The following is a 72,089-nucleotide window of genomic DNA, read 5'->3' on the forward strand; positions in this document are numbered from 1 at the left end:
TGGGTTGTGTGTTGATGCAGAATGGTAGGGTGATCGCTTATGCTTCTAGACAGCTAAAGAGGCATGAGATGAATTACCCCACACACGATCTGGAGATGGCAGCAGTTATCTTTGCCCTCAAGATGTGGAGGCATTACCTCTATGGGGTAAAATGTGAGATCTTCACAGATCATAAGAGCCTGCAGCACATCTTGAGTCAGAGAGATTTGAACTTGAGGCAGAGGAGATGGGTAGAACTGCTCAGTGACTATGATTGTAAGATACAGTACCATCCGGGTAAGGCTAATGTAGTAGCTGATGCCTTAAGCCGGAAATCACTTGGCAGTCTATCCCACATCGCGGCAGAGAGGAGACCGGTGGTGAAGGAATTTTATAAGCTCATTGAGGAGGGTCTACAGATGGAGTTGTCTGGTACAGGTGCTTTGATTGCACAGATGAAAGTAACCCCCGTGTTTCTGGAGCAGGTGGCTCAGAAACAGCACGAGGACCCAGAGTTAGTGAAGATTGCCAGGACTGTTCAGTCAGGCAAAGATAGTGAGTTCAGATTCGATGATAAGGGGATCCTCCGCTATGGGAACAGACTATGTGTACCAGATGACATCGGGCTTAAAGGAGACATTATGAGAGAGGCTCATAATGCAAGATACAGTGTTCACCCTGGAGCCACCAAGATGTACCAAGATCTGAAGAGGGTGTATTGGTGGCCAGCTATGAAGAGGGAAGTGGCACAATTCGTGTCAGCCTGCGAAATATGTCAGAGGGTGAAGCTGGAACATCAGAAGCCGGCTGGAATGCTTAACCCGCTACCTATTCCAGAATGGAAATGGGAGAACATAGCTATGGACTTTGTAGTGGGGTTACCGGCAACATCCAACAGACTAGACTCCATATGGGTGATTGTGGACAGACTCACCAAATCTGCTCACTTCATTCCAGTTAGGAGCAACTACTCTGTGGATAAGTTAGCGCAGGTTTATGTGGATGAAGTCGTCAGACTACATGGGGTCCCGGTATCTATAGTGTCAGATAGAGGGCCCCAGTTCACCTCCAGATTTTGGCGGAGTCTGCAGAGTGCTATGGGTACCAGGTTAGATTTCAGTACTGCCTTCCACCCCCAGACTGATGGACAGTCAGAGAGGACCATCCAGACCATAGAAGATATGCTCAGAATGTGTGTGCTAGATTTTGGCGGTTCTTGGAAGCAACATCTACCTTTGGTGGAGTTTGCCTACAATAACAGCTATCATGCTAGCATAGGGATGGCTCCATACGAAGCTTTGTATGGGAGGAAGTGCAGGTCACCCGTTTGCTGGGAGGAGGTTGGAGAGAGGTCCTTAGCAGGGCCTGAGCTTGTTGAGATCACCAGCAGGGTGGTGCCCATTATCAGAGAAAGGATAAAGACTGCCACCAGCAGGCAGAAAAGTTATGCAGACATCCGCAGGAAACAGGTAGAGTTTCAGGAGGGGGATCTAGTATTGCTCAAGGTGTCTCCGATGAAAGGGGTGGTTCGATTTGGTAAAAAGGGTAAGCTAGCTCCGCGGTACATTGGACCCTTTGAAGTCCTGCAAAGGATTGGGAATGTATCATACAAGCTGGACTTGCCTGCTTCTATGGAAAGAATCCATCCGGTTTTCCATGTTTCCATGTTGAGGAAGTTCGTGTCAGATCCGGGCAAGGTTCTTAGCGAGCCTGATGTGGAGATCCAAGAGGATCTCACGTATGTTGAACAGCCAGTGCGGATTCTTGACACTCAGATCAGAAAGTTGAGGAACAAGGAAATCCCGATGGTGAAAGTCCTTTGGAACCACCACAATTTGGAAGAATGCACTTGGGAGACCCGGGAGTCCATGCTCCAGCAGTACCCCCACCTCTTCTAAGGTTAGTTGAGATGTGTTCCATGTGCTATATGTGTGTATGTTATGTTTGTTTCGCTATGCAAGTACTAGTTGAGGAACATTCGGGGACGAATGTTCTTAAGGGGGGGAGAATGTAATACCCGGCTAGACTCCGGTATCGGAATTCCTACCGTCCGGTGGAATTTGGGTGTCGGAAACCTCTAGAAGGGTAAAAGCATGTTTTTATAAAATATTTTCATGTATTTTAATGTTTTAAGTATGATTTTAAATAAATTTTTGCATGAAAATTCTTTAAGGAAAAACTCAGGTTCGGCCGCCGAAACTCACTTTCGGCCGCCGAACATGCATGGACTTTGGGAGGCACGTTAGGCCCCCGAAAGTCTAAGTGAGGGAAGTGCAGGTTCGGCCGCCGAACCTTATGTTCGGCCGCCGAACATTGCATGGATGCGGAGGCACATTCGGCCCCCGAACGTGGCCTGGCCAGCCACTATAAAAGGGTCCCCTTGGTCCGCACGGGCGAGCTTTTTCTCTCCCATTGTCGGCCAAGGTGAGTCTCCACCGTTCCTCCCTCGATCTTGAGTGTTTCCTCTAGATCTTTCATGATTTTAACAAGTTTATAACTTTGTTTTGAAGATTAGTGAGCTTTGAGCAAGTTTTGAGTGCTTGGAGGTTCAAAGAGCTTAATCTCTCCATCTCCAAGCTTGGATCGCTTTCCTCTCGTTTCTTCAAGAGGTAAGGGTCGATCTTGAACCCTTTATATGTTTTAAGCAAGTTTTAAGTAAGATCTATGGGTAGAAATACATGTTAGGACATAGGTTGAGTTTATGGGTTTTTGATGATGTTTGAGCAATGTAGCTTGATTGTGTGTGAATGAAGTGTTGTAGATGGGGTATATGCATGTTTGAGACCCCTAGGAACTTATATGTGTGTTTTGGTTGAGAAATATGCATGATCTATGGTTTTGGGAGGCAGGAGGTTCATTTGAACCAAGTTTCTGCCGTTTGGCAGAAACCAGGTTCGGCAGCCGAAGGGAGTTTCGGCCGCCGAACCCCTCTTGTGAAGGCAGCTTTCGGCTGCCGAAGGTGCCCCCGAAAAGAGACTTTCGTCTCTGTCTGGCACTTTCGGCCGCCGAAGGTGCCGCCGAACCTAGCTGAGTTTCGTCTCTGTCCAGGACTTTCGGCCGCCGAAGGTGCCGCCGAAGGTGCCCTGTTCAGCCATTTCATGCATATTTTTCTGTGATGTTTTCATGATGTTTTAGGGGGTTTTTGGGGGATGTATTAGAGTTGTGTTTATATATGTTTGGTCCCTCATTGGAGTCCACCTGTGTAGGTTCGGACCCGAGGAACCGAGGACCCCAGCAGTGAGTGAGCTGCTTCAGTGTCTGGACAGAGCTAGCCAGAGGTGAGTGGAAACAAGCTTAATGTTTTAAATCAAGCAATTAAATGTTTTGAGCATGTTTCATGCATCATGATGACATGTAATAGGCTGATTGCATTAGTTCACGAATATGTCGCATTGCATTTTATTTTGTGGTTGTGGGTGAATTCTGTATGATCCAATTAGTCCACGAGGCTTTATATATGATATGACAGGAAGACCAGGACCCCATGCTACGGCCTGGCACGAGACTTTATATATATGATATGACAGGAAGACCAGGACCCCATGCTACGGCCTGGCACGAGGCTTTATATATGATATGACAGGAAGACCAGGACCCCATGCTACGGCCTGGCACGAGACTTTATGTATGTTATGACAGGAAGACCAGGACCCCATGCTACGGCCTGGCACGAGACTATGTTGGGACTAATTGGTGACAGGTTCACCCTTGATGTGGATTGTCTGTGATATGATGCATTTCATGAAAGCATGAACTTTAATATAATGTTTTCAGTTTCTGCTCACTGGGCTTTTAGCTCACCCCTCTCCCCTAACCCCAGGTTTGCAGGTACGGGATTGATAGAGAAGAAAAGAAGAGAAAAGTCATATGTATGTAATAGCTAGAGTTTGTGGACATGACAAATGATAAGAATGTAATTATGTTATTGAGGATAGAGTTGTGCTTGACCATAGTATATGTTAATCCCTTGGTATGTACATGATCTTATTTTATGATGTATATGTGAACCAACTCAACACAGGATATATATATTGCCCATTGAGGCTTTGATGAAATCCCACAGAGGGATTAATGTTTATGTATATGATGAATATAGTGCATGCACAGGTTGAGTTTGGTAAATGAAGAAAAGAAAAGTTTTTAATTCTTATGTATGTTTGTTGATCATGTATGGGATTAAACAGATAAACAGGATGTATGTTAGGCTTGCTACGGGTCCCGGCGGCCTTACGCCGATCTGGATCCTAGCGCCGGTAACGGTCCGGATTTCCGGGGCGTTACAAGCCCGCTACCTGTTATGGCTAGATAAGACCTTTGGGAGCTCCGTAGTTAGGGGCCGGGCTCTAGTACATGTAGTGACCTGGGAGTCCGTAAGGACCGGGCACCGACAGAGGGAGTTCTGGGATCATGTCTAATCCGAGATGTGAGATGTTTGTGCTGTGCCACATTCCATGAAAGCATATAATGACTGAACTGTTTTATGGTTTCTACTCACTGGGCTCTTGTAGCTCACCCCATTCCCATAATCCCAGTTTTGCAGGGCCAGAGTTCAGCAGAGTGAGCTAGGAGAAAAGCAGAGTGAGCGTGAGTTGCCGTGTTTGGCTGTACTAGCATAGCTAGGTTTTGATACAGTGGCTTGTAAAGAAGATTGATGTATAGATATGAAAGAGACTTGATGTATATGTTTATGATGTAAAGATTAAGGATGATATGATCTGTTATGTATGTTTGTCTAGTTTAGTTGTGGACATGATGTATGGACATGATGTGCATACAGGTTATGCATGGAAAGAGCTTGTGGTAAAGAGATAGAGTATAATGAGATAATGGCTAGAATTGTGCTTTGCCCAGTGTGTGCTGAATCCCTAGTGTATGTATGTATCCTGTTTTACGTTTCTTGATGAGAAATGTGTCAAGCTAGGCTTAACATATGATGTGTTTCGAAAACTCCAGTGATCAGGGAAGAAAGGGTATAAAACCCCTTGACCCATCTGAGAGGGAAGAAAGGGTAAATCCCTTGACCCAAAACAGACATCAAGACTAACCTGTGATATGCTGACCCTGAGAGAGTGGGTTCTATGTTTTCAGACATAGTGCATAGTGGTTGAGTGTGGTAGGAGATCACTGGTGTCAGCCTTGAAGGCTGTGATTTTAAGGTTAAGCCTGGTAGTTTTACAAACAAAGTTTTCAAAGCTAGTGTTTAGTTGGCTCATGTATGGGATTGAGCAGGTACCCAGAGTTTAGTAGCAGGCTTGCTACGGGTCTAGGCGGCCTTAAGCCGATCTGGATCCTAGCGCCGAGCAGTTTGGAGCCGTTACAGAGGGGTATCGGTTTCCGGGCTGTTACAGATGGTATCAGAGCATAGGTACCTCTTGAGTACGGTGTTGAGTACGGTGTCATGAGCAAAGATGCTCAGGGATGAGCAGTATCTCCCATCGGAAAGAGGTTTGTGTCTTTAGGAGGGCCAGCACAATAAGAAAGATCGAGAGAAAGATCATGTCCACTAGGATAGGCTGAGGAGTCATGTCTTGCTTGATGATGTGTAAGGCCATGTTTGATGCATGTGCATGTCTGTTGGTATGATGGTTGTTGACTGATCCCTTAGTCCTCGCTATGCCTATGTGATGATATAAGATGAGTTGAGAGACCAGGTATGGCCTTTGGCACAGTTGGTCATGACATGTTATGCGAGATTGAGGGCTTTTGGTGACAGGATCATCCATGAGATATATGTGTTAGAGTTCATGTGTTTGCTACATGGACCCTAGGTTCCTGTGTTTTGTGTTTTGTTCACATGATGTGAAGCTGATGTGTGCCTGTGTGCCTGTTGTGTTTCAGAAGAGTGATGATGCAAAGTGCGAGTCAGTTTGTGGAGTCAGATCCATCTGAGTGGGAAGGTACGGACACCTTTTCTCCCGTTCTGCCAGGGGTGCAGTCAGGAGGAGTTGGCAGTAAGGAAGCCTCAAGGAACCCTGCGATGTCGCGAGAGGGAAACAAAGAAGGAATGGAGCAAGGAAGAGTGTCCGGAGACAGCAGGCGAGAAGAGAGGATGGATGTGCGAAGGAGGGATGTAGGTGTGCAAGTGAATATGGATGAAGAAAGGATGGGCAACTCGGAAGATGATGTGCAGACGAAGGATTCTCAGACCTCAAGGTCAGGAGAAGTTGAGCCCTCCATTCTGAGCACAGCTGCAAAACGAGAGCAAAAGAAGGGTAGAGGCCGTCGAAAGGCGAAGAAAGACAGGTTGTGGCAGGGACGAAAGGCTAGTCTGGGGTATGGTGTTGGTTCAAGTTCTGGTAGAGGGAGAGTCAAATGTGTGAGCTGTGGAAGGCCGCATAAGGGAGTGTGTCTTGCACGGACAACAGCATGTTTCACGTGTGGACAAGAAGGGCACTTTGCGCGTGACTGTCCTACTTCGCCCAGGGTGGAACAAGCCCAGCGGTTCGCTACCAGGAATGTAGGTCAGGCCAGTCACCAGGGACGTAGAGGAGCAGACACAGCGGACACAGTGATGCCAGGTATGCTCACTTGTTCCTGTTCTGTTGTTTTGTGAGCTCTCGTGTGTGCTCTGCGTTAGTTGCTCTAGGAGCTTTGAGCAGTTGAGGTGATAGCTTCTCGGCTTAGCGTGTCCTCTTTGAGTTAGTTAGACCCGGGTAGGATTCATCTCTGGCAAAGGTTCAGTCCAGTGTCCTTGAAAGTAGATGCCAGCCACTCGACGTGACGGTTCGAGACTTGAGTGTCTGGATGTCATTCGGGGGATGGTTTGGTTTTCTCTTTCTGATGCTGGGGTTACCTGCATCTGCAGCGCAAGGTAGTCAGGAGCGGAGTTCAAGATGGATCCGAGATAGGTGTCAGAGGGGACCGAGTAGTATGCCTAGAGGTTTGATGTCAACTGTCAGGCTCGTAGGGTGTTTAGGAGGGGTTGTTAGAGTGAGTTCTTATTCAGGTTTGAGCGGTTAGCAGGCAGGTCTGGGAACCAGCCTTAGTGCCGTAGATAGAGCGAGTTTTAAAGATTCCAGGCTAGTGTCAGGTTTACCATCAGTCAGGGAGGTAGAGTTTGGTTGCGAAAGTGGTACGCAGTACCAGTACCATTTCTATCTTTCCTCACAAGATGGCACCTGCGGAGTTGTGAGCGTGCGTCAAGGCGCGTAGGAGTAGTGGCGTGCTAAAGAGACAAGCATGAATGGTCCAGTGTGATGTGAGAAAAGAAGGATGAATCCGTGGGGCGAGGAGAGTACAGAGGCAGAAGAAAGCAACGACGAGTAAGAGCAGAGAAGGAGGAAAAAGAGAAGGATCAGAGTAGCGCAGCAGAAGCCTGTTGCGAGGTTAAGACGACGCCAGTGTTGTACAGATGACGAAAGAAGGGCAAGGTTCCAAGTGTGCAGTGGAAGCGTGTGCAGTTCTAGAGAAGCGTTAAGTTTCGTTTTCTTGTTTGCTTGTTTGCTTGTTTTGTTTGTTGTGTTAACATTCGGGGACGAATGTTTTTATAAGGGGGGTAGATTGTAATACCCGGCTCGTTCAGGCATCGGAATTCCTACCGTCCGGTGGAATCTCGGATGTCGGTTTCGTTTTGAGGGGTATTGCAAGGGTAAACTGACGTTTTCTACAAGGTTTTCTCAAGGTTTTCTACCGTGGTTTTCAGTGTTTTATGTGTTGTGGAAGGAAAGGGAATGAGTTTTGAAGAGAAAAGACCAAGGAGGCAGAATGCAGGTTCAGCCGCCGAAGGTAATATTCGACCGCCGAAAGTGCTATAGGTTCGGCTTCCGAAACTTCACGTTAGGCCGCCGAACGTTGCATGGTTTTGCATGCAGTTTCGGCAGCCGAAGGAAGGGCGGTTGGCCACCTATTTAAGCCCCGTTGACTGGCCATGGAGGGTGCTGGAAGCTCTCTTTGTGGTCAAGGTGGGGTTTAGGTTCTCCTTGGATGTTTTCATGATGTTTTCCTCCAATATTGCAAGGTTTTCATGAGTTTTCCCTTGGTTTTGAAGGTTTGAGTAAAAAGAGGAAGTGGTGGAGCTTGAAGCTTGAGGAGCTTGGTTTCTCCATGTTTTGGAAGCTAGGATCACACTAGCCAAGAGGTAAGTGTTGATCCTTATGTTTTCTAGTGTTTTAAGCAAGTTTTATGGAGGGAAAGGGAGCGTTGCATGGTGAGGTGTACAAGAATGTTTTTGAGGGTTTTTCTGCCTGAGTATGTTTATGTGTTATGGGTGTTGTTTGTTGGGGTTTTTAGGTAGTTTTGGACCCCTTTGGGCATATCTTTGAGTATATGCTTGTTATGTGTGTTGAGATGCATGGTGAGTGAGGTTTGGGGGAAGTTGTGCATGAGGTGAGCTAGGTTCTGCCTAACTGGAGAACCCAGCTTCGGCCACCGAAGGAGGGTTCGGCCGCCGAACAGGGTGAGGAGGTGGTTTCGGCTACCTCAACCTGCCCCCGAAGGATTGGACTTTCGTCTATGGAGGGGAGGTTCGGCCGCCGAAGGTGCCGCCGAAGGTGGAGACTTTCGTCTCTGGAGTATGTTTTGGCCCCCGAACTTGCCCCCGAAGGCTTCGGCCGCCGAAAGAGGAGATTCGGCCGTCGAAAGTAGGCGAGTTTCGTCTCTGGAGAGGACATTCGGCCGCCGAACCTGCCGCCGAACGTGTCCTGCCCAGCCTTCTTTTGCATGCTTTGTGTGTTTGGTCTAGGATCTTTTAGGGGGTTTTTGGGGAGTTGTTTTAGAGTTATGTTAGTATTGTTTGGCACCTCATGTGAGTCCACCTGTGTAGGATCGGACCTGAGGCGAGGTGTTTAGCTCCAGTGTGAGAGTTGGCCCAGAGTTAACTACAGCTTGGTTTCAGGTGAGTAGACCTAACTATGCATGTTTTCAAGGTAATGATTACAGCGCATGACAGTATGAGCATGAGACACGCATCATGGATGCCATGTGAGACTAGGTTGTATTGCATTAGAGATCACGAATATGTTGCATTGCATTATTATTGTTGATGGGATGGACCAAGGCGATCTCAGTAGCCCGCTACCTGTTATGGCTAGATAAGACCTTTGGGAGCTCCGTAGTTAGGGGCCGGGCTCTAGTACATGTAGTGACCTGGGAGTCCGTAAGGACCGGGCACCGACAGAGGGAGTTCTGGGATCATGTCTAATCCGAGATGTGAGATGTTTGTGCTGTGCCACATTCCATGAAAGCATATAATGACTGAACTGTTTTATGGTTTCTACTCACTGGGCTCTTGTAGCTCACCCCATTCCCATAATCCCAGTTTTGCAGGGCCAGAGTTCAGCAGAGTGAGCTAGGAGAAAAGCAGAGTGAGCGTGAGTTGCCGTGTTTGGCTGTACTAGCATAGCTAGGTTTTGATACAGTGGCTTGTAAAGAAGATTGATGTATAGATATGAAAGAGACTTGATGTATATGTTTATGATGTAAAGATTAAGGATGATATGATCTGTTATGTATGTTTGTCTAGTTTAGTTGTGGACATGATGTATGGACATGATGTGCATACAGGTTATGCATGGAAAGAGCTTGTGGTAAAGAGATAGAGTATAATGAGATAATGGCTAGAATTGTGCTTTGCCCAGTGTGTGCTGAATCCCTAGTGTATGTATGTATCCTGTTTTACGTTTCTTGATGAGAAATGTGTCAAGCTAGGCTTAACATATGATGTGTTTCGAAAACTCCAGTGATCAGGGAAGAAAGGGTATAAAACCCCTTGACCCATCTGAGAGGGAAGAAAGGGTAAATCCCTTGACCCAAAACAGACATCAAGACTAACCTGTGATATGCTGACCCTGAGAGAGTGGGTTCTATGTTTTCAGACATAGTGCATAGTGGTTGAGTGTGGTAGGAGATCACTGGTGTCAGCCTTGAAGGCTGTGATTTTAAGGTTAAGCCTGGTAGTTTTACAAACAAAGTTTTCAAAGCTAGTGTTTAGTTGGCTCATGTATGGGATTGAGCAGGTACTCAGAGTTTAGTAGCAGGCTTGCTACGGGTCTAGGCGGCCTTAAGCCGATCTGGATCCTAGCGCCGAGCAGTTTGGAGCCGTTACAGAGGGGTATCGGTTTCCGGGCTGTTACAGCAGTGGTGTTTATAGACTGCAGTCTTTAGTTATTAATTGCAGAGCTCTTATCCGGCGGGAATGGGAGGTTAAGGTCGTGCAAATATATAGGGAAGCTAATATGGTAGCTAATTATTTTGCGAATAGTGCGCATGGTGGAGTTTTTGGTATGAGTCTTATTGATTTGTCTTCATCTAGTATTAAGTTCCTCTTGGATGCTGACTGTATGAATATTTTTCATAATCGTATAATAAATTAAAGGGTTTTATCCCTCCTTTTCAAAAAAAAAAAAAAAGTCAAATTGATTTTGGTTAGTAATCAAATTGAATTGAATCGGTCTGATTCAATTCGATTCGATTTGATTAATTTGAATTTTAATAATTTTTTTTTATTTTTTAGACTTTTTAATATTTTAACATATAATTAAAATATTTTAATCTTAATATAATCCAATCTCTCTATATTATTAAAAATAATATACTATTATCACTAATCGGTTCGATTTGATTTTTTTAATTTTTTTTATCAAAATCAAACTAAATCGAAATAGCTGAAAATTTTAAAATTAAAAATCGAATCGAACCGAATCGAAATGAATAAAAAATCAAATTAAAATTTTAAATTAATTCAGTTCGACCAATTCTTTTAGTTTGAACCGAATGATGTTTAATCATACTAAAATTTATAAAAGTTTTACCTTTATAAGCATTTTTTATAATAATTTTAATATATATGACATTGTTTTGATTGATTGAATATGTACACTCGATGCAATACGAATTTTCTATAAAAGGGTAAAGAGAAACGGGAGAAGAGTAGTGTTGGGTAAAGTAAGAGTGCGTTGCTTCCTCTATGATTTCTTTTCATATTTCAGATCCATGAGCTATTCTTGAAATCAGGTTATTGATTTACGGGTTCCATCTCCATGAAAAAACAAAGAAAGAAGACAGGAGAAAGCCCTCATTTTTTTGCCAAGAGAGGCAGAGCTGATTCATTTTGTCTTCTTGAATGCTTTCATTTTCTTTTTTCTTAAAAAAATTCTCAACCCTAAAATTATGTCCACTTCTTTTGCTGTAGTTGATACCAATATTTATACTTTGTCATTGGAAAGAAGTGTGAGCATATATTTTAAATTTGAATTACCAATACATCCATAACTTTTTAATTAGATATTGTTGCACAAATTTTTATTGCATTCGAGTGAGATTTTCTCCGTTCGTACCTCTCCATTTTACTTTAATTTTCTATCAAAATTTTTCTCCTATAAATAAATATTCAGAGAAAATAGTTAAATAAAAATACCGTAAAAATAGTGATAAAAAACTAGTTAAAAAAGTAAAGTGAGATAAAAATGTATAAAAAAAAGATAAAAAGAGAGAAAATGGGAGCAAAAATCCTTTGCTATCGTTTCTCTTCTCCCTCTTTTATCTCACTACTTTCTCATCTCTTCCTTTCTCACTTTTTTTTTAAATTTTTTCATTTTGTTCATACATTTTGAAAGTTATACACTTTTATTATTAAAGATTAAAATTTTTTAATTGTAATTTAATAATTTATTCTTTTAAATTTTTACACAGGAGAAAAATTGATGATATAATGATAACATCAGCATGTTAACTCATACATGGCGGTAACATTAATATGACATGTTAGTATATCTAACATTGTTAACTATTGAATTTTCAAATTCCTAACGAAATAAAAATTTAAACTCTAAAATATAATAAAAATTATTTTAATCCCTAAATTAATAAATCAGAGTGCAAATGGTTAATTGGGCTTGACCTACCAAATATAGTGGACTAATAATAACATATAGCATAAAAAACTTTTAATTTCCTTAATCTCTAAACAAAATTTAATCTTAACGAATAATCAGTTTAATTAAAACTTTTAATATAGTTCATTAAAAAAATCTTAATAATATTATATTCCTTACTTGAATAAATTTTGGTTAAATAAGAAATTATTTTAACCTATTAAATTAAATATTTAAAAAAAATATTAAATCTCTTCTAATTTTTTAGCCAATCAAAAGAGAAAGCACCTCTTTTTATTAATTTCATTATTAGTTGCTATTTCCACTTTTGCATAGTCCTTCTACTCATAAAAATAAGCCATGTTTTTTCATCTGCTTCAAATTTTTTAAGCCACTTTTATTCTTTAAATATTATTTTTTTTTAATTTTAAATATTTATTATGAAGTAAAATGGTTCTGTAGCACAATTTAATTATTTATTTTATTTTTAAACTGAAAATTGAGAATTAGAGAAGTAAAACATGAAATTTCTAAGATTTATTCAGATACATGTACTGTCAGACTAAAATAATTCTGTCAAACTCATTTGGGGCCCTCACTTGGGCCCTCCTGGGACAGGGAAAACTAAAACTGTTAGGACCTTGATTTGTGCTCCAACCAATGTTGCAGTTATGGAAGTGGCCACAAGAATCTTAAAGTTTGTAATAGAATATCATGGAAAAGACTCGGGAACAGATGCTTCAATTTATTCTTCAGGAGATATTCTTTTATTTGGGAATAGATGCTCCCTTAAATTGATATTTTGGCTTCGCCACTACATGTGAACTACCTTTGTAATCCTAATTCTTTCATTATTTACTCTTTTGTCTCCTGTAATAATTCTGATTTCACAACCCTTTAAAACTGACAATCCACAACTATTAGCAAGACAAAATAATGATAGATTAATAGAAAAACAAAAGGAGATTAAGCTTTAGAATTCACTGGGACATAGTGTTCCCACTTTAAATGAGTTTACACGGTATAGGATTACCACTATTCGGTTTAAATTGAAAAATTAATCAGAATTAATTTAAAAATTAAATTCAATTTTTTATTTATTTTGATTCCATTTGATTTTTAATTTTAACAATTTTATTTATTTTAATTCACTTTGGTTTTGATTATAAAAAATTAAAAAAAATCAAATCGATTAATGATAATATTATATTATTTTTAATAACATAGAGAGATTATATCACAATTACGATTAAAATATTTTAATTAAATTTTAAAATATTAAAAATAAAGTATAAGAAATAAAAAAATTTATTAAAAATCTAAACCGAACAACATCAAACTGAATCAGATCGATTTGATTCGATTTAATTTCTGATCAAAATCAATTCGATTTAATTTTCATAAATACCATAATTTTAATTTTATTTATTCAATTTGATTCGATTTTAAATCAAACCAACCGAATGCTTATTCCTATTTACATGTTTCAGCGGTTCATATATTAGAGTAGATTTGAAAGTCAATAGGATTAAATCTATATATTATTTTGAATTAAATATTCAATGGATTATAATCAAATTTTAATGAGACTAATAAAATGTTATACTTTACTAATGATAAAAATTTATAGGATCATTTTTGTCATAAAATTAACTTTAAACTCTGATGTGAAAAAAAAAATGATAAGAATTTTTTTTGTAATTTTTTTATTTTTAATTAGATATTTAATATTACATTATCAAAATTTAAAGATATTAATAAAAAAAATCCCATTTCACTGACTGTAAAAAAGCACCTTCTTTTTTACATTAACAATAAATTTTGAAACTTAAAAACTTAATTAATTATTATATAAATTTTAATTAGATACTAATTAATGCATATCAATAATAAAATATATTAAATATGAGTTTCATAATTCAAATCACATCAAACTCCTAATAAAGTGATAGAATCACAGTAGGATTATTCATATGAAAATATTATTCTTATCCGAAACGATTCTATATCCTATCTTATCTAGGATTCATTATTTTATCTTATTTAGGATTCCTTATCTTATTTAGGATAGTATTCCACATCGTACGTTAGATATAATTCTATCATCTCGTACACTTTTAACAATATGCAAACTCTATCCAACATACAAGGAGCCTACAACCTCCATCATCAAGTAGATTATTATTTTAATAGTCAATTCGATTATTTATTCAGCATTCATACTATTAAGTACCAGAGAGATTACCAAACCAATCTACTCGATGTTTTATCTTATTTTGCAAGTTCATACTAAAAAAAATATGATGCGAACAACATTATTGACGCCGTTTGTGGGAATCGACATAAAAATTATGTATCTTTCTCACACTTATTTTTTATTATTTAAAAGAGATTATGATCAAAGAAGGAGAAATTTGGACTACTATGGCGAAAAATTTCCATCACTAAAGGGTTATTTCGGAGGCAAAAAGCTTTTTACAGCAAATTTATATCTTCCTCACACTTTTTTAAAAATCTAGGCTTCTGCGATCAAAAATTTTCCCTCACTAAAGAATTTTTTCCGCTGCAATAAATTTGTATCTCACTCACATTTTAGAAATCTGAGCTTCTGCAGCGAAAAAATTTCTATCGCTAAAGAGTTATGTTCTGATGCAAAAAAATTTTACAATAAATTTGTATCCCCCTCACATTTTTTTAGAAAATTGGGCTTCGGCAACGGAAAACTTCCCATCGCAAAAAGCTTTTACAATAAATTTGCGACTTTTTAATTCCATATTTGATATCCATCGCAAAATTTTTATGACTGAAATTTCTGTCGCTCAATTAAAGCAATCGCTAAATGACATGCAAAAATATTTTAATACAATATTACTTTTAAGTATCTCTCTATCCCTCCTTAAGTATGAAAGTCTATGAGTATTAGTTTTTGAGCAAGTTTTTTTTTTTAGAAAAAAAAAAGGAGAAATTTTTTAAAAAAGAAAAAAAAGTTATCGATTATTTTATTAGCAAGATAGCAATGTTTACACACATCAATCAAGTAATTATATGTGCATGACAACCAATGTTAAGCAATAATTACTTTTCACTTTTTTATTTACTTTCTGCCTTTACTTAGACTCATGCATTAGCTTAGGACTATATGTCATTATGTGTCATCTTATGCAAGTTAAATTTTTATAATTTTATATCATAATTCCTATTAAGTACTAAAGAATTTCATAAAAATATTTTGTACAAAAATTAATTTTGCAGATGAGTTTCAAAAGGTTATGTCACCTATAAAAGAGAAACAACTCTAAAGTGATGGTACATTCCACAAATCAAAAGTTTTATACTCACTGTCAGGGTTTACGCCCATCAGTGGATTTCAACATCAAGGCAAATCATTGCCAGAATCCCACAAGATGACAAGTTCATTAAGGAAAAAATTAAGGCAACTCATTGCCAGAATCCCACAAGGTGACAAGTTTATCAAGCGAAAAAAGAATCCTACATTGCTAGAATCCTATGAGACGATAAGTTCATCAAGGGAAAAAGAATTCCACAAGGCGATAAGTTTGTTAAGAGAAAAGAATCCCATAAGGTGACAAGTTTATCAAGGGAAAAAGAATCCCACAAGGTGACAAGTTTATCAAGGGAAAAATAATCCGATAAAGTGACAGGTTTATAAGGGAAAAAAAATCTAAAAGGCAACAAGTTTGTCAAGAAAAAAATCAAGGCAATTCATTGCTAGAATTCCACAAAGCAATAAGTTAATCAAGAGAAAAAAAATCCCAAAGGCAACAAATTTGTCAAGAGAAAACGAATTCCACAGGGCGATAGATTCATTAAGGGAAAATCAAGGCAATGAGCCGAAATTCCACAAAGCAATAAGTTCATTAAGGGAAAAAGTATCCCATAAGGTGACAAGTTCGTCAAGAAAAAAATCAAGGTACATCATTGCTAGAAGCGACAAGTTCGTAAAGGGAAAAATTAATGTAAATCATTACCAAAATCCCACAAGGCAATAAATTTATCAAGGAAAAAATCAAGGTAAATTATTATCATAATTCCACAAGGTTACAGATTTGTTAAGGAAAAAATTAAGGCAACTCATTTCCAGAATCTCAATAGGTTCATCAAGGGAAAAATAAAGGTAAATCATGGCCATAATTGCATAAAGCGACAGACTTGTTAAGGGAAAAATCAAGGCAAATTATCGCAAGAATTTCATAAGGTGATAAGCTCATTTAGGAAAAATCAAGACACATCATTGCTAGAATTCCATAAGATACAAATTCATTAAGAGAAAAATTAAGGCAAATCATTGTAGAATCCCACAAGACGATAGGTTCGTTAAGGAAAAAATCAAGACAACTCATTGCCAAAATCCTACAAGGCGACAGGTTCGTAAAGGGAAAAATTAAGACAAATCATTACCATAATTCTATAAAATGATAGGCTCATCAAAGAAAAAATAAAGGCAATTTATCGCTAGAATCTCACAAGGCAATAAGTTCGTCAAAGATAACCATTAAAGAGATCTCGCAAGGCAATAAGTTCGTCAAAGTGAACCACCAATGCAATTCATTGCTAAAATCCCACAAAGCGATAAATTTGTCAAAGGAAACCATCAAAGCAACCTGCAAGGCAACAAGTTCATTAAAGGGACCAATCAAAACAATTCATCGCCAAAATCTCACAAAGCAATAAATTCGTCAAAAGGAACCACTGAGGCATTTCGTTGCCAGAATCTCACAATGCGACAAGTTCATCAAAGGGGACTATTGAGGCATTTCATCGCTAAAATTCCGCAAGAGGATAAATTCGTCAAAGGGAACCATCCAATATGGAACCTAAAGATTTGAAAACTAGAATGGGTTTGCTGATGTAAATCAATAATAAAATATATTAAATCTGATCTCAATAACTCAAATCACATCAAACTCCTAATAAAGTGGTAAAAATCACAATAGAATATTATTCATATCAGAATATTATTCATATCCTATCTTATTATATACGATTCCTTATCTTATCTTATTTAGAATTTTTTATCCTATTTTATATAAGATTTCACATCTTACATTAGATATAATTCTATCATCTCATACACTTCTAACAATATCCAAACTCTATCTAATAAACTATATAAGGAGCTTACAACCTCTATAATCGGATATACTATTTTCTCAATAGTCAATTCGATTATTTATTCAATATCCATATCGATTTAAGTATTGAAGAGATTATCAAGTCAATCCACTCGATGTTCTCTCTTATTTTATGAATACATATCCGAAAAAATCACTGATTTATAAAGTTTGCTAAAACTCAGTGTCTTGACTTTCAATTATCCAAATGAAAAAACACATCATCCTAAATCTTTCAGCACTATCACTTTAAAAATGGAAAAATTAAAGTAAAAAATATAAGTTATAATTATTAAGATGTTTTACATTCATATAGAAAAATGAATACAATTAATGAAAATTGAAAATGTTTAGTCCTAAATAATCTCATATTTTTCACCATTACGTTAAGATACTAATTTAAAATTTGTACAACGTGAAATTGATATATTATTATTGCATTATAAACAACAAAAACACTTTTACAATTAAGGTTTAGAAACTTTTTTTTATTTGCAATCTAATGGCTTGTACATTTAAACCTTTGCATTTAAGTTATAAAGAAAAAATGTCGATGATGTAGCGATAATGTCAGCATATCACGTCATACGTAACGATAACATCAGTATACCACGTTAATATATCTAACACCATTAATTACTGAATTCTCAAATTGCTAATGAAGTCATAATTTAATCATAATTTAATGTTAGTTTTGTATAAAAAGAATTATATATTTTTTATTAGCAAATAAGATTTTTTTCATTAATAATTTTAAATTTTAACTATGTTGCATTACATATTTAATTAAAATCATTTTTAAAGTAATAATTATTTTCATTACATTCCAAAATATTAACAAAATTTTTTATATTATATAAATATTATTTATAATAATATATTTATTAAATAATAATATTTATTTCTATATTTACATTTTCTTTAAGGAAATTCAGTTATAAAGTTACATCCTAAATTAATAAATTATAGTGTAAATGATGTAAATGGTTAATTGGGTTCAAAATTAACCTTGACCCACCAAATATAGTGGACTAATAATAACATATAGCATAAAAAAACTTTTAATTTCCTTAATCTCTAAACAAAATTTAATCTTAACGAATAATCAATTTAATTAAAACTTTTACTATAGTTCATTAAAAAAAATCTTAATAATATTATATTCCTTACTTGAATAAATTTTGGTTAAATAAGGAATTATTTTAACCAATTAAATTAAATATTTTAAAAAAACATTAAATCTCTTTTAATTTTTTAATAGACTAATATGAGTGGATAATATATTAAAAAAGACAAAATAAAAAATATATATTTTTTATGTATATCTCCCAAAACAGATGTAACTTCATATTTATTAAGATTTATTAAATATAGTTAATTTTTTAATGGTTATCTATGTTACATAGAAGTATTAATTACATGTTGCTTGGAAAAATTTAGGAGTATTAATTAATTGCTTTTCAATTTTACCCTTACTTCTACTAGATATAATAATTACTTTAAAATATCTTAAACCTGTTTTGTTATTTATTTTTGAATAAATTATACTTTAATATCTAAGTTTTAGCATAATTAACTGATCGATTTCTCTATTTCTAGAATCGAACACTTAAACCTTTATATTTTTATTTTATCTAACCTGAAAGTTATTTTGTCCTAAAATCTGTTAAAAAAATATTTTAAATTTCAAAAATACTCTTATTATAAATCAAAAGACTTATTCTCTTTCATTTCAATAATATCTTCACTCCTTAATTTCTCTCTCTCGTACCAAAAAGCCCCAAATGCACCAGGAAACCTTTCTTCACTCTATATGATTTCAGTTCTTGATTAAAAGATAATATCCTCAAAATTAATGACCCGGTGTTGTCAATAGTTAAAGAGGACAAGCACACATTTTTTTTCAAATTTCCAACGGCCTAAACCTCCTAGCAAATTTCCCTCGCTGATGCGTTCCATGCGATACTAAGTATCATTTTTGTCTTCCTTCTCCACATGCCTTTCTCCGATAATATGAAGCACCTGATCATCTTCAATCTCAACTTTCACCTCTTCTTTTCTAATGCCAGAGAGATCAATTTTGAAGACATGGGTTTATGGGATTTCCTTCAGGTCGATGCAGATGCTAACAAAAGAAGAGTTTTCATGAGGGAAAAGCGATGAAGAAGAAACAAATAAAGGGAAAGGGAAGTCCTTGAAGGGGTTCCAAATGACAAGAGAGAAAGCGTTGAAGATGCTGCTTCTTTGGTTGCCAAAGAAAGAGGTGAATGACATTTTCAGCTAGGTTAAGCTGGAAGACTGATATGATTGCTATATTACTTTCTGAAAAGATTTCTGAAAAATTTTACTCTTCTTTTGAATTTAGATTTTCTGAATTTGAAATCTCTCTTATGCACACATTTGAGTTTTTATGAATATGGAAATAAATGTATATTTCATTTTATGTGAATTTGAATTAAACACTGAAATGTACACATGGGTTTGTGAGGAATAATGAAATTTCATATGAGTATATATTTTTCTTCCTTTTGATTATTCAATTTTTTTGATATGTGATATTGATCAGTGCGTTTAAATCAATGCTTATGGGGAAGTAGTGCTCAATGTAAAGTAGAATTCAATTGCTTGTTAGGTAAACTGAATGAGTTATAAATCTTTTTAGTTGAGTAAAAGTTTTCATGTTACAATTTTGGGTATCTAAACGTTTTTATATTATTAGGGATCAAATTGTAGTAATAAATAATATTTGAAGAGCAAAAATGTTTAAAAACTTTTGAATGTGAATAAATTCAGCTTAACAATTTCATAATTATATGGGGTAAAATAAATATTTTCATCTCGCATAATGACAAAGTGGATTGAAAAACCTCCGATTTAAACAGATTTAACACAAAAATTTAAATGTTTGATTCTAAAAATAGAGATATTAATCTGTTAATTATTTTAAAATTTAAAAAATAAAGTATAATTTATTCTTTATTTTTCTATCTTAATTATTATATTTTTATTGATAGATAGATGGAAAGAGGATCACTAAAATTGGAGTAATTAAATGAGATATTAGATAATTTAATAAATTTAAAGATTACATTCACGGACTTAGCCCGTTGAGTAAATCAAATATGAGAGATATCAGATTTTTCTCCCCAATTCCTAATCCACATTTTAAAAAAAAAATTAAAATTATTTTACTATAATTTAAGTGCATCCCCTTCATCTTCGTCGATGACTTTTTCGATTTGTGGTCGGCATCTTGACCTTAGAGCTAGGTAAAGTGTTCTCCTTGGATTGCTGTTGGATATCAGCTCGATCTGATGGCAGTGGCTTTTGAGACTCTAGATCTATGATGTTCTGTGAGAGCTTGCATGTCTTTGAGCTTTAGTATGCCTTGTTATGGCTTTTTAGTTTTTATTGAAGGAGAATCGATGAAACAACCTTAGTTATCTTCTCCGGGTAGCGTTCTAGAGAATGAGAATAGCCCCTTTTACTTTTGAGTTTTTCCCATTGCCTATTAAGTGTTAATACTAGGGTTAGGCTTTGTTTTAGTTTCAGGCATTATAATAAAATGCTATTAAATTATTATTTATTGTTTTAATTACTTGAATATCAATAATGGGGAGAAAAATAATGAAACAGAATAGAAAAGGGCGAAAGAGAAAAAATGCATCGAGAAAATAAGCATTAGGCGAAGGTTTCAGGCAGAAGGCGTTATTCTATCATTTCTTTGTTTTTGTTTTCTTTGCTTTTGGTTTAGTCTTGTTTGCGTTTTTTCTCTGTCTTCGGATAGGAGGCGTCTCCATTCGCCATGGGCGTCTCTCATTATGGCGATACGAATATACTTGTTTTTGGGTTTACTTTTCTTCATTTGCTCTTTTATTTTGCAGGTCCTTACTCCTTTTTTTGAGAGAGATGGCTTTTGATTTTGAATATGGTGAGGGCAGGTGACTCTGCTTTGTTCACCAGAAAAGATTTTATTAGTGTGACGCTAGATCTTTAGAGCCATACCGCTGTGTACAGTGGCGATGATCAGCTAAGCTCTGCAACGTCTCTTCCTCGATTGATGTGGTTTTGATTCGGGCGGCCTCTATCCTATCTTCTTAGGAGCTTCTTTGCTTTTGTTTCGATGCAAACATGTTTATTTTTGTGCCTTCTACTACTATTTGTTTGTCGTTCCTTTGCCGTTGTGTGGCGGATCGCCAGGCTTTGTTTCTTTGTTAATGGGTAGAGAATGGTCCGATAACAATGCCAGGTGTAGACCATTAAGAGGTGTGATATATGTTTAAGAGAGAGATATGAATCATAATATTGATTTTAAAAAACTGTAAAAAATGATTATTGTGTTATATAAACATAAGGATAAAAATGAAAAAAAAATAGTAATTTTAATTAATATTCTTAAAAAACATAATTTTGGATAAAGAAAATTCTAAAAATTAGTAGATAAAAGTGAATATAAACAATAAAAAAATAATTATATTTAATAAATACAATACTATAATTATTAGAAAATTTGAATTAATAAATAAATTTAAATAGCTTAATATAAATCAAATTAAGCATTGTGTTAATAGCCGTTAACTCTATTTTTCCACCTACTTCAAATTGCAAACTAAAAAACATGTTAACATTCAGGCTAACATCTCCTGACTATATTCGGTTTAAATTAAAAGAATTAATTAAATTAATGTAAAAATTTTTGATTTGATTTTTTATTTATTTTGATTTGATTTGATTTTTAATTTTAAAAATTTCAGTTATTTTAGTTCAGTTCAAATAAAAAAAAATAAAAAAAATTAAACCGAACCGGTTAGTGATAATAATATATTTTTTTCAATAATATAGAAAAATTATATCATATTATCATTAAAATATTTCAATTAAATTTTAAAATATTAAAAAATAAAAAATTTATTAAAAATTTAAACTGATCAAATCGAATTGAATCGAATTAAATCAGACCTGTTCTGTTCGATTAAATTTTTTACTAAAATCAATTCAGTTTAATTTTTAGAAATACTAAAATTTTAATATTTAGTTTATTCGATTCGGTTTGATTTTAAACCGAACCGACCGAATACTCACTCCTATTCACATGTCTTAATTTAAAAAAAAATTATAAAAATTAATTTTGAATTTTTTAATATTTAACTATAATTTATAATAAAAAATATTTTTGAGACAAAAAAAATGTGATAGATAGAGTATAATATTTTTTAACTAAATTTAAATAATTATTTTAAAAAATATTCAGAATTAATTTATTATTAAAGAATAAACTATTAGTACATAGTGAATAATTAGTATTTTTTTATTATTTTAAATTTAAAAATAATTTTTTATTACTAACGGGTGAACATGTCAATAATTTTTTATTTACCTATTTACTTTATATTTTATTTTATTTTTTAAAAATGGGTAATACCATGTTTGGATGGAAAATAAGAGAGAGAATAAAATTTAAGAAGAAAATAATTTTATTTTTCATATAATTTTGTTTTGATGAAAGAAAAATAATGAAAGTAAAAATATTGAAAAAATAAAAATATTGGAAGGAAATTTTTTAAAATTATAAATATAATCCTATATTTATTTATGCTTTTTTAATATGTAAAATCATATTAAAAAAATAAACATTTTATTTTCTTTTTATTTTTAGAGAAAATTAATTTTTGTTGTTTGTAGTATATAGGTAAATTTATTAGTTAGTTTTTTAATTTTTAAAAATATATTAAAATATTTTTAATTTTTTAAAAATTTTATTTATTGGTGTCTTAATTATAAACAAAATTTAAAATATTATTAGTATAGGTAATTACTTAGTAAAATAAAAAAATTAATGAAGCAATTATAATGAGTTTTTTAAATTATAATAATTAAATAGTAAAATATTTAATTGTTAAAATTAATTAAAAAATAATTAATAAATTTTTTAAAATATTAAAAATATTTTAATATATTTTTTAAAATTAAATTTTTTTATCACATGAATTGAAAAAAATTTTCTCTTCTTTTTATTTTTCTTTCTCCCATCTAAATATAGCATAAATGTCCTTTTGGATTCCTAGTTTCCCGCTTTCATGACCCTCCAGTTTCTTTACAGCTAAGAAATCATAGATAGATTTCTCGGGAAGGCAGACACGACCTACGAAAATGGCGAGAAAGGACCTATGAAAATGGCAAGAAACTAAGCGAGAAATATGATACGACGTATTTAATATAAAGAAGTCGTTCCAAGTCAAGAAGAGTACAGAAGAAGAAACTGCTTTTTATCTTATTTGTTTCTCAAATGTTATGGCCTTTTCTTTCATTGAAAAGCAAAAGAGGTGGTGCTCCATGCTAGTGCTAGTGCTAGTGCTTGTACTACGTAGATTCCTTGTTTCTTGATCATGATTCCCAGCTCTCCTCTTTCTTTTTCGCTAAGAAATCGCTGTTGAGCTTTAAAGGATGAAACTTGAAATGGGTTTATTGTTTTTTTGTTGCAGATAAAGAGTTTAGTGAGGATGATGGAAGGGGAGAGTTCAAGCAAGGAGATGGCTGTTCCTAATGACTATGGCTTCACTAGCATTTTGCTTTCATGGTCCCTTGAAGACATATTCAATGAAAATCTTTTCCAGGTTTTTATAAAAATTCTTTGTTTTTGCTCCTATTTTTTTATGGGGCAAAACAAGAATGATTAACACTTAATGATTTGTTTACTAGCATTTTGAAAAGAAAGAGAGCATAATTTATATTTGATCTTTTTGTAGGTGGATGAGATTCCGCAATCATTTCAATCAGTTAAACATTATTTTGGATCATATGTACTTCCTTTATTAGAAGAGACACGGGCACAATTGCAGTCAAGCATGGAGATTATTTCCAGAGCACCATATGCTGAAGTGGTTAACTTCTCTGAGTGCAAGCCTCATGGCTCGTTATTGTATGATGTTAAGGTTGATCACTGGAGAAACAGGTCCAGTGACCGTGGGAAGGAGCCTTACAACACATTGCCTGGAGATATTGTTGTATTGGCAAATGCTAAACCTGAAACTGCCTCCGATTTGCAAAGGGCAGGAAGGACATGGGCTTTTGCAATGGTCACTAACATCACAGAGGATGAGAATGAGGCTGCTAGTACAACTACTTATTTTAAAGTCCAGGCATCGAAAGATTTTGAAGTTATTGATGGGTTGCAGAACTCGCTGTTCGTGATTTTCTTGATAAATGCAACCACTAATAAAAGAATATGGAATGCATTGCACTTGCAAGGAAACTTGAATATCATCAAGAAATTTCTGTCTACTGATTCTGTGGTATGGGATTAAAATATTATATTTGTTGTAGATAGGATTATGTAGATTCAACTTGTATATGTTTTCTTTATGTTAAAAGGACACAAGGAAATGGCCATGCTTAATAACCTTGGACCATAAAATGTCAATCCTTTTAGCCAAACTACAATTTTTATTCTTTTTTATTGGTCAAAACTTATTTTGCAGCTTTTTACTTGGCAAGAGAAATAATAAGAGAGAAGGAAATTTTCTAATTCACCTATGCTACTCTCTTTTTTGTGGCTTCTAATCCATACGGATTTGGTAAAATCTAATTTGATGTGAAATGTATATGCACTGCATACATAGAACTAGATCCAGAGGAGAATAAATAATATGCCATATTGGTCTCTTTTCTCTCTCAACTGTATTCCAGATACGATATATAGATGAATTTGCATGTGTCTTTCTAGTATTGTTGTTGGGATTCAGCTGAAATTCTGTGCTTTATAATAGGTGAAGGAAAAGTGTGTCCGCTGTTCTGTGAGGAGGAATGGAATCTGGGATGCAAAACTTGCTGTTAGTTTTTCATCAATATTAAATGAATCCCAAACTGAGGCTGTTTTAGCTGGCCTTGATAAAATGCAGTGCAATCACAGGTCTTCTGTCGAACTCATTTGGGGACCTCCAGGGACAGGGAAAACTAAAACTGTTAGCATCCTACTCTATAACCTTCTAAAAATGAAATGTAGGACCTTGATTTGTGCTCCAACCAATGTTGCAGTTATGGAAGTGGCCACAAGAGTCTTACAGCTTGTAATAGAATCTCATGAAAAAGACTCGGGAACAGATGCTTCAATTTATTCTGTAGGAGATATTCTTTTATTTGGGAATAAAGAGAGGCTGAAAATGAATTCTGAAGTTGAAGATATATATTTGGATTATCGTGTTAAAAGGCTTATAGAGTGTTTTGCACCTTTGACTGGCTGGTGGCATTGTTTGAGTTCAACAATTGATTTTTTTGAGGATTGTGTTCCTCAGTACTATATTTTCTTGGAAAACGAATTGATCAAAGAGAAGGAGCACAATAATGAAAGTGAAAACAAAGATAAAACATTCAGCTGTAAAATAGAGGTTAGAATGAAGGGGAACATGTCATTTCTTGATTTTGCAAGAGAAAGATTTAAGTTTATTGCATTACCTCTGAAACGATGTCTCCTTAGTTTATGCGCACACGTATCTGAAAGTTACATTCTGAAGCATAATAGAGAAAACATTATATCCCTAGTTGGGCTCCTTGACACTTTTGATTCTTTGTTGTCTCGGGATGATTTGATCTCTGATGAAGTAGAGGAGGTTTTCTCATGTTCAGAGTTTTCTTCTCAAGGTTTTGCAGATATATTACTGCTGTTGTGCTTGAGGAGAAGGGACTGCCTTTCTCTATTGAAATCTCTGCGTAATTCTCTGAGAGAACTTGATCTACCAAATGCAATGAACGAGAGTTCAATAGTCAAATTCTGTTTCGGGACAGCCTCTTTAATTTTCTGCACAGCATCAAGTTCATATAAGCTGCATTCAATGGCAATAGAACCAATGAAATTATTGGTAATTGATGAAGCTGCCCAGTTAAAAGAATGTGAATCAACAATACCCCTACAAATTCAGGGTATCAGGCATGCCATTCTTATTGGTGATGAGTGCCAATTACCAGCTATGGTGGAAAGCAAAGTACTTAAAATCTTCTTTCCGTCATATTTTGCCATTCTTAATCAGAATGAATTTGGTTATATTTATTTCTACATATAGCATCTCATTTTTTTTTTTTGTTTTTTCTTTTGCTTTTTTTTTTTTGGTAGGCTTCTGACAGAGGTGGCTTTGGAAGAAGTTTATTTGAAAGGTTGAGCTCCTTGGGTCATCCAAAACACCTTTTGAATGTGCAGTACAGGATGCATCCATTTATAAGCTGCTTTCCAAACTCAAAATTTTACTTTAACGACATCTTAGATGCACCAAATGTTAGGGAAAAATGCTATGAAAAGCAATATCTTCCAGGGCCAATGTTTGGTCCTTATTCATTCATAAATGTGCTTGATGGAAGAGAAGAGCTGGATGATGTTGGACATAGCAGAAGAAATATGGTTGAGGTAGCTATTGTGTTGAAACTAGTGATGAGTCTGCACAAAGGTATGAATAGTAAGTTTAATTTTCCTATTACCACTTCACTATGGAATTTTTCGCACTTGATTTATAGACAGGCATTCCTATTTTCTTTGAAGCCTATGCTTTTATCATATTTTTAGTTCAGTCATTTATGGAGTAGTTCTTGGCTCCTTTGTGCTTTTATCAGGCTTGATTTTGCCTAAAAAAGGTTATATTTTCTTCTTATTATGCGGTAGGAATTTTAATTTTCAACACGCACAACAATATATTTTGATCTTTTTGGAGGAAGACTTAGCAGGATGAAGTTTATAATGTTTGTGATAAACTTTTGGCTTCTCTTTTAACATTTTTCATGTGGACAATATCATTCACCTCTTGAAATAATTATGTTAATGACATCATTATTCTGCTGAAACAATGTGTCTCAACTAGTGATTTTGTTTGTAAATGTATTGTTGGAATACCTTTTGCTTCCTTGGCTGTTTTTGTATACAGCATGGAATGGCTCAAACCAGAAGCTTAGAATTGGTATAATATCTCCATATGCTGCTCAAGTGACTGCAATTCAAGATAAACTTGGTCACAAGTATGGAAATATTAATGGGTTTTCAGTGAAGGTGAAGACAGTAGATGGGTTTCAGGGTGGGGAGGAAGATGTCATAATCATATCCACTGTGAGATCAAATAGAGCTGGGGCAATTGGGTTCATGTCCAATCCTCGGAGAGTCAATGTTGCTATTACAAGAGCAAGGTACTGCTTCCAATTACTTCTTTCCCATCACCTGTATAGTAATCCTAGCAATACTATTAAAAAAAGTTTTATTTATTTATTTATTTAATTTTTGTCCATGTAGGCACTGTCTTTGGATTTTAGGGAATGAAAGAACTCTAATCAATAGTGAATCAATTTGGAAGGAATTAGTTTGTGATGCTAAGAGGCGTCAGTGCTTCTTTAATGTTGATGAAGATGAGCAATTGGCAAAAACCATATTAGAAGTGAAGAAAGAGTTTGATCAACTTGATGATTTGCTCAATGGAAACAGTGTTTTCTTCAGAAGTGCTAGGTGGAAGGTATATAAAATTTGACTGAAAGTAAGTTATTAAACATATCTGTGCTAAAGTAACTTTTGTGTTGATTTATGGTGGATAGGTTATTTTCAGTGAGAATTTCATTAGATCATTTGGAAAGCTGACATCAGTTCGGACAAAAACATCTGCTTTAAACCTTCTTCTTAGACTTTCCAGTGGCTGGCGCCCCAGGAAGAGGAATGTGAATTTGATTCATGACTCTTCTAATATCTTGAAACAATTCAGGGTTGAAGGGTTATATGTAATATGTTCAATTGACATAGAGAAAGAAAAAAGGTACTCTCAAGTTTTGAAGGTTTGGGACATATTGCCATTAGAAGAGATTCCAGGATTGGTCAAACGTCTCAATGGCATCTTTCAAGGATATACAGATGATTTTATTAGTCATTGCAATGAGAAATTTCTTGAAGGGTATGTGCCTTTGTTGGCACTGCAGTAGATTGTGTTTTTTGTTTTTCAAGTACCTTAACTTTTTAAATTCTCCTTATCTGAAACAGCAAGTACGTGATTTTCCTTTTTTTTTTTTTTTAAATTTTCCCTTCTATGCCTAATGTTGCTGTTTGTGTACAGAGATTTGGAAGTTCCCAAAACTTGGTCAACCTCTCATGACATTGTCCGGTTTAAGAGTCTTGTAAAAAATGAAGGGGAAAGCAATTTGATTTCTGATGAGAGATGTTATGTGGAGAACTCAAAAGTGAGTGACAGCTTGTTGCTAATGAAATTCTACTCCTTATCCCCTGTAGCTGTAAGCCACTTGCTTTCTGGTCGTGATGGTCTAGAACTAGAGCTCCCTTTTGAAGTGACGGATGAAGAACTGGAAATAATTCTATTCTCACAAAGTACATTTATATTGGGACGATCTGGCACTGGAAAAACAACTGTTGTAACCATGAAGTTATTTAAGAAAGAGCAACTTTTCCACATGGCCACTGAAGGTTACGGTGAAGAGAGTGGCAATACCTCCAAGGATGAATTCCAGAAAATCAATGTTGATTATGATATAAAAAATGTTGAAAACAGTCATGGTGAGGCTAAGAGTGTTGTTTTGCACCAGCTTTTTGTTACTGTTAGTCCTAAACTGTGTTATGCTGTCAAACACCAAGTTTCTCAACTGAAAAGGTATGTGGGTTCTGTTCAAAATGTAGTACAATTATAAACATCACTTAGATTTTACACTCACTTAGATTTTAGAAAATTATTTCGAGAAGGTTTCTTATGACTGTGTTGGCCATGGAATTTTTGTTGAGATCTAAAACAACTGTATATTGAGTTATCATACATTAAGCAACAAGTTGGTAATACTCGCTCATGCTTTCTACTTGTTAATCTTAACAAGTTCCTTTACTTTTCTAAATGAACATTACCTTTTTCTGCATGTATGCATTTTCTGATTTATGCTTGTATATTTATATAGATTTGCCTCCGGTGGAAAATATTCTGCAACTTGTGTTTCAGCTGATGGGGAGGATATTGATGATGCTGCACAATTCAAAGATATTCCAGATTCTTTAATTGATATTCCTTCTGATTTGTACCCTCTTGTTATAACTTTCCATAAATTTCTGATGATGCTTGATGGAACAATTGGTAATTCTTACTTTGAAAGATTTCCTGATCTGAGACAGCTTTTCGATGGTAAAATGCAAATTTCAGGCTCCATTGCAGTGCAGTCTTTTATAAGGACGAGGGAGGTTAACTATGAGAAGTTTTGTTCAAATTATTGGCCGCATTTTAATGTTGACTTCACTAAAAAGTTTGACTCGTCTAAAGTCTTTACAGAGATAATGTCTCAAATAAAGGGTGGCTTGCAAGCAGGGCGATCTTCAGATGGTAGACTCAGCCGGGAGGATTATGTTATGTTGTCTGAGGGTCGGATATCCACTTTAAGTAGGAAGCAGAGAGAAGCAATATATGATGCTTTTGAAGATTATGAAAAAATGAAGATAGCCAATGGTGATTTTGATATGGCTGATCTTGTGATTGATCTTCATCGTCGGCTTAAAACTGAAAATTATTTGGGAGATATGATGGATTTTGTTTATATTGATGAAGTTCAAGATCTTACAATGCAGCAGGTTGCACTTTTCAAATACATCAGCAAAAATGTGACTGAAGGCTTTGTATTTTCTGGTGACACTGCACAAACTATTGCCAGAGGGATTGATTTTAGGTTTGAAGATGTCAGATCTCTGTTTTATAACGAGTTTGTTTTGGGATCCAGAAGTGAAGGTACTGACAGAATAAAGGAGAAAGGTCAGTTATCTAAAATTTTTCATTTGAGCCAGAACTTTCGAACCCATGCTGGTGTTCTCAAATTAGCTCAGAGTGTTATTGACCTCCTTTACTGGTTTTTCCGACCATTTATTGATGTTTTAAATCATGAAACTAGTCATATATTTGGGGAGTCGCCGATTCTGATTGAATCTGGAAATGATGAAAATGCAATTGTTACTATATTTGGGAAAAATGAGAACATAGAAGGAAGTTTTGCCGGGTTTGGAGCTCAGCAAGTCATATTAGTAAGGGATTATTCAGCTAGGAAAGAAATTTGCAAATATGTCAGGAAGCAAGCTCTTGTTTTGACCATAGTGGAATGCAAGGGCCTTGAGTTTCAGGTCAGTGGTGTATTTTCTACATTTTTCATTCCTTTTTTATGTAGTGGAACATTAAAGTTGTTTCTCCTTGATCAAGTTCTACTGCTTGCTTTTTGCTGTCATATTAACATTGTTGCTCTTCTTGGTGACAAATGTTCAGTTATAGCAATTGTTTTGAGATTATGATCAAACTTCAGTACTTTCAGCAATTTTTCTGATTCTGATGTTGTTTCATGTGATTTATGAGAGAGAGTGTTTTTATTTATTTATTTATTTTGAGTGTAGAGTTTATTTATTTTCACTCTGTTTGTTAAAAGAAGTAAATAGAACTTTGAAACACAAAATAGAATAAAGCTAATGAGTTGGTTATGCAGGTAACGTTTTCATAAAGCTATTTTTTGAATGTTTACCATCCGGTCAAATGTTCATATTTTCTTGACCTATGTCATGGTTTTGCCTTATTAATTTTTTTTATATAATCACTTTGTAGGATGTACTGCTGTACAACTTCTTTGGCTCATCACCAATGAGAAATAAGTGGAGAGTTATTTATGAATATATGAAAGAACAGAATTTGCTTGATGCTAGTTCTCCACCATCTTTTCCAAGTTTTAATTCAGGAAAACACAATATCCTGTGCTCTGAATTGAAGCAATTATATGTTGCTATAACTCGTACAAGGCAGAGATTGTGGATTTGTGAGAATATAGAGGAATTCTCCAAACCAATGTTTGATTATTGGAGGAAGAAGGCCCTTGTCCAAGTCAGAAAGCTGGATGATTCTCTTGCATCAGCAATGCAAGTTGCCAGCAGCCAAGAAGAGTGGAAGTCACAGGGTTACAAGGTTTTTGTTGGTTTTCCTTTTTTAAAAATTTCTTTTTAGTTTCTTACATATGAATAACCTTGCTATTAATGATGTTATTTTTCTTGTTGATAATATTGTTATCATGTGCTTATCAGTATTTTACCCTGAAGGTCTGGAAATTGGAATAAATTTGTGCAAATCAGGATGTTATTATTTGTAGTTGCTGTTATCAATGATTATTACATTGTTGTCTTCCATACGAGTATATAATACTACTCTCTCCGTTCCATTGCCTGTAGTTTCTTTTTTCTCCCACATGGATTAAAGATATGCAATGGATATAGTTAAAACAATAAAGTTTAGGTTGTAATTTTCTAATATTAATATACCTTCTTCTGGATTTGCTCCGTTACTCGATTACTCTTGAAACTAATAAATTTTACTTTTCCAACGCATATTAAATAGAGGTATAATAATAAGCTAATAAATAAATTATCATCTGAGAAAGGAAATGTGCCTATAATTTGGAACTGATAAGAAAGGAATGGAAGCCTATCCTTGTGGGAGCATTTGCTACCATCATTTGCTATTTTTGTGGGGTAGCAGTGAGGATATATATTGGTCTTGTATGAAGCTACAGGAGGAACACGAAGATGCCTATCATACTGACTTCTTGTAGTTGCATCATGTTCATGGAATGGGGACACTTTATCTTTCTTTTCCTTATGTTGGTGATGCAGCTTTTGCATTCGGGTAACTACGAGATGGCAACAATGTGCTTTGAAAGAGCAGGAGATGAATATGGAGAAAAGTTGGCTAAGGCTTCTGGGCTTAGAGCATCTGCTGAAAAAATGCAAGCTTCAAATCATGAAGAGGCTTCTGCTGCCCGTAGGCAGGCTGCTGAAATTTTTGAGGCCATTGGAAAAGCTGAGTATGCTGCAGAATGTTTTTTCATGCTAAAGGAGTATGAAAGAGCAGGTATGAAGTTATCTTCTCTTTTATTCTTATTTAGGCATCTTGAAACATGAATCAGAAATATGGTTTTTATGTTGTGGGAGTACTATATATTGGTTTCGTGTGTCCTATGACCTTTTGAGCATGTTTTTTGACTTGCTATATTAGGTCTCTTGGCCATAAAGAAGCTTTGTAAATTGTAGTTCATTGTGAAGCAACAGATTTTGTGGGATCATTAAATTTCTGATGTGGCATGTGAATGTCATCACTGCTAATATACCTGTGTTTCCAAATGAAGCATTTTAGTTATGTGAAAATATTCATTTTGTTAATGGCACCATTATTCCTGTTGTCACCATAAAAGGGAGGACAAGGCGAAAAGTGACGAGGGAATGGACACTGGTCTGTTTGGTGTGTGATGATCATGTCGTGACAGGATGCTTAGATTTAGTTACTGCTAAATTCTGAAAGGTGATTTTGTGAAATGACTTTAAGATTCGTAGCTCTTTAACTTTAATTCTTGACTTTCCAGGAAAAATCTATTTGCAATGTGGGGATTTTGCTTTGGAAAGAGCTGGGCAATGTTTCTATCTTGCTGGAAGTTATAGATTTGCAGCAGAAGTGTATGCCAAAGGCAACCAATTTATGAAGTGTTTGTCTGCCTGTACTGAAGGAAAACTCTTTGACATGGGCTTCCAATATATTCAGTACTGGAAACAGCATATGACAGAGGATAGTTACATTGTTAAAAGGAGCAAGGAAATGGATAAAATAGAACAAGAGTTTCTGGAGAGCTGTGCTCTTCACTATCACGAGTTGAATGATAACAGAGCCATGATGAAATATGTTAGAGCTTTTCACTCCATTGCTTCTATTCGCACTTTCTTGGAGAATTTAGGGTGCCTTGATGAGCTTCTGTTATTTGAAGAAGAATCAGGCAATTTCCTGGAGGCTGCAAAAATTGCAAAGCAGAAAGGTGAACTTCTACTTCAGGCCGATCTGCTTGGAAAGGCTGGACATTTTAGGGATGCATCGTTGCTAATACTTTGGTATGTGTTTGCAAACTCTCTGTGGTCATCTGGGAGCAAAGGCTGGCCCTTGAAGCCGTTTACAGATAAGTTGGAGCTTCTAACAAAGGCAAAGTCACTCGCAAAGAATGATTCAAGCCAATATTATGAGTTTGTACATATGGAAGCTGAAATCTTATTGAATGACCAGAGCAGCCTGTTCATGATGAAACAGCATCTGAATGCTTCTCAGGGACAGAAGAGTATAAGAGGTGAAATATTATCTTCTCGAAAAATTCTGGATGCACATCTTAATTTAAATACCAGTAAGTATGATTGGGAAAATGACATGGTTCTTGATCTAACAAGGTTTTCAGAAAGTAAAATTACAAAAGGTCAGGTTTCTGTTGAGACACTAGTTTACTTCTGGAATTTCTGGAAGGATAATATTCAGAAAATATTTGAGTACCTGACAAGTCTCGAAGCACAATATGCTGGTGAATGCACAAGTTATGGAGAATTCTGCTTGAACTACTTGGGCATTCGCAGGCAGTTCAGTAATCTCAATACCATCTATCTTCTGATGATCCCTGATGCATATTGGGCAAAAAAAATGCACAGTCGATTAATCCAAAACAATGGGAAGTTCATTTCTCTGGGCGTTCATCAGTTTGTGCCTGCTGCTCGGAGTTATTGGAGTGAAGAATTGCTTTCTGTTGGTCTGGATGTATTGATCAAACTTGAAGCTCTTTATAACCTCTCAGTTAAGAATTGCTTCTCTTTCTTCTGCCAGAGCAGGGCTCTTAATCATATCTATGAAATAGCGAAATTTCTTTTCAATTCCAAGTTCCTGGACTGCAGACATTCTGACAAGAAGTTGCTTAAATTCATTGGATTGACAACTGAACACTTGTTTGGCTGCATTTATCCGCTAGACTGGAAAGAATCATTGAAAAAGAATATGCTTTCTTTAAGGAGAACTGAAGGTTTTAGAAATTTAATCAAGGATGTTGCTTTAGAGACTTTTAATGTGAATAATCAGCTCTCATATGGGCAGCTTGGAAGGATAACATTGGCAATTCTTGGTTCTGGTAAGATATGTAAGGAGTTATATAAGAAGATTGTAGGTGGTTTAAGATGGAATACATCATGGATGGCTTTGATGGAGGATCTCTGTTTAAACTCAGGGTCAGAAATTTCACCAGACGGTAAAATTGAAATGCCAAGTGATCAGCTTTCTCTGATGTTGAAGTTACATGGAGCTTTGGTAGATACATATAATGCCAACTGGAGGACACAGAATGACTACATCTCACCTGGAGGTTTCCTATACCTTGTCGAGCGCCAGCTGATTTTGTTATCTTGCTCACGCGGGTTTGTTCTCACTACAAGGTCTTCTTTTACTGAATGGCTCATCTACCTGGAATCTGATGGAAGCCAAATTTCCTCTTCAGCAGAACAGGCACTGCAGTCTGCCAATGGCATGCTCAGGTTTTTAGCTAATGTTGTTCAGCAGCTTCTTTACAATAAGATGGAAATGATGAAGTGGATTACAAAGTGTCACCCAAATGCAAAGGATTACTATGCAGTTGTTGTTTTGAGACTAGTTGTTATAGCATGTTTGCTTGCTTTGAACTTTGGTTTGTGTATGGACTTGCTTTTTGAGTTGCTGGGTAGGAATTATATTGCTGATCAGCTTCCAAGGGAATTTTATAAAGCCCTCCAGAAAAGGTGGAAGAACCGGAATTTTCTGAATGCAAATGCAGATGTGAATGTGCTTGCTGATGCATTTCAGGAAATCGGAAATCCACTGGTAATTGTGAGCTTGGATAAAACTCGCCCTCAGTATTCATGTCAAAAAGCCATATTTTTTGATATGGTCAGCCAAAGCAAAGAAGCCATGTTCACAATCTTGTTTCCTGATATCAATAAAGCTGATGAAACTAACAAAGAAAGTGTTGAACCGGACACTACTACCTCTTGCAAGGGAGTAGTGTCTCCTGATGGATATGATGATGGCAAACGATCCAATGTTGATGAGAACATTCCTTGCCCACCTGGCCAGATTTGGGAACTACTAGGAGATTTAAATTCAATGAATCAAGGAGAAGACAAGAGGTCAATGGTAAATGATCCCACAATTAAGGTGATGTTCATATCCTTTGCAAGTTTTGAAGCATGAAATCAATTGAGCATTATTATCTGCGCCAGCTTATTGAGTTTTTTTTTTTTTTTTTTTTTTTTTAAAATTAAATTTTCAGGCAAATATAGAGAAGATAATTCTCCTTTTAAGTACTGCACTTAAGGGTTCTCCTGATAATGAAAACGGTAGCTTGCATGGGGAAGCTGCCATTCTACTAGAGGATTTGAAGCAACTGTTTGCTGCATTAGATGTGAGGTCAGTTTAAACATGGTGGTCTGATCTTTTACGTGCTTAACAGTTTGCCGTGTGTTTTTTTTATCCTTTTCTTTTTCTAGAGCTGAAATTGTAATTTGAGGGATGAACAAGAGCAGTATTGGGCCATTTACAAAATCTGCTGGTGCTCAACATTAACCATGTTTATTAAATTTGCTTTTAATCTCCAAATGAGTTTTATCTTAATGATACTAAAATCATTTTATGGCCATAAGATCTTGAGTTTGAGTTTGAGCTTGAGTTGGAGTCAATTGTACAATAAAAAAGAGCTTTTAATCCATCTAAATGGCAATATGAAACTAATTATTAACATTGAAGATAAATTGAGAAAAATAAAAGGATTTGCTAAATTGATATTTTGGAAAAATGCTGTATTTTTTTTTTTTTTAATTATTTTCATCCACGATATGTAATTCTGCATACTGAATATTTGCTCTTTTGAATTAAAGTAGTTCGGAGCCTAAGAATGACAGAATTGAAGAACTTGTTAGCAAGCTGCAGTCAAGAAAGCCAAGATTAGAGAGTTTCATCAATCAGAAAATCTTACAGGAAGCTGAAAATCTTGGAAGGGAGGAATCAGATACCAGCAAAATTGATGAAGATGTTAATGATGAGGTTATGCAAAGTGAAAGTTCTGATAAAGGCAAGAGCAATGCTTCTCAGGCTACAGTTGCTTCTGGAAACCAAGGCAGCAGTTCTAATGCAGAAAGCAAAGGCAGTAAGGGGAAAAAGTCAAAGAAAAAAGGGGGAAAGGGGAAAGGTGGCCGGAAAAAATAGGTAGCTTTTGGGAACTTCTAAAGATATATGCATTATGCATTTGTAAATGTCTCTTTTGTTTCCGTATGAAGTCACCACTTATGCCATTGGCATTTTGTGATTTTCTTTGTACATGGAAGCCTTCTGCAGAAAGTGACTTTAAGTTGTGGTCATTGCAAATAAAATATTATTTGTTGGTGTTAATTAATTCTCTTCACACCGGTAGGAGCAAATTAGAAAACAAAATGTTGATGCACAATGACCAAGGCATCGTTTGGCAATTGCTTTTAACGTAGCGTTCAGTGTTTTAACATTTTAGAGCGATTAGATTGTGGATCATGAAATATTACTCCTCTAAACGTGAACTAAATCCAACTGTCCCTGATCTGAGGGGAATTAGATAATCCGTAATGATAGAGGGATCTCCATTACTAGGTAGAAATCAAATGAAAATTAAATAAGATTGAGAAAATAACTCCTTTACAAATTACAGAAAGCAACGGGTCCAGTGCCAGGGTTTTAAGGAAGGGTTGGCTCTTAGATGAATAAATTTTAGGTTGGGCAAGGGAAAAGATACAAAAACTGGATTAAAAAGAGGTGAAAAAAAAACAAAGAACTAACATTGACCATGTGCTGTGACAGCTCAGAAAAGGGTGATTAGGAGAGCTTCAAGAGTGCTGAGAGTTCAAAATCAATCTTTTACCGGGACAACAAATACCTAACAGCCAAATGCATGACAGTTCAACTGAACCAAAAGCAATGGTGCAATAAGCAGCAGATGATAATTAGAGTTTGTAAGCCAAGAATCCTTAATGATACCTGTTTGTCCAGGAAAGATGACCATAAAAAAAAAAAGTGGTCCTCGATCAGATCACAGAGCGCTACCAAAACAAACATTTATTCATGCCAGTCATTTCTAAAGTGCTAAAATGGTAGTTAGCATTGGGGAAAAAGTTTTCAGGAGTGTGTTCTTGTACACATTTTGAACTCTGAAATTACGAAGAAGATAGAAACCCAACTAGATGCTAACTAAAAAAATTCAACTGACATTGCCTATCTGTAGGTAATCATAACCTTCGATTATTTCACAAAAGTGACCAACAAAAGATTGTGAGTCTTCACAGTCTTCCAATCTCATAAAGTTGTTGTCTACCCATAGTCCAAAACAAAAAATTCCTAACACAAAGATCAAGAAAACACAGACCAAGAATAAAGCAGAGAATTACATTGCATGTATAGCAGATAAGTTTCCAACATTAAAATTGGACATGTTTCAGCAAAAACAATCAAAACGTGCTCTATAGCAATAAGATATGCCTTTTCCTTTATTCCTATTAATGAAAATTCAACATCAGTTCCTATAAAACAATAACTTACTAAACTTGCAAAAGAAGCCGAGGGTTACATGAAAATGCAGCCAGTGTCCCCTTGTCTGTCCGCAAAAAAAAAAAAAAAAAAAAAAAAAAAACGGCTCTTTCTGATCATTATTACTTTATTAATCAAGAACCCACCAAGGTTAAGTAGCTCATTTCTCCTCATTGGACCCAAAAACCTTCATCCTTGACAATGGGGTCCTCAAATAGCCCTCCACCTCAAACTTCTTGGGTGAAAGCTCCCTATACTTGGCAAATTGTTCTCTTGCCTCCTCATTCTTGTCAAGCAAGCTATATATCATTCCTCGACAAAAATATGGCCTGAAATCACTGGGATCTTCCTTGGACAACTCTTTATAACTCTTCAATGCCTTCTCTACATTCTTCTGCAGAAATTGTATCTGTGCTATAATGAACCTCACATCTCTTGCTTCTTTTACTTTATTGTCCTCTTTGGCGATGTCTAGAGCCTCTTGTAGCCTCCTAATAACCGCATCTCCTTCTCCACAACGATCCATTAGGAGTGCATTCTCGAATAGTGCCTCAAAAGACAACGGATTCACATGGAGAATTTCTTCGAACACCTGGCGTGCATCCAGAGTTCGACCCACTTCATTTAACAACCTAGCCATCAAGAATTTCCACTCGGTCACGGACGGTTGTGCGTCTACTAGACGCTGAAGTACCTTCAGAGCCTCCTCGTCTTCCCCATTTTCGAGCTTTTGTTGTAAAAGTGATTTGAGAGATTCAATTGCTTCAGCACTTGAGTCAAGCAGTCGAGAGAATGGTGTTGATCGATCATTTAGGTTCTGATTTTGCTGTTTCTCTACCTCTACTTCTTCTACTTCTGCTTCTTCCTCTTCCTCGAGGGTTGGCCTATTTTCTGTAAGAGGTACAGAAGTTTCAGCTCTGGCCGGCAAAACTGAGAATCTGACTGCAACTGATGCTGTGAAACCAATTAGGATAGCGGCTTTGGTGAGGCTTTTGAGAATGGAAGGTTTGTGGGTATGATCTGATGATGCTCTGACTGATCTAAGGGTAGAAATAGATGAGAAATTGGTATTAGGATTATGGGACTTGAGAGAGATGAAATGGGGAAGAGAAGGAGAGTTCAAGGAAGGTGCTTTGAGATGGAGGAAAGACGTGGCTAGCGTGGAGTTCATGGTGAGAGGAATGGAGAGGATTTGTGAGTTTAGGGGTTTAGGGTTTCTGGGCAGAGAAAGAGAGAACAGAATGGGCACTGAATTTTCATTGAATTTATCACTCAAAGACGCATTCAACATTCACAATTCAAAATTTCTCATTATTTTATTTTATTTTATGACCAAACGTTCAAACACGCGCTTCCGCGCAGTGGAAAACGTTGGTAGACAACTAATCAAAATCGAGCCAATGTTTGATTTAGCTTTGCATGCAACATAAAGTGATCAATTAGGATTATAATCAATAATATTTTTATTGTCATATAACCAAAAGCTTTATACAAAGCAAACGACAAAATCATCCTAATTCCAATTTCTCCAATTCATAGCATTTGGATTACTGGAAGAGTTTCCTCATCTGACTAACCTTGCTTTTACTGCTGATTTCCCTTGTATAGTAAACCAAACTATAAAGCTTAGGAGTGAGCTTATTTGTTTCAAAACTGAATCGAATTAAATAAACAAAAAATTTAAATTTAAATTTTTGTGAAAATTAAATGAAATTGAATGAGAGAGAAATCAATTTGAATCGAATCAATAATTTGGTTCGATTTGTCGGTTAGGCATTTTAATGTACTTTTTATTTTTTACATTTTATTTTTAGTACTTTAAAATTTAATTGAAGTATTTTAATCTTAGCTAGAATATGATTTTTTTATATTATCAAAATGACACAGTATTGTATCTACCAGGTTCGGTTTGGTTTTTCTCAAAATTTTTATCTATATTGAACTAAAATAATTGAATTTTTTGAATTCAAAATTGAATCAAACTGAAAAGAATATAAAATTGAATTAAATTTTCAAATTGATTCCATACAATTAGTTATTTCGATTTGAATATGCTCACTCCTAATAAAGTTGTGTCCAGGCAGTACAAAACTTCCCCAAAATGGCTTTCACTGAGAGACTTGCATTTCTCTGCTTTTGATCTCTTCCTAAGCATTTGCTATATAATATTTTCCAGTTTTGGTAAGCTCCCATTTGATAACATTCTCATGCTCCTCCATCCCCTCCAATACTTTTTACTTTGGCCCTTTCTAGGCACATCAATATCTCCAATATTGATGAAGGGAAATCCGTCAACCAAATTGTCTTCATTCAACCATGAATTATGCCAAAAGGGGATATCCCCCTTCCTAATTTACCGGAGAAAAACCTTTTAAACATACCCCTCAATCCTACTAAATGCCTTCAAGCCTAGCATGCCTCCATTAGTTTGGTTATGCCCCAAAAACTCATGTTTTTCAATTTACTTCTTATTATCCATGTGGCTCACAAAAATGTCTTAGAAGTCAGCAAGTTCTACATTTGCTTGTCCATTGCAACTTTATATCAAGAGATGATGTCTTTTACACCTAATCTTTATCTCCTGGGTTTATATACTCTTTCCCACGCCACAAATAACATCTCTTATCCATTTCTCTTACAATAGTTTTAGGTAGAATGAAAATACTGCACCAATATGCATGAAAGCTTTTGAGTATAGAATTTATCACTTGTACTCTTCCAGCATAAGACAAAAGCTTTGTTGCTCAGGAGTTGTTTCTAGCAATAGTTTTATCCACCAATATAGAGCAATCTTGCTTTTTAACATCTATGGTTACTAAAGTATCTCTAGATAAGTGACCGGAAGGGATCCTTCTTTGAATTGAAGCATCTGTAAGATATATTGTCTCTTCTAAGTTGGCATGCTAGCAAAAAACACAAAACTTTTAGCTTTATTAACATGCAATGATGCGTACATAAAGGGGTAATAATTTTGAATAATTTAAAGTGCATTGAAGCTGTCATAGTAATAAAATATTCAATTTGTAAAATTTTAAATCATGACAAATCAAATTACCATTGATTAATTCAAGACTTATGAGATGAAAATTATATTTAGAAAGTATGAGATGATGAGAAAAAAAAGCTACACTCTCATTCAACACATATGGTCACAACACAATTTCAGATCGTGTAATGCATGTATGGCCGAATTGCACTTAGCCTTATTTTGTTATTTTAGTATTTTAATATTTTATTAGACTTGCTTTAAAATAATTTAGCCTATTTTTGAAGTCAAATTCGTACAACTCATTTAGGAAGATTTTCCAAGACAATTTAGAAAAATAATTTTTAATTTAATCTAAGTTTGACTATTTGACTAGATACTTTTTCTATATTATAATTAAACCTTACTATACTAGAATTAGGGTTTGGAAGCTTTAAAAACACACTTAAGGTGACAGCCATGAATAGGAAGATGATTATGAATAATATTTTTTTTTCTTGGTTAATAAAATTCTAGTAAAAATCTTATTTAACTTTGTGTTGCATAAAAAATTGACATCTTATTGAGATTAATAATTTCGTGGTGATTCCATTCTTACTTTCTTGTTCAATTATCTACGTTCTTGTTTATTCATTACTTAAGAGTATAGTAGAACACTTAGGAATTAACCTTGATATATGACTTGATATTATTGTGCATTGAGATTTTAGATTGCATTGTTAATATGGGATTTTGCATCGATTGGTATTAAAAAATAAGTCTTAGATAAATTATAATTTATTTATCTTTGTTATTATCTTATTTAATTCCAATTTCATAGTTATAATTGATATTATATTCGTTTTGTTGAGTTATTTCATTTTCTTATTTTGGTAGCTTATTTATCATTTCGTTTTGCTATATTTACTTCTCAATTTTGTATTATCACAAGTTTTAGTACAAAAAAAAAAAAAGAAGAAGATTCAAATCTAAAAAATTCATTAAAAAAATTGCTTTTTTAAAATTTGTGTTTGAGGTTAAAAGTAAGAAAAATATCAATTTTGCAATCTGTTTGACATATACTTTATTTGAAATTGCTGGTTTGAGTAGCTGAAATTGTTACATGCCTAAAATTGTAATTTTTAGTGGGTTTTAATAGTCTAGATTCAGTTTTAGCTTCTATAAAGGGATTTCAAGATCCGTTTTATTTTCAAATTATCATTTTTTTCATCTTCATTATCTTTTTTTGTTTTCATTATTAGCATTCTATATCTTCTTGTTGTTTAAGTGTCTTCTAATTTTTGCTATTATATTTTTAATCCCTTAGGAGTTCCTTGTCAAAAACAAAATAAAATTATTATATAGTTGTGATTTTTGCTAATATCATATTGTGTGTTAGTTTTGAAGTACAACAATCATAAGTTGAACAATCAAATGGTAAAAAGCTTGAGTGGCAAATTCATAAGAGGATAAAAACCAACTTGTAAGCAAAATAATAATGTAATCGTCTTTTTAAGAGAAACACGTGAGAAAACATGTGAGGATCAACTTTATTTTCTTTCGTTTGTGTTTTGAATTCTTTCAGGATAGAAGGTAAAGAATTAATTGAAGGTGGCAGGAGGCTCAATAAATCTTTTCAAAATTACTTGAAAATTTTTGGTAATTTTATGAAGATTTAGAAAGGACCATTAACAAATGGTATGAAAGAACCACCACTAATAATGTAGATCAATTTGAAAATGGTGAAGACGGTGATTTTGAATATAAAGATCTTCATTTTCAAGAAAGCCAACAAAAAGCTCTAATAGAAAGCATCAGTAGATCAATTCCAAGAAATCCACATTATCGCTGTAATTGTTGAAAAATGATAACCAATATGGAGATGAGTATGTGTACATCAATCCTTCTCTTGCCATTATAGTTGTTAATTTAAGGACGAATCATCTTCAAAAGGGAGGAATTAATGCATGTATAAGGGGTAATAATTTTCAACAATTTGAAGTGTATTGGAGTTGTCATAGTAATAAAATATTAAACCTATAATACTTTAAATCATGAAAATCAAATTAATTAATTCAAGACCTATGAGATGAGAACCATTTTGGAAAGCATGAGATAATGAGAAAACAAGTCACACCGTGTTAACACATGTAATGTGCTATATAATTTTAGATTGTATAATGCATGTATTGCTGAATTGTACTTAGATTCATTTTGTTATTTTAGTATTTTAGAATTTTATTGGACTTGTTGTAAATTAATTTGACCTACTTTAGAAGTCAAACTCATATAACCCATTTAGAAAGAAGATTTAGAAAAATGATTGTTAATGTAATATAGATTTAACTATTTAACTACATATACTTCCAATATTGGAATTAAACCTTTCTACACTATAATTAGGGTTTGGAAATTATAAAATACTCTTAAGATGACGGCATAAATGGAAAAATTATTGTGAACAATATTATTTTTTGGCAAATGACCTCTTTTTATACCTTAAAATTTTTACCAAAAGTTATTTAAGTATTGATCAAACAAAATGGTCAATTTGACCCTTAAACTAATATATAATAGCTATTTAAACCCATAAATTTTTTTAAAAATATATACTTAGCCTAAAAACAGTAACACCGTTAACTCTTTGTTTACGAATTAAAAATTTAGACATTTAAATTACTAAAAAATAGTTTAATAGCACTAAAATCCTTATTAGATAAATAAATTTAATTTTTAAATTTTAATATCTTATTTATAAATATACTTATTTATATTTATATCATTAATAAATAAAAATAATAATTTTATAAAATAAATAAAATATCTTAGAAATTTATAAATATTAAATTTAAAATTATTATAAAGTATAAAAAAATAATTCACTTTTAAAAAAATTCAAATTACCTTTTATTTTCCTTTAATTAAATATCAATTTTAATATTAACCTCTCATTTAAAAATTTATAAGTATTATTAAAATATCTACATATTATTATAATTATAGATAACATTACATATATAAAGTAAACCTTATTACAAACCATAAAAATGTATTAAAAAATTAATTTATGAGAAACTAATTAATACTTTCTTAATAAAACTTAACTATAGAAACTATGAAAATATAAGAATTGTTAAAACTCATTCAAAACTAATTAAAAATTATAAGATATTTTCTCAATTAATTTACAATATTATTTAAATTCAAGAAAATTACATTTAAACTTTTAATATATTTTATTATTTTTTTTATTTTTATTACATATATCATAGTGTAATAATAGTATTTTTTTAAAAATATATTAAAAATTTTTTAAAAGTTTGATTTTTAGTTAATAAAAAAATAAAAAAATATATAAAATCATTTATGGTATTGATTGATATAAAGAATTTTTTAATTTATTGTTTATTAAATTTAAATGTTAATTTTTGTAAAACTTTTAAATAATATTTTATTTATTTTATAAATTTTATAAAATTATTCTATTAATTTATAACAATATAAATTAACATAAACTATTTATAAACTAAATTATTAAAATATAATATTAAAATTATTTATTCAAGGGCTTAAATGACTATCATGACATTTATTAAGGATTTTATTATCTTTTTTTTACGGAGATTTAATGGTGTTAGATTTTACACTTTTTTTGTGTCATTTTTAATAGTTAAGGAATCAAATAGATTATTTTGTTTGATTGGGATTAAATGACTTTTGGCAAAATTTTCAAGGGGCTAAAGAGGCCATTTGCCTTATTTTTTCTTGGTTAATAAAATTTTAGTGAGAATTTTGTCCAATTTTATAATATCCTCAAATCCATAGTTAGGAATAGTGATATCATTAGGTATAGTGATATCATTAGGTATAAATTAGGTTATTTCACTATTAGAGCAAATGACATTAAGGGAGGTGCTAGATTATTCCAAACTATTTTAGGAGAGGTACTTGCATAATTCTAAACTGCTAATAATTAAATCATAGAAAATTCAAATAAAAAAAAGACATATCCAGAAATAAAGTAGACAGTGTGATTAGCGAGTTAGAAACTAGTCACTTTTGAGAGGTGTTTAGGGTTTTTTGATGTGCTCGCTTAAAGTGCTTGTCAAAATCTGACGGGTTTACCCAAGTGAAAGGGATTTCTAAAGGCTAAAAGCATAATTTAGTAGGTCAATTTATAAATATTGAAAGTTTGAAATTAAATTAAAATATGGTAAATAGTTTAGTAGGTTAAAGTGTAAATATGAAAAGTTTAAAAATAAAATTCAGTTTAGTCCTTCATGTTTTCTACCTCTTCACCTAAACCCTCCATGTGTCACCTAACTAAGTATAAAAGAAATGACAAAAAAAATAAAAAATGGGTCGTCTTCTTCCACCCACCTTATGGCCATAGCTTATACCATTTGAAAATAAAAATCTAGTTTTTTCTTCTTCCACCAAATCTAAGCCAAACTCTCACCAAATCAACTTCTTTATGTAACCAAAATTCACCTTGAGATCAAAAGCTAAAGAAAGAGGCATATATTGAAGGAATCGAAGAAGAAAATTTTAGGGTTCCATATGCACCAAGCTTGAAAATTAAAGGTGAGCTTAGAAATCTGTAGAAAATAACATTTTCTCACATCTTCATGCATGAATTTAAATTATAAAGTTTTAATTTACAACTTATTCAATTCTTGTCTAAGATATAAATTGATCTAGGTGAAGGAACATCAAAAGAAAAGGGGATAGCTAGAGAGTAGAAGTGGAAAATAAAGAGAAATTCAAGAAATAAAAAATGGGTCGTCTTCTTCCACCCACCTTATGGCCGTAGCTTATACCATTTGAAAATAAAAATCTAGTTTTTTCTTCTTCCACCAAATTTAAGCCAAACTCTCACCAAATCAACTTCTTTCTTTAACCAAAATTCACCTTAAGATCAAAAGCTAAAGAAAGAGGCATATATTGAAGGAATCGAAGAAGAAAATTTTAGGGTTCCATATGCACCAAGCTTGAAAATTAAAGGTGAGCTTAGAAATCTGTAGAAAATAACATTTTCTCACATCTTCATGCATGAATTTAAATTATAAAGTTTTAATTTACAATTTATTCAATTCTTGTCTAAGATATAAATTGATCTAGGTGAAGGAACATCAAAAGAAAAGGGGATAGCTAGAGAGTAGAAGTGGAAAAGAAAGAGAAATTCAAGAAATAAAAAATGGGTCGTCTTCTTCCACCCACCTTATGGCCGTAGCTTATACCATTTGAAAATAAAAATCTAGTTTTTTCTTCTTCCACCAAATTTAAGCCAAACTCTCACCAAATCAACTTCTTTCTTTAACCAAAATTCACCTTAAGATCAAAAGCTAAAGAAAGAGGCATATATTGAAGGAATCGAAGAAGAAAATTTTAGGGTTCCATATGCACCAAGCTTGAAAATTAAAGGTGAGCTTAGAAATGTGTAGAAAATAACATTTTCTCACATCTTCATGCATGAATTTAAATTATAAAGTTTTAATTTACAATTTATTCAATTCTTGTCTAAGATATAAATTGATCTAGGTGAAGGAACATCAAAAGAAAAGGGGATAGCTAGAGAGTAGAAGTGGAAAAGAAAGAGAAATTCAAAAAAGGTTTAGTGTTTGTATGATTTTCTGTTTTCCTTTAATTTTCTCATGAATATGTGAAATTAGATATTGATTTTACCTGTTGGAAATGTTATTTTAATTGTATAAATATGTAATATGAATGTCGAAATAGTGTTTGAAATGCTTAAAGTAAAGAAATTTAACATAAGAGCTAAAAGTGCAAACCTGGCAGGATAAGTTTTAACAGGGCAGCATGTGTTAGCAACTTCATAACTCATTGTATAATTGTAATACCCGGCTAGACTCCGGTATCGGAATTCCTACCGTCCAGTGGAATCTCGGATGTCGGGAGCCTCTAGTAGGGTAGATACATGTTTTCATAAAATGTTTTAAGGTATTTCATGGTTTTAAGTATGAAAATTAAATGAGTTTTTGCATGAGAAGTCTTTGGAGGAAAACCCAGGTTCGGCCGCCGAAAGTCAAGTTCGGCCGCCGAACATGCATGCGTTTTGGAGGCACGTTAGGCCCCCGAAAGCATGAGTGAGGGAAGCCCAGGTTCGGCCGCCGAAACCCAAGTTCGGCCGCCGAACATGGCATGCATGCGGAGGCACATTCGGCCCCCGAACGTGGCCTGGCCAGCCACCTATAAAAGGGTCCCTTAGCCGAAAACGGGCGAGTTTTTCCCCATTTTCGGCCAAGGTGAGCTTTCCGCCGCCCCTCACCGATCTTGAGCTCTTTCCTTCCCATCTTACTCAATTTTCATGAGTTTTTACCTGGTTTTGAAGATTTTCAAGCTTTAAGACAAGTTTTGGAGCTTTGGGAACTCAGGAGCTCATTTTCGTGGATCTCCAAGTTTAGGTCGTCTTCCTCTCGATCTTCAAGAGGTAAGGGCCGATCTTAAGCTCCTTATGTGTTTTAAGTAAAGTTTTATGAGTTCTTTGGGTAGAATGCATGTTTAGCTCATAGTTAGGTTTATGGGTTAATATTGATGTTTTGAGCAATGTGTGTTGATGTTGTGTGTTTGAAGTGTTGTAGTTGGGGTATATGCTAGTTTGAGACCCCTAGGTGTAATGTATGGTATGTATGCATGTTTTAGAACTAGTTTATGCGTGATTTGAGCTTGGGAGGCGAAATGTGCTTAGGGGAGCTGAGTTTCTGCCATTCGGGAGAAACTCAGGTTCGGCCGCCGAACTCCCTTGTGGAGGCAGGCCTTTCGGCTGCCGAAGTTGCCCCCGAAAGGAGACTTTCGTCTCTGTCTGGGACTTTCGGCTGCCGAAGGTGCCGCCGAACATGCATGAGTTTCGTCTCTGTCTGGGAGTTTCGGCCGCCGAAGGTGCCGCCGAACCTGCCTGACTTTCGGCTCTGGAGGGACTTTCGGCCGCCGAACCTGCCGCCGAAAGTGCCCTGCCCAGCCATTTCTTACATGTTTTTATGTAATTGTTTCATGATGTTTTAGGGGGTTTTGGGGAGTCTATTAGAGTTATGTTTATGTATGTTTGGTCCCTCATTGGAGTCCACCCGTGTAGGTTCGGACCTGAGGAACCGAGGACCCCAGCAGTGAGCCAGCTGCTACAGAGTTCGTCAGAGCTAGCCAGAGGTGAGTGGAATAAACTTTAAGTTTTAAAATAAATGAAATATGAATTTTGAGCATGATCCATGCATCATGAATGCCATGAGATATAGTAGGTTGCTTGCATTAGTATTCACGAATATGTTGCATTGCATTTATGATGTTGATGTGGATTGGTTATTGGATGATCCTTTAGTCCTCATATGATATGATGATGTTATGGCATGATATGGTATGGAAGTCCAGGTTGTACCCATTCTACGTCCCTGGCACGATGTAAGAGAAAGTCCAGGTTGTACCCATTCTACGTCCCTGGCACAGTTGGTCCATATGATATGTTATGATAAGGGAAAGACCGGTTGACCCATTCTACGTCCCGGCACAGTTGGACCTATGTAGAGGACTATAGGTGACAATACCATCCGAGATGTGATTTGTTGTGATGTGTTGCATTCCATGAAAGCATGAAATTTTAATATATTGTTTTCACTATTCTGCTCACTGGGCTTTGTAGCTCACCCCTCTCCCCTAACCCCAGATGTGCAGGTACAGGGTAGACCAGGAGGTTAGCCAGAGGTGTGAAGTATGTTATGTAATAGCTAGATTGTGGACATGACAATTGTATTGTGATGTAATGTAAGATATTACAGTATGTTATGAAATGAGATATATATATTTTGAGGTTATAGATGTGCTTGACCCTATGAGTATTGTAATCCCTTTGATACATGATCTATATAAATGTTTTATAATGTTTATGTTTAAACCAACTCATCTCATGTTGTATCGCCCGTTGGGGCATTGATGAGATCCCACAGAGGGATCATGATTTTGATCATGTCTATGTACATGTATGTTCAGGTTGAGTTGGTGTATGAGAAATGAATGAAAGAAAAGTTTTAAATTTTTATGTATGTTCTTGGTCATGTATGGGATTATACAGGTTTACAGGTTATATGTCAGGCTTGCTACGGGTCCCGGCGGCCTTAAGCCGATCTGGATCCTAGCGCCGGTAGCGGTCCGATTTTCGGGTCGTTACAGAATGGTATCAGAGCCCTAGGTTCATAGGATCGGACCTAGAGTGTCGGGCCCATAGATGTTATAGAAGGTCAAGCACAATAGGAAAGGTCATGTCCACTAGGATAGGATGTGGAGTCCTGTCTTGTATGATGATGTGAAATGCCATGGTTATATACATGTGCATTGATGCTATGATATGAATGTGATGTATATGTGATGAGGGTTCATGTGTGCCCACACGAACCATATAATGCTAATGTTTGTATGATGTGTACTGTTTTTCAGAAAACAGGATGAGAGGAACTCGTCGATCTGCACGATTGACTGGAGTGCCACCTGAGGATGAGGGCACGAGCGCCCGTCCTCCTACGTTGCCTAGGGCAATGTCTTGTAGAGCCAACAGAGATAGAGTGTCAAGGGACCCTAGAAGGTCTTTTGATGCTAGCAGAAGGGGGACAGGTAGAGGAGTTCACGGATAAATTCTTGGAGCTATTGCCTTTTTCAGGGCAAGCTCTAGATACAGATACGAAGAAAGCCAAGAGGTATGTTATGAAGTTGCATTCCAGGTACTCCTCACTGATTCAGTCAGCTGAGAGAGAAAGTTTCCACACTGTGGTGGATATGGCTCGAAGAATGGAAGCAAGTGCTATAGTTGAGGGGTCAGTGAAGCAGTCAGTGACCCAGTCTTCAGGGGTTAAGACCCCAGGTAGAGGAGGACCAGGTTTCTCTTCTCAGAGCTCAGGTAAGAAGAGGTGGGATAACACCACCAGGAAGTCGAAGAAGAATAAGTTTTGGAACAAGTTGAAATCCGGTCTGGGATTTGGCGGTGGCTCGAGCTCAGGCTCAGATGGTACAGAATGTCAGAGATGTGGAAGACCGCACAGGGGAGTGGATGTGGACAGGAGGGACACATGGCTCGGGATTGTCCTAGAGCGCCTTTTATGGGCCAGCCCCAGCAGATAGCTTCTGGTAGTGTGGCACAGCCAGTAGTTCCAGCCACAACTCAGGGCAGTGGCAGAGGTAGAGGGAGAGGGGTAGCCTCTTCTTCTGGTTCCCGAGGTGAAGGTCCATCAGCTCCAGCCAGGATCTTCACCATGACTCAGCAGGAGGCTAACACATCCAACACCGTGGTGTCAGGTAATCTCGTCATTGGGTGTTCTGATGTGTATGCATTAATGGACCCGGGTGCATCTCATTCATTTATTGCTCCGAGAGCCGTTGAGAGGTTGGGTCTGATAGTCTCTGGGTTAGAGTGTCCCCTATGGGTCAGTGGACCCAAGTGTGACCCGTCAGTGGCAGTGTCAGTCTGCCAGTACAGTCCAGTTTTTATTGAGGGAAGATGCCTCTCCGCCGACCTTGTGGTTCTAGATTTGACAGACTTTGACGTCATTCTAGGGATGGATTGGCTATCTACCCATGGTGCTACCTTGGACTGCAGAGACAAGGTAGTCAGGTTCAGAGATCAGAACGGGTCAGAGGTCGTCTTCAGAGGAGACAAGAGGGGCACACCTAGAGGTCTGATATCAGCTCTTCAGGCTCGTAGGTTGCTTAGGAAGGGATGTCAGGGGTACTTAGCTCATGTGAGAGAGCTAGACAGTCAGGTCAGGGAGCCGGCCTCGGTGCCAGTTGTCAGAGAGTTTCAGGATGTTTTTCCGGATGAGCTTCCAGGTTTACCAACTGCTAGGGAGATAGAGTTCGAGATAGAGTTGGTGCCTGGAACTAGACCGATCTCTATCCCTCCCTACAGGATGGCCCCAGCCGAGTTAAAGGAGTTGAAAGAGCAATTACAGGAGCTGGTAGAAAAGGGCTTCATCCGACAGAGTACCTCACCTTGGGGTGCTCCGGTCTTGTTTGTGAGGAAGAAGGATGGATCCCTTAGGCTTTGTATCGACTACAGGCAGTTGAACAAAGTCACTACCAAGAATAAGTACCCATTGCCAAGGATCGATGATCTATTCGACCAGCTAGCCGGAGCAGGTTGTTTCTCCAAAATAGATCTGAGATCGGGGTACCATCAGTTAAGGATAAGGGATGAAGATGTGCCGAAGACAGCTTTCAGGACCAGATATGGGCATTTTGAGTTCCTTGTGATGCCGTTCGGGCTGACCAACGCCCCTGCAGCATTCATGGATCTCATGAACAGAGTGTTTAGCCAGTACCTGGATCACTTTGTTATTGTCTTCATAGATGATATCTTGGTGTATTCCAGGAATGCAGAGGAGCATGCCCATCATCTGCGGTTGGTCTTGCAGACCTTGAGGGAACATGGCTTGTATGCCAAGTTCTCTAAATGTGAGTTCTGGCTGAGGAGCATTTCGTTCTTGGGGCATGTAGTGTCAGAGAATGGGATAGAGGTAGACCCAAGAAGACAGAAACTGTGGCTAACTGGCCTAGACCCACTTCAGTGACGGAGATCAGGAGTTTCTTGGGTTTGGCAGGTTACTACAGGAGGTTCGTTCAGGACTTCTCGAAAATAGTAGCTCCTCTGACCAGACTAACCAGGAAGAATCAGAAGTTTCTATGGACCGACCAGTGCGAAGAGAGTTTTGAAGAGCTTAAGAAGAGGTTGACTTCAGCACCAGTTTTAGCTCTGCCATCCAGTGATGAGGACTTTACAGTCTTTTGTGATGCGTCCCGTGTGGGATTGGGTTGTGTACTAATGCAGAAAGAGAGGGTGATCGCTTATGCTTCTAGGCAGCTGAAGAAGCACAAGTTGAATTACCCCACACATGACCTGGAGATGGCAGCAGTAATCTTTGCACTCAAGATGTGGAGGCACTACCTCTACGGGGTAAAATGTGAGATCTTCACAGATCATAAAAGCCTGCAGTACATCCTGAGTCAAAGAGATCTGAATTTGAGACAGAGGAGATGGGTGGAGCTGCTGAGTGACTATGATTGTAAGATTCAGTATCACCCGGGTAAGGCGAATGTCGTGGCAGACGCCCTAAGCCGGAAGTCACTAGGTAGCTTATCCCACATATCGGCAGAGAGGAGGCCAGTGGTGAAGGAATTCTACAAGCTTATTGAGGAAGGTCTACAGATGGAGTTATCTGGTACAGGTGCCTTAGTGGCCCAAATGAGAGTGGCACCCGTGTTTCTGGAGCAGGTGGCTCAGAAACAGCATGAGGACCCGGAGTTAGTGAAGATTGCCAGGACTGTTCAGTCAGGCAATGATAGTGAGTTCAGATTCGATAGCAAGGGGATCCTCCGCTATGGGAGCAGACTATGTGTACCATATGACATTGGGCTAAAAGGAGACATTATGAGAGAAGCTCATAATGCAAGATACAGCATTCACCCCGGAGCCACCAAGATGTATCAAGATTTAAAGAAGGTTTATTGGTGGCCAGCTATGAAGAAAGAAGTGGCACAGTTCGTGTCAGCCTGCGAAGTGTGTCAGAGGGTGAAGCTGGAACATCAGAAGCCGGCTGGAATGCTTAACCCGCTACCTATTCCAGAATGGAAATGGGAAAATATAGCTATGGACTTCGTAGTGGGGCTACCGGCGGCGTCCAACCGAGTGGACTCCATATGGGTGATTGTGGACAGACTCACCAAATCTGCTCACTTCATTCCTGTCAGGAGTGGCTACTCTGTGTGTAACGCCCCGGAAATCCGGACCGCTACCGGCGCTAGGATCCGGGTCGACTTAAGGCCGCCGGGACCCGTAGCAAGCCTGACATATAACCTGACAACCTGTATAATCCCATACATGATCAACAACATGCAAAAAAATTTAAAACTTTTCTTCATACATACTGTCATCAACTAACTCAACCTGTGCATACTCTGATCATATACATAACATAGTCCCTCTGTGGGATCTCATCAAGCCTTAAAGGCAAAACAACCTGTGTTGAGTTAGTTTACATAAACATCATAACATAAGATCATGTATATACAAAGGGGATTAACAATACATTATGGTCAAGCACAACTCTATCCTCAATAACCTCATTACATAACATCCTGAATATTTTTACATTTCATCATAATACAATTGTCATGTCCACAAACTAACTAGTACATACATATGACTTTTTCTTCTTGCCTTCTCTATCTATCCCGTACCTGCAAACCTGGGGGTTAGGGGAGAGGGGTGAGCTAGATGCCCAGTGAGAAGAACTGTAAAAAGAATATTTAAAACATGCTATCATGAAATGCGTCACTGCACAATAAATCACACCACGGATGGATTGATTCAAAAATCCCTCAACTCCATGCCCGGCCCTATTATGGGCACCACAGGACTTCGTATTGCCCGGCCCTATTATGGGCACCACAGGACTTCATACTCGGAGTTATTGCCCGGCCCTATTATGGGCACCACAGGTCTTCGTATTGCCCGGCCCTATTATGGGCACCACAGGACTTCGTATATAGAAGGCTAATGAATCATCCTAATGTCCATCCACTATCATCTATCACAACAATACAATGCGGCATAGTCGTGAATTCTAATGCAAACAACCTATAATATGATCATGATGCATGAAGCATGATAAAAGCATTTCATTTCTTAATTTAAAAAGGTTAAGTTTAGTTCCACTCACCTCTGGCCGACTCTGACAAACTCTGTAGCAGCTGGCTCACTGCTGGGGTCCTTGGTTCCTCGGGTCCGAACCTACACAGGTGGACTCCAATGAGGGACCAAACATACATAAACATAACTCTAATACATTCCCCAAAAACCCCCTAAAACATCCTGAAAATATCACATAGAGATATGCATGAAGTGGCTGAACAGGGCACTTTTGGCGGCACCTTTGGCGGCCGAAAGTCCTGGACAGAGACGAAACTCAGGTAGGTTCGGCGGCACCTTCGGCGGCCGAAAGTCCCAGACAGAGACGAAAGTCTCTTTTCGGGGGCAACTTCGGCAGCCGAAAGGCCTGCCTCCCCAGCCATGTTCGGCGGCCGAAAGTGCCTTCGGCTGCTGAACCTGGTTTCTGCCAAAGGGCAGAAACTCGGTTCCTTTGTACATTTTCGCCTCCAAACTCACCAATCATGCATATATCTCAACCAAAACATGCATACAAGTTCCTAGGGGCCTCAAAACATCAAATACCCCAACTACAACACTTCAAACATACTCAAGCAAGCCACATTGTTCAAAACATCAATATTAACCCATAAACTCAACATATAACCTAACATGCATTTCTACCCATAGATCTAGCATAAAACTTACTTAAAACATATAAGGAGCTTAAGATCGGCCCTTACCTCTTGAAGATCGAGAGGGAAACGACCTAAACTTGGAGATTTACGAAAATGAGCTCCTGAGTTCCCAAAGCTCCAAAACTTGGTTTAAAAGCTCAAAACCTTCAATGCAAGCTTAAAACTCAAGAAAAATGGTAGAGATTTGGAGGAAGAACACAAGAGTTGCGAAAGGAAGGTCGGAAGCTTGCTGTGGCCGAAAATGGGAGAAAGCTCGCCCACTTCGGCTAAGTGCCCCTTTTATAGTGGCTGGCCAGGCCACGTTCGGGGGCCGAATGTGCCTCCGCATCCATGCAATGTTCGGCGGCCGAACTTGACTTTCGGCGGCCGAACCTGAACTTCCCTAACTCATGCTTTCGGGGGCCTAACGTGCCTCCAAAACGCATGCATGTTCGGCGGCCGAACTTGACTTTCGGCGGCCGAACCTGGGTTTTCCTCCAATGCTATTTTCATGCAAAAACTCATTTAGTTTCATACTTTAAAACATTAAAATTCATGAAAACATTTTATAAAACATGTCTTTACCCTTCTAGAAGTTCCCGACATCCGAAATTCCACCGGACGGTAGGAATTCCGATACCGGAGTCTAGCCGGGTATTACATTCTCCCCCCCTTAAGAACATTCGTCCCCGAATGTTCCTCACTAGCACACATAGAAAGGCAAAGAACATAACACACATAGGGATCTAACCTTAAAAGAGATGAGGGTACTGCTGGAGCATAGACTCCCGTGTCTCCCAAGTGCATTCTTCCAAGTTGTGGTGGTTCCACAGGACTTTCACCATCGGGATTTCCTTGTTTCTTAACTTTCTGATCTGGGTGTCTATGATCCGCACTGGCTGTTCAACATAGGTGAGATCCTCTTGGACCTCTACATTAGGCTCACTAAGAACCTTGCTCGGATCTGACACAAACTTCCTCAACATTGAAACATGGAAAACCGGATGGATTCTCTCCATCGAAGCAGGTAAATCCAGCTTGTACGACACATTCCCAATCTTTTGCAAGATTTCAAAGGGTCCGATGTATCGTGGGGCTAGTTTACCTTTCTTCCCGAAGCGAACCACTCCCTTCATTGGAGACACCTTGAGCAATACCAGATCCCCCTCCTGAAACTCTAACTGTCTCCTGCGGACGTCTGCATAGCTCTTCTGTCTGCTTGCAGCAGTCTTGATTCTTTCTCTGATTATGGGTACTACCCTGCTGGTGATCTCTACTAGCTCAGGCCCTGCCAAGGCCTTTTCTCCAACTTCCTCCCAGCAAACAGGTGATCTGCACTTCCTTCCGTACAAAGCTTCATATGGAGCCATCCCGATGCTAGCATGATGGCTGTTGTTGTAGGCAAACTCCACCAAAGGTAGATGCTGCCTCCAAGAACCGCCAAAGTCCAGCACACACATTCTGAGCATATCCTCGATAGTCTGGATGGTCCTTTCTGACTGTCCATCAGTCTGGGGGTGGAAGGCAGTACTGAAGTCCAACCTAGTTCCCATGGCATTCTGCAGACTCCGCCAAAACCTGGAGGTGAACTGGGGCCTCTATCCGACACTATCGAAACCGGAACCCCATGCAGCCTGACGATCTCATCCACATACACCTGCGCCAACTTGTCCACAGAGTAGCCACTCCTGACAGGAATGAAGTGAGCAGATTTGGTGAGTCTGTCCACAATCACCCATATGGAGTCCAATCTGTTGGACGTCGCCGGTAACCCCACTACGAAGTCCATAGCTATATTCTCTTATTTCCATTCTGGAATAGGTAGCGGGTTAAGCATTCCAGCCGGCTTCTGATGTTCCAGCTTCACCCTCTGACATACTTCGCAGGCGGACACAAACTGTGCCACTTCTTTCTTCATCGCTGGCCACCAATAAGCTTTCTTCAGATCTTGATACATCTTGGTGGCTCCGGGGTGAATGTTGTATCTTGCATTATGAGCCTCTCTCATAATGTCTCCTTTTAGTCCAATGTCATCTGGTACACATAGTCTGCTCCCATAGCGGAGGATCCCCTTACTGTCGAATCTGTACTCGCTATCCTTGCCTGACTGAACAGTCCTGGCAACCTTCACTAACTCCGGGTCCTCATGCTGTTTCTGAGCCACCTGCTCCAGAAACACGGGTGCTACTCTCATCTGGGCCACTAAGGCACCTGTACCAGACAACTCCAGCTGTAGACCTTCCTCAATAAGCTTGTAGAACTCCTTCACCACTGGTCTCCTCTCTGCCGTGATGTGGGATAGACTGCCTAGTGACTTCCGGCTTAGGGCGTCTGCCACGACATTCGCCTTACCCGGATGATACTGAATCTTGCAATCATAGTCACTCAGCAGCTCCACCCACCTCCTCTGCCTCAGATTCAGATCCCTCTGACTCAAGATGTACTGCAGGCTCTTATGATCTGTAAAGATCTCACATTCCACCCCATAGAGGTAATGCCTCCACATCTTGAGTGCAAAGATTACTGCTGCCATCTCAAGGTCATGTGTGGGGTAATTCAACTCATGCTTCTTCAGCTGTCTAGAAGCATAAGCAATCACCCTCTCATTCTGCATCAGTACACAACCCAGTCCCACACGGGACGCATCACAAAAGACTGTAAAGTCCTCACCACTAGATGGCAGAGCTAACACTGGTGCTGAAGTCAACCTCTTCTTAAGCTCTTCGAAACTCTCCTCGCACTGGTCGGTCCACAGAAACTTCTGATTCTTCCTGGTTAGTCTGGTCAGAGGAGCTGCTATCTTTGAGAAGTCCTGAACGAACCTCCTGTAGTAACCTGCCAAACCCAAGAAACTTCTAATCTCTGTCACTGAAGTGGGTCTAGGCCAGTTAGCCACAGTTTCTGTCTTCTTGGGATCTACCTCAATACCATTCTCTGACACTACATGCCCCAAGAACGAAATGCTCCTCAGCCAGAACTCACACTTGGAGAACTTGGCATACAAGCCATGTTCCCTCAAAGTCTGCAAGACCAACCGCAGATGATGGGCATGCTCCTCTGCATTCCTGGAATACACCAAGATATCATCTATGAAGACAATAACGAAGCGATCCAGGTACTGGCTAAATACTCTGTTCATGAGATCCATGAATGCTGCAGGGGCGTTAGTTAACCCGAACGACATCACAAGGAACTCAAAATGCCCATATCTGGTCCTGAAAGCCGTCTTTGGCACATCCTCATCCCTTATCCTTAGCTGATGGTACCCCGATCTTAGATCTATTTTGGAGAAACAACCCGCTCCGGCTAGCTGGTCGAATAGATCATCGATCCTAGGCAATGGGTACCTATTCTTGGTAGTGACTTTGTTCAACTGCCTGTAGTCGATACAAAGTCTAAGGGATCCATCCTTCTTCCTCACAAACAAGACCGGAGCACCCCAAGGTGAGGTACTCTGTCGGATGAAACCCTTTTCTACCAGCTCTTGCAATTGCTCTTTCAACTCCTTTAACTCGGCTGGAGCCATCCTGTAGGGAGGGATAGAGATCGGTCTCGTTCCAGGCATCAACTCTATCTCGAACTTTATCTCCCTAGCAGGTGGTAAACTTGGAAGCTCATCAGGAAAGACATCCTGAAACTCTCTGACAACTGGCACCGAGGCCGGCTCCCTGACCTGACTGTCTAGCTCTCTCACATGAGCTAAGTACCCCTGACATCCCTTCCTAAGCAACCTACGAGCCTGAAGAGCTGATATCAGACCTCTAGGTGTGCCCCTCCTGTCTCCTCTGAAGACGACCTCTGACCCGTTCTGATCTCTGAACCTGACTACCTTGTCCCTGCAGTCCAAGGTAGCACCATGGGTAGATAGCCAATCCATCCCTAGAATGACGTCAAAGTCAGTCAAATCTAGAACCACAAGGTCGGCGGAGAGGCATCTTCCCTCAATAAAAACTGGACTGTACTGGCAGACTGACACTGCCACTGACGGGTCACACTTGGGTCCACTGACCCATAGGGGACACTCTAACCCAGAGACTATCAGACCTAACCTCTCAACGGCTCTCGGAGCAATAAATGAATGAGATGCACCCGGGTCCATTAATGCATACACATCAGAACACCCAATGACGAGATTACCTGACACCACGGTGTTGGATGTGTTAGCCTCCTGCTGTGTCATGGTGAAGATCCTGGCTGGAGCTGATGGACCTTCACCTCGGGAACCAGAAGAAGAGGCTACCCCTCTCCCTCTACCTCTGCCACTGCCCTGGGTTGTGGCTGGAACTGCTGGCTGTGCCACACTACCAGAAGCTGTCTGCTGGGGCTGGCCCATAAAAGGCGCTCTAGGACAATCCCGAGCTATGTGTCCCTCCTGTCCACATCTGAAACATGCATTAGTCCCAGCTCGACACACTCCCCTGTGCGGTCTTCCACATCTCTGGCATTCTGTACCATCTGAGCCTGAGCTCGAGCCACCGCCAAATCCCAGACCGGATTTCAGCTTGTTCCAAAACTTATTCTTCTTCGGCTTCTTGGTGGTACTATCCCACCTCTTCTTACCTGAGCTCTGAGAAGAGAAACCTGGTCCTCCTCTGTTTGGGGTCTTAACCCTTGAAGACTGGGTCACTGACTGCTTCACTGACCCCTCAACTATAGCACTTGCCTCCATTCTTCGAGCCATATCTGTAACGACCCGGAAACCGGTACCCCTTAGTAACGGTCCGAACCATCACTGGCACTAGGATCCAGATCGGCTTAAGGCCGCCGGGACCCGTAGTCAGCCAACTCTACTCTCTGTGTACCTGATAATCCCATACATGATACAAACTGACTCAACAATCCTGTAAAACTTTGTAGGCTTAACTGCTGCTACTCAGATATGTCAATCTGAAATGGCCCTCAGGGCCTATACCAGGGACTACTATCTGCTGTGGGTCAAGGGATAGAAACCCTTTTAATCTATAACACATCCCATTGGTATCTCATCAAAGCCATACGTTAAGCCCAACTCACACATTTCTCATCAAGAAACGTAAAACAGGATGCATGTACAAAGGGATTAATCATACATCACACTATGGCAACGACACTAGAGAAAGCACAAGTCTATCCAGTAACTGATAGTACATATCGATACATTACATGACAACTAATCTTTTAATTACATCATGTCCACTATGCTATTACAAACATACATTCATGCATCACTGTTCTCTGTACTCTTGCTGACTTTGACTTCCCATAGCTATCTCAGAACCTGCAAAACTGGGGTTAAGGGAGTGGGATGAGCTACTACAGCCCAGTGAGAAGGAACAGGCAAAACAGTTCATTAATTACATGTTCTCATGAAATGCATCACATCACAAACATATCATCTCAAGGATGAACTTGTCACCAATAGCCCTTTACTGTATACATATAACAATATGTCCAACTTGCCAGGGGCGATTAGGCCTCACCTGGACTTCTCTTTCCTGACTTTATCACAAGGCCAACTGTGCCAGGGGCGATTAGGCCTCACCTGGACTTCTCTATCTGAGTCAGGTCAAACTGTCTATCTCATAGTACCAGGAGCGACCTGGACTATCCAGGGGCGACCTGGTATGGCTACCTCATGCCATAACTCTATATCTGTACTCTGTGCTCTATCAAGGGCTAAGGATCATCCAACATTCATCCGCACAAATATCATCTTATGCAATGCGTCATATTCGTGAATGCTAATGCAGCACAACCTAATACATAACATGGCATTTTATGATGCATGGATCATGCTAGAATCGTGTCATTTCTCAAAATAAAATATTCAGTTTAGTTCCACTCACCTGTAGCCTCTGCTTGGCTAACTCTGGGCTAACTAGCTCTGGACCAACTCTAACTCTGAAGCAGCTACTACTGTTAAATACCTCGTTTTCTCGGGTCCAATCCTACAATGGAGGACTTCAATGAGGTACCAAACATACTCTATACAACTGATAAACATCTCTTATACACCTTCCCAAAACCCCTCTAAAACACCTCAAAACATGCATGCAAAACAAGCAAAGGAAGGCTGGACAGGGCACCTTCGGCAGCACCTTCGGCGGCCGAATGTCTCCTCCAGAGACGAAAGTCAGGCATGTTCGGCGGCCTAACTTGGACCTTCGGCGGCCGAACCTGAGTTCATCCAGAACTCAGTTTCGTGCACAAGGACGCCTGCCAGTCCCTTCATCACCTGCTCAACCCTCAATACATGCATTTAACCCCTCTAAAACATGCATAAACACTTTAACAAGCATAAAGGAGCTTAAAACAACTTAAACTCCAACAAAACAAGCTCACAAGGCACACATCAAACATAAAGGATTCATCAACCCTATATGCCCATCTCATGCAAACTCATGCCTAGCTCCCTTTTCCCTTTACACAACTCATATAAAACATCATAAAAACCATGGATCAACACTTACCTCTTGAAGAACAAAGGCTAGTATGATTCAAACGCAAAGATATGGAGAAACCAAGCTTCACAAGCATCAAACTCCAAAACCTTGGTTAAAGCTCATAGCTTTTCAAAACAAGGGGCAAACTCATTAAAACCTTGAAAGAGTTGAAGAAAAAATCATGAAAACACTTCAAGGAGATCAAGAACTTACCTAGGCCAGAAGGAGAGAAGAAGTCTCCCCCTTTTTCTGCCACTCGGTGCCCTTATAGATGAGCAACCGCCTCAGGTTCGGCGGCCAAACCTGCATGCGAAACCATGCAACGTTCGGCGGCCAAACATTGCCTTCGGGGGCCGAAACTAGGGGACTTTCGGCGGCCGAACTTTAACTTTCGGGGGCCGAACCTGCATTCTGCCTCCTTGGCCTTTTCTCTTCCAAACTCAATCATTTTCACTCTAAACCTTTAAAATACTTGAAAATATTTTAGAAAACCTTTCTCTTACCCTTCTAGAAACCTCTGACATCCTTGAATTCCACCGGACGGTAGAAATTCCGATGTCTGAATCTGCCGGGTATTATAATATCCACCACAGTGTGGAAACTTTCTCTCTCAGCTGACTGAACCAACGAGGAGTACCTGGAATGCAGCTTCATAACATATTTCTTGGCTTTCTTCGTATCTGAATCTAGAGCTTGCCCTGAAAAAGGCAATAGCTCCAAGAATTTATCCGTGAACTCCTCTACACTCATGTGCTCTGACTGCCTCAGTTGCTCAAACTCAATCATCTTCAGTTCTCTAGAACTGTCTGGAAAAGCCCATCCAGCGAACTCATTCGCAAATTCCTCCCATGTCATACCGTCTAGTCTCGGGTCCACATAACACTTGAACCATTCTCGTACCTTCTTGCACTTTAAAGTGAACCCTGCCATCTGAATGGCCCTGCTGTCACTTGCCCCTAGCTCATCAGTTATTGTCTTCACTACTCTCAGATACTCAAAGGGGTCATCCCCTGACTTGTATTTGGGAGCATCTAGCTTGAGGTAATCTGTCATCTTTACCTTGCTCCCATCGACTGAGCTAGGTCTAGGAGGTTGAGTAACTGGGGCTGCTGGTTCTGTAGGTGGTGGAGGTGGAGGTGCAGCATTCCCCGAGGTGGGGTTTGCCGGGTTTGGATAGAAGGGTGAGGGTGGATAAGCTGGGTACTGTGTATAGGGTGGATAGAAAGGTGGATAAGGCATGTAGGTAGGGTAGGGGTTAAAGCTGGAGTAATCCGATGTACCTCCCATCGGATACCCTGAACCCTGTGGGAAGGGTGGATAATGGGGTGGAAAACCATACCCCGAGGCCTGAACGCCTCCCTGAGACTCCCCTGTCCCTTCTTCCTGCATGCTCACATCCAGGTTCCCATCCCTCCTCTAATCCTCTTCCATAACCTCCCTCACATCTGAAGAACTTCCTCCTCTATTTGTCCCCCTTCTGCTAGCATCAAAAGACCTTCTAGGGTCCCTTGACACTCTCTCTCTGTTGGCTCTACAAGACATTGCCCTAGGCAATGTAGGAGGACGGGCGCTCGTGCCCTCATCCTCAGGTGACACTCCAGTCAATCGCGCAGATCGACGAGTTCCTCTCATCCTATTCTCTGAAAAACAGCTCATAACAAGCAAACATTAGCATCATATGGTTCATGTGGGCACACATGAACCCTCATCGCATACATCACATAGCATATCATATCATTAATGCACATGCATAAAGTCATGGCATTTCACATCATCATGCAAGACAGGACTCAACATCCTATCCTAGTGGACATGACTTTCCTATTGTGCTTGACCTTCTATAACATCTATGAGCCCGACACTCTAGGTCCGACCATATGAACCTAGGGCTCTGATACCATTCTGTAACGCCCCGGAAATCCGGACCGCTACCGGCGCTAGGATCCGGGTCGACTTAAGGCCGCCGGGACCCGTAGCAAGCCTGACATATAACCTGACAACCTGTATAATCCCATACATGATCAACAACATGCAAAAAAATTTAAAACTTTTCTTCATACATACTGTCATCAACTAACTCAACCTGTGCATACTCTGATCATATACATAACATAGTCCCTCTGTGGGATCTCATCAAGCCTTAAAGGCAAAACAACCTGTGTTGAGTTAGTTTACATAAACATCATAACATAAGATCATGTATATACAAAGGGGATTAACAATACATTATGGTCAAGCACAACTCTATCCTCAATAACCTCATTACATAACATCCTGAATATTTTTACATTTCATCATAATACAATTGTCATGTCCACAAACTAACTAGTACATACATATGACTTTTTCTTCTTGCCTTCTCTATCTATCCCGTACCTGCAAACCTGGGGGTTAGGGGAGAGGGGTGAGCTAGATGCCCAGTGAGAAGAACTGTAAAAAGAATATTTAAAACATGCTATCATGAAATGCGTCACTGCACAATAAATCACACCACGGATGGATTGATTCAAAAATCCCTCAACTCCATGCCCGGCCCTATTATGGGCACCACAGGACTTCGTATTGCCCGGCCCTATTATGGGCACCACAGGACTTCATACTCGGAGTTATTGCCCGGCCCTATTATGGGCACCACAGGTCTTCGTATTGCCCGGCCCTATTATGGGCACCACAGGACTTCGTATATAGAAGGCTAATGAATCATCCTAATGTCCATCCACTATCATCTATCACAACAATACAATGCGGCATAGTCATGAATTCTAATGCAAACAACCTATAATATGATCATGATGCATGAAGCATGATAAAAGCATTTCATTTCTTAATTTAAAAAGGTTAAGTTTAGTTCCACTCACCTCTGGCCGACTCTGACAAACTCTGTAGCAGCTGGCTCACTGCTGGGGTCCTTGGTTCCTCGGGTCCGAACCTACACAGGTGGACTCCAATGAGGGACCAAACATACATAAACATAACTCTAATACATTCCCCAAAAACCCCCTAAAACATCCTGAAAATATTCCATGTTTTTTTTATGCTTTAAATACTAGAAAATCAATTAATATTAAATATTTTATTGATAAAAAATTGAATCAGAAAAAAAAGCTTTTTTTTTTAAAGAAAATCATCCACTGAGTTTTAAATTTTTTATAAACAAACTAAATTTTATATACATAAATATTAGATTTATTTGAAAAAAATCCAAACATTTATATTTTTTATATTTATATTTTAATTTTAAAATTTTAGACAATAAAACTAATTTTTATAATATAATTCCTAAAATTTTATTTAACTAATAAAATAATCTTTAAAATACATTTTTTTAATTTAAAAATATCATTTTTTATTAATTTCATTATTTACTTTTCATTCTCATTTTTATAAGTTTAATAAAAATCTAAAATGTAAAAAAATATAATATAAAATATAAAATATTTTATTTTATTTAACATTATTAATATAAAATATAACTTTTTATCAATTAGCTAATAAATTAATATGTATTATAAATTTACTTACTATATAAATAAATAAAATAAAAATATTAAATATCTCAAATAATTTACAATAAACATGATTAATATATTTAAATTTTTATAAAAATTATAAAGAGATAACTTTACATACTAAAAAATTATAATATTTTATTTTATTAAATATTATTAATATAAAATATAATATTTTATATATTAAAAATATGTGTATAATCTATAATAGTAAATATAAATAGGTTTAAATAGGAACAAAAATAAAATAAAAGAAAAACTATTATTATTATTATTATTATTATTATTATTATTATTATTATTATTATTATTATTATTATTATTATATTAATAAGGAAAAATTACTACTTAATCCCTATAGTATGGAGAAATTCACTAGTTAATCCATTAATTTAAAAAAATATATTAAAACGTCTCTGACATTTTAAAAATCTATAGTTAGTATCTCCGTTAGTTTTAGCCGTTAAGTATTATAAAAAAGTCTAAAATGTCCCTAATATAGAAGGACTAATTAGTAAACTTTTTAAAAAACTAAGGGACCAACTAATAAATTTTTCAAAATTATAGGGACTACATAGTAAAATAATTAATGTCAAAATCAACGGAGGAGCTAACTAATAGACTTTTTAAAATGTTAAGGATTTTTTAATATATTTTTAAAATCAAAGGACTAACTAGTGAGTTTTTCCATCCCATAGAGACTAAATAGTAACTTTTTCTATTAATAAATGGGGATGCTAGCGCCTCTTTTTTTATATTTTCTTCTTTTATTTTCTTTTTATTAATTTAATTTTCTTTTAAATTCAATTTTTTTCTTTTTTTTAATTCAATTGCTCAATTATTTAACTAATTATATGAATAAATTATTTTCATTTTGTTTTGTTATTTTTTATTTTATTTTTGATATTTTTTCATAATATAAAATATCTCTTTATAGCTCTAAAAACTAATCATCAGGCACTCACTAGTTCAGACGTGCATGTATCTTAATATAAGAAACATGGGTCTACAACTATCATCAGGATGGCTCCCTAAAAGGCATTTTATGAAAGGAATTGCAAATCACCTGTTTATTAAAAAGAGATAGGAGAAAATACTTTAGTAGAACCTGAGATAATAAAAATCACCAACAGAGTGGTGCCTATTATCAGAGAAAGACTTAAAACAGCTGTGAGTAGGCAGAAGAGTTATGCAGATATCTATAGCAAGTAAGTGGACTACCAGGAGGGAGATATGATATTACTTAAAATGTCTCTAATGAAAGGGGTGATTCGTCTTGAGAAGAAGGGTAAACTAACTCCAAGGTACATTGAACCCTTTAAAGTCTCGCAAAGGATTGAAAATGTATCTTACAAGTTAGATTTATTTATTTCTATAGAGAAAATCCATTCAGTTTTTCATATTTCTATGGAGAAAATCATTCGATTTTCCATATTTTTATGTTACAAAAATTCATGTCGGATCCGAGCAAGATTCTTTGTAAGCCTGATGTAGAGATCTTAGAAGATCTCACTTATGTTGAGCAGCCAATACAGATTGTGAACACGCAGATTAGAAAGTTGAGAAAAGAAAGGAGATCCTGATGGTGAAAGTTTTATGGAGTCACCACAATATAGAAGAGTATATCTGAAAGGCCAAAGAATCAATACTTGGACAATACCCTCATTTCTTTTGAAGTAAGTTGTTAGATAGTTCTATATGCTTCTTTGATATGTGTATATCTTCATCTTTGTGTGTGCTACGTGTTTTATGTGCATGATTGAAAATTCAAGGACGAATGTTCTTAAGGGGGAAATAATGTAATACACAGCTAAATTGCAATATCGAATTTGCAATAGAATCTCCATTTAAATTTGAAATCTCGAAAGTGAAAATTTTAGAAGGATAAAATAGATTTTTATAAAAGAATTTCAGTATATTTAAAAATGTATTTTTAAGTTAAAAAAAAAAGTAATATCAGAATTTGTAAAGTTCAACCGTGGAACCTCTAGGTTTGCGTGTCGAATGTGATTATGATAACATACCTATAAATAGCTTCCAACTCAAAACAGAGAGGAGTTTCTTTCCATTTCAGATAGAGGTGAGAACTAACAATTGTCTTTCTTTCCTCTTCAGATTTTACGTTAAATCGATCAACTTTTGAACGAATTAAACTTAGTTTTGAAGATTTGACTTGGAATTTTCAAGATTTTGCAAATTTGAGACTCTTTCACGAATTTTCCTCTTCTTATTCCAAATCTACTTTTGATATTTTTCCTTCAAGAGGTATGTTTGGGTTTTTAAAAACTTACTGTTTTTGAATTTAATGAGATTATATTATGTTTGGGGTTGTTAGATTAGAATACATGCAAGGGTTAATGATTCTTGGAGTTTTGAGTCGATGAATGAGAAAATTGCTTGTTTTGACATTGCATGTTGAAGTTTAGGGTAGGTTTTTTTGGTTTTAGGCCTTATGATTTGGTAAGTTATTGTAACAGCCCGGCCCTTTCACCGGCACTGTTACCGTTCACGGCCCAGGGCTATCCCTTGCCTGGCCTCGTGCCACCTCGGGCTTTCCACTGGCGTCGTGAACAGCTTTTAACATCCATTCACGACGCCAGTGGAAAGCCCGAGGTGGCACAAGGCCAGGCGAGGGATAGCCCTGAGCCGTAAACGGTAACAGTGCCGGTGAAAGGGCCGGGCTGGGCTGTTACAGTTATAGTTTCTAGTTCTTACATGTACTAACAGTTAAGTTTTGGGGCTATTTTCAAAATGCAAAATCGGATTTCATATGAAGCCAAAACTCAGGTTCAGCCGCCGAACCTGCACTTAAGGCAATAATCTTTGGCCACCACAAGTGCTTCTAAAGGTTTGGACTTTCGAATCTATAAGGGAATTTTAGGCCACCAAAAGTCTCCTGTTCAGCCATTACTAGTCGTTTCTCTAAATGTTTTCTGTTATACTTTTAAGGGTTTCTTGGAGTCGTTATAAGAGTTGTAAAAGTTATATTTGGTCCGTCATTTGAGTTCGTTTGTGTAGGATCAAACTTGGGATGCCGTAGAGACCAACAATGAGGTAATTGCTATAAAGCGAGGCTTGTATCTACAAGAGGTGAGCAGAACTAAAGTAAATTCTTATTTAACTTTAATCAAATCAAATATTTTAATAATGTTCATGCATCATAAATGCTATGAATTTTTACAGGTTATTGCATTAGATTCACAAATATGTTGCATTACATATTTAATTGTTATTGTGGATGAATATTGAATGACTAACTAACCCTCGTAATACAATATGATATGAATATATATGATAGATATGAAAGTCTAGGTCGAGGACCATTCTAAGAGAAAGAATAGAGTGTCCTTTCTACGCCCTTGACACTATAGATATGTATGTTGAAGAGGAAGTCCTAGGAGCACCTATTGTAAATCGGGCACTATTAGATTTTATGGAGAATTAATGGTGACAAGTCTATTTTGCTGTGAACTGTTTGTATTATGATATATATATATACGAGCATATATTATATTAAACTATTTTATAATATGTTTCTACTCACTAAGTTATATTAATTTATCCATTCCCCCTAATTTCAGATTTGTAGGATTAGAGTTAGCATGGAAATTCAGCAAATCTCCTAGGTATAGTTCTTTATATAATAACTTAATTGTGGATATATAAGGTTGTTATGGTTTAGTATTGTGTTTTGTCCAAAGTTATTTTATAATCCATTTGTCGATGATCTTAGTTATGTAAAAAGTTTTTAAATATTATGCTATATTTAGATCGAATTATGGTATGTAATAATAAGTATATTAGAGCATTTGATGAGAACTTTTAGTATATGTTTACGTTTTACAATTACGTGTTATGCACATACTGAATTTAATTCATGACAATATTTTATGTATTCTGATATCATGTTAAAATTATATCAAATATATCAAAATATATGGTAGATTTTTTACGAGTTCCAATAATCTTAAATCAATATAAATTTTAGCGCCGGTAGCAGTTCGATTTTATTTTTCTAAATTTTTTATTTTTTCTAATTTTTGAGAATATAATATTTATTTTATAGGTGCGAAGCCGTCCCTATAATTTTAAACTTAGTAGTAAATATGGTCCAATTTTACAAAAACAAAATTTAACTTTTTTATTAAAAGGTTATTAAAATGATTTTGCCCTTTTTCAATGAAAATTTAAATGATAAAATAAAATGAAAGATGAAAAAAATAATTTTGTGGGATACCAACTTTATAAATTTATTATGTAAAGTAGTTATTGCACCTTTTAAGTTTTTTTCTTTGTCATTTTTGTTATATTCGCTCTCAATTAAATTTCTTGAAAATTTATTTAAGATAATTGATTATTGTGACCCATTGTATTATCAAAATAAATTTTACAGAAATATGTGTTAGGGTTTAATAAAATTGATATAAAGATAAAACTGATCCAATGATGATAAAGTTATTTTATCTTAAGATATGATTGATTTAATTTAATTTATAAATTAAAATATTATAGTCGATAAAATTTATTATATTTTACCATTAATTTTAAATTAAAAATATTAAATAATAGTATATTTATTTATTATTTGTTAATAAGTTAAAATAACAGTAATTTATAAGATATTTGAATATAAGTATTTTAGATAATTTTATTATTTGCTGCTTCTCTCACTTTAATATTGATGACCGCTGGATTTCACTATCCCGATCCGAAACCTGGCCCATGATAATAGTCATTTACCCAAAGGTTCTTAAGCCTCCGCATGAATCAGGTCCAGCCCATTCGACCTTAAAACCGAACTCCTTCTTAAGCCTATCAAATCGGGCTGGACCAGCTCTTTCGGACCTAAGCTTAGATCTCCACTAGGCTTTCGTCCTAATCTCACCTTCCAGCCCGGTCCAGAGGAGAAAATGTGGCCAGTCCATTCGCCATGTAAGTCCGTCCGCATGCGTGTCAGGGGAATTAAATGGTCGTTACGCATGAAACAAAGATCTGATATTCTCGTACGTCCGTATCCGTATGGTAGAGACAGGTGGCCCAATAACAGTGAGACCGTTACACGTTACTGACAGACAAAAGAAAAGAATAAAATGGGAGAGACATTCTCTTCTCAGATTAAACTCAAATAACCATTGTAAAACCATATTTTTTGGATTTTAGATCATCAAATATATAGTATAAAATATATATAAACTGAAATATAATAAAAATTATATGAATTTATTATAGATAATAATTTAATTAAATTAATATTAATTAATAATTTTTATTTTATTTCTAAATGTTTCTTAGTATATTAAAGTACATTACTTTTTATTACTATTATTATAAATATTTTAACTTCTTTTAAAAAAATTGCTTAATTAGAAGAAAAATATTTATTTTTTTTATGAAACTGTTATTTTAATTGATTAGAACCACATTTTAAAAAAAAAAGAATTATAATAAAAATAATTCTAGAAATTTAAACAGAAAAAATTAAGAATTTGAAATTTATATAAACTCTACAATTTATTTAATTAATAAAATTTAAATTAAATTAGTTTACTTTTTTTTTTGAAAATTTTTGAATTATCTATTTAATACCATAACATTTAAAATTAGAATAGTTTTAAAAATTAAAACAATCTCTCTTGAATATTATTTTAAACTCATTAATATTATTATTAGAAATTTGAATTCTGTTATTTAAAATATTATTATTGAAATTATAGATCATTATAAAACTTAATTTAAAGTTTGAGATAATTTTGCTCCCTTATTATTTTAAATCATTAGGTTTGCTGAATATAATAAACTTTAATTTAATATACCATTTCACAAGATATTTAAAAAAAAATTCAAATGATTAAAAATATAATTTAAATATATTCAATTTTTTTTATTAATGTTTTCTAATTATTTTTTATGAATAACAAGAATTTATTGAGAAATTAACAAAAATTAAAAGAAAATATTAAATATGATAGCACAGTGTATATTGATGTGAAAATTTATTTTTGCCCTCCTTTTTCCACTGATTTTATATATTTCCAACCAAGAGGCCCACTGAAATAAAAAAAACTAAACCACATTTATATTATTTTTTTCTCTTGTTTATTTTCTTTTCATGTCTCTTTCACAATTAAGCATCCAAAGAAGGATAATTGTGCATCCAAACAAGGATAATATTGCATAATTATAAAGTATGATTTTATCATAAAATCATGTGAAATCACAAGGTATTATTACTATTATTTTTTTAAATAGGGAGTGGGGGATTGAATCTAAGATCTTTCAGATTTATTCGGATGCACTTACCACCAGACTAAGCCAATCACAAATTATTATTATTAGTAAGATAAATTACACTTTGATTCTTAAAATTTAATATAATTAGTTTATCGATATCGGTATTTTTAAAATTCATGCGTGAATTTTTTAATAATCAATACGTTTAAATTAAAATTTATTCAGTAAACATGGTGACATAAAATTTGATATTTAGTTTTAGCTAAATGAGTTGAAATTATTATCTGAAAAAAAAAAAAACAGTTCAAATTATGGATCCTTGATGAATTGATCTAAAATTGAAACGAGGAATACTCTCAAATTGAGGCAAATGTTTGGATTTCATTTGCAATTTGGCCTCTTTGAACACCTTAAAAAGTAAAAACAAGAAAAAGCAATTTCCTCTTTTAGCCTTTAGCTTCCGGTCTCTCTTGCTCTCTTTCTCTCTTCTTTACCTTAACTCTTCTTCTTCTCTTCCTCTTGCTCTCTCCTCTTCCTCTGTGCTGGCGGCGGCACTCCATTTTCATCCGTTTCTTCCTCTGATTCGATTGGTTCTTGCCCCATTTCTGTTTCGTTGTAGCTTGATCTGTATTCGTATCGATCTAGGTGTTGTTGGGTTTCTTTAGAAAAGTACCGCCATGATAGCGGCCAGGCAGCAGCAGCAAGACAAAACGACAGCGATGGCGCCGTCTGCAGAGGAAGAGGCCTTGAAAAGGAATACGGATTGCGTTTACTTTCTTGCTTCTCCTTTAACCTGTAAAAAGGTTTGGTTTTATTTTGCTTTTATTTTTCTTTCTGCTTTTTTTTCCATGATATCGTTGTTGTCTTGGGGATCTTTGTGCTTGTCGCTCCGTAGGGTTTCAGATTTACGATTTGGCTTTATTGTATTATGTTTCAATGATGTTGCATACTTTTAGGGTTTCTATTCGTTTGTAGGAAGATTCCCTTCTGAATTTGATGAGTATATTTGTTTAATCTGATTCTTATGTTGCTTTTTAGGCATCTGATGTATTTGACGTCTGTAGAATTTCTATTTATCTAGAATTTCTTTATTTGCGAACTTGATTATGTAGTGATTGATGAAGATCGATCTGTGTTTCTTTCTTTTTCTTTTTTTAGGCTTGATGATTATGTAGTTACTTGGCTTTTTTTTTACACTGCCTTGTTAAAGTCGCTTGTGAGACACGATATTAAGGATTTAACACCAAAATGTGAGAAAATAATTGAACCTTTTTCTGGGATAGGAACTATTGGATGGTTTATGGAGTAGTATTTTCAGTAGTATTTCACTCGTGACTTTTTGGCAGTTTCTCAGTGAGGAACTTGAACTTATCCTGAATTTGCTACCCATAATGTGAGCTATGTGGAACTACGTCTGAAATTAGGCTTTTATTTAGAGAATAGAATTCTGGAAGATTTGTTTTGCTTCCTTGGGCGTTTTGCTTTGACCATCCGCTTCTGTTGATAAAATGCTTATTATTTTTAATTTCTGTCAACAGGGAAGTGAATGTGAGTATCGCCATAGTGAATATGCCCGGGTAAACCCAAGAGATTGTTACTACTGGTTGAATGGGAATTGCTTGAATCCTAAGTGTGGATTTCGTCATCCAGTAAGTGTCTTATCTTGTTTTTTTATATTGACCTTACATTTCCTTGCTACCTTATTCTTGTACCTCTTTTAGGTATTAAGAACATTTTTGGGTTAAATGTGGATCAGTAAATTAGTATTTTCTTTTTATTTCCATCAAAAAATTATGTATTTTCTTTCTTAATTAATTTTTCAAGCTTATGGACTGATTTCTGTGATCTGCATTTCAGCCCCTTGATGGCTTGTTTGGAAGCCAAGCATCAGATTCTGGTGCAGCTTCTTTACCTCCATCACTTATGGCAGTGGCACCTGCCATGAACTCACAACAAAGTTCAGCTAAACAAGCAGTCCCATGCTTTTTCTTCCAGAAGGGGCTCTGCATAAAAGGCGATAGATGTGCTTTCTTACATGGACCAAATCCTACTAGTAACAAAGTTTCACAGCCAACGGTACCCTCTATTAATGAACTCTCACCTCAAAAGAAGGCTTCTGTTGGCTCTCAAAGGTTGACTCAGGACCATAAGATTTCACTGGCAAATTTCTCAAAGGTAGCTGGAGCAGCTGCTGAAGCTAAACCTGTTCCTAAACCAGAAATTGGTTCGCTAATAAATGCAGCTGGAGTTGAAAGGAATCTTCCACCATCTAAAAGCATGGATGCTGAGCTTTCAAAATACAAGGCAACAAATCTTCCTCCTGTTAAT

General features: G+C 36.4%; 4 protein-coding genes across 6 annotated transcripts in view; 3 read left to right on the forward strand and 1 right to left on the reverse strand.

Moving 5' to 3' along the window:
* Positions 1 to 5,956: 5,956 nt before the first annotated feature.
* On the forward strand, positions 5,957 to 6,532 carry LOC110624167. The gene has a single exon (XM_021769286.1). The coding sequence runs from the start codon at positions 5,957 to 5,959 to the stop codon at positions 6,530 to 6,532; it is 576 nt and encodes a 191-aa protein (XP_021624978.1).
* Positions 6,533 to 23,008: 16,476 nt separating this feature from the next.
* Positions 23,009 to 36,156, forward strand: LOC110624168. Of its 3 annotated transcripts, none has more exons than XM_043960585.1 (15): positions 23,009 to 23,244; positions 23,404 to 23,535; positions 23,668 to 24,213; positions 24,688 to 25,899; positions 26,028 to 26,355; positions 26,827 to 27,082; positions 27,186 to 27,402; positions 27,482 to 27,831; positions 27,991 to 28,539; positions 28,835 to 30,035; positions 30,505 to 30,858; positions 31,560 to 31,797; positions 32,306 to 34,926; positions 35,042 to 35,178; positions 35,646 to 36,156. In XM_043960585.1, exons 2-15 carry the CDS (start codon positions 23,422 to 23,424, stop codon positions 35,971 to 35,973), a joined length of 8,451 nt encoding a protein of 2,816 aa, XP_043816520.1. In that variant the 5' UTR covers positions 23,009 to 23,244; positions 23,404 to 23,421; the 3' UTR covers positions 35,974 to 36,156. The 3 variants fall into 3 exon arrangements, with proteins under 3 accessions (XP_043816520.1, XP_043816521.1, XP_043816522.1); XM_043960586.1 differs by lacking the exon at positions 23,009 to 23,244 and adding an exon at positions 23,245 to 23,285; XM_043960587.1 differs by lacking the exon at positions 23,009 to 23,244 and having other exon boundaries at positions 23,292 to 23,535; positions 35,649 to 36,156.
* A 1,097-nt stretch (positions 36,157 to 37,253) lies between these two features.
* Positions 37,254 to 38,618, reverse strand: LOC110623938 (protein SLOW GREEN 1, chloroplastic). Its single transcript, XM_043960588.1, has one exon. The coding sequence runs from the start codon at positions 38,606 to 38,608 to the stop codon at positions 37,478 to 37,480; it is 1,131 nt and encodes a 376-aa protein (XP_043816523.1). The 5' UTR covers positions 38,609 to 38,618; the 3' UTR covers positions 37,254 to 37,477.
* Positions 38,619 to 70,193: 31,575 nt separating this feature from the next.
* Positions 70,194 to 72,089, forward strand: part of LOC110624792 (zinc finger CCCH domain-containing protein 17) — a 3,680-nt gene continuing 1,784 nt past the window's right edge. Inside the window, exons 1-3 of the mRNA XM_021770113.2 lie at positions 70,194 to 70,564; positions 71,300 to 71,410; positions 71,619 to 72,089. The exon at positions 71,619 to 72,089 is cut by the window's right edge and continues 1,784 nt beyond it. Coding sequence (XP_021625805.1) covers positions 70,439 to 70,564; positions 71,300 to 71,410; positions 71,619 to 72,089 — 708 coding nt within the window. The 5' untranslated portion in view covers positions 70,194 to 70,438. The remainder of the gene's footprint in view (positions 70,565 to 71,299; positions 71,411 to 71,618) is intronic.

Source organism: Manihot esculenta, chromosome 10 (genome assembly GCF_001659605.2).
Source record: "Manihot esculenta cultivar AM560-2 chromosome 10, M.esculenta_v8, whole genome shotgun sequence".
Lineage (NCBI taxonomy): Eukaryota > Viridiplantae > Streptophyta > Magnoliopsida > Malpighiales > Euphorbiaceae > Manihot > Manihot esculenta.

Excerpts from the sequence above, each read along its gene's own strand:
- LOC110624167 (XM_021769286.1), top strand. The coding sequence starts at position 5,957 with ATGTCGCGAGAGGGAAACAAAGAAGGAATGGAGCAAGGAAGAGTGTCC.
- LOC110624168 (XM_043960585.1), top strand. The coding sequence starts at position 23,422 with ATGATGGAAGGGGAGAGTTCAAGCAAGGAGATGGCTGTTCCTAATGAC. Across the intron at positions 27,403-27,481 it reads TCAGAAGTGCTAGGTGGAAG|GTTATTTTCAGTGAGAATTT; the intron begins GTATATAAAATT and ends TATGGTGGATAG. Across the intron at positions 31,798-32,305 it reads AAAGGAGTATGAAAGAGCAG|GAAAAATCTATTTGCAATGT; the intron begins GTATGAAGTTAT and ends TTGACTTTCCAG.
- LOC110623938 (XM_043960588.1), bottom strand. The coding sequence starts at position 38,608 with ATGTTGAATGCGTCTTTGAGTGATAAATTCAATGAAAATTCAGTGCCC.